The 72,089-nt window shown below is 42.8% G+C and overlaps 1 protein-coding gene across 3 annotated transcripts; it reads right to left on the bottom strand.

Moving 5' to 3' along the window:
- Positions 1-20,582: 20,582 nt before the first annotated feature.
- On the bottom strand, positions 20,583-64,480 carry C7H6orf118 (chromosome 7 C6orf118 homolog). Of its 3 annotated transcripts, none has more exons than XM_027602749.2 (10): positions 64,421-64,480; positions 57,392-58,065; positions 56,427-56,549; positions 55,565-55,624; positions 46,396-46,520; positions 43,572-43,630; positions 39,212-39,393; positions 24,627-24,680; positions 24,014-24,075; positions 20,583-22,790 (listed from the first exon to the last, which is right to left on the bottom strand). In XM_027602749.2, the coding sequence occupies exons 1-10, from the start codon at positions 64,443-64,445 to the stop codon at positions 22,685-22,687; spliced, it is 1,470 nt and encodes a 489-aa protein (XP_027458550.1). In that variant the 5' UTR covers positions 64,446-64,480; the 3' UTR covers positions 20,583-22,684. The 3 variants fall into 3 exon arrangements, with proteins under 3 accessions (XP_027458550.1, XP_027458551.1, XP_027458552.1); XM_027602750.2 differs by lacking the exon at positions 64,421-64,480 and adding an exon at positions 63,809-63,929; XM_027602751.2 differs by lacking the exon at positions 64,421-64,480 and adding an exon at positions 63,107-63,232.
- Positions 64,481-72,089: the final 7,609 nt, after the last annotated feature.

Genomic DNA, 72,089 nt, shown 5'->3' with positions numbered 1-72,089 from the left:
GCTTCACCAACTGAGCCATCCAGGTGTCCCTAAAAGAGGCCTTTAAATAAAATGTTACTGCAAATAAAGATCAAGCACCTTTTGACAACTAGTTCATTCATTCATTAGATAGTATTAAATGCCTACTATATGCCAGGTACTTTCCAAGGCTTTGAGATACCTCAATGAACAAACAAAACAAAACATAAATAACCATGCCTTCGAGGAGCTTACATTTTGGCAGAAAGAGACTAAGAGAGAGGTAAGTCAATCGCACAGTATGTTGGAAGGTGGTAAATATTCTGGGGGGAAAAAGAAAAGGAAAAGAAAGGGAACGTAGCAGAAGCAGGTCACATTGCGGGATGAAAATAGAAGAACAGGGCAGAGAAAAGTATGGAATTTGGGGGGAACACAATCAACAGATCAAATTAAATAATCCGTATTTACAAATCTATTAAAATGTGGCTATTTTACCTATTTGATGTTTTTTAATTACTATAGACTGTGCTCACACTCTATGCTTATTGAGGCTTCAACTATTATACTCAATATCCATCTACAATCAAATATTTGCACTTACACAAAATCCTAATGTGCATAAAAGTATTTATGAAGATCTTGCCAAGTGTGGCAAGAATTTCAACTCTAGGATATATGGAATTCCGCCGTCTCTTCCTGGGGATCATTAGAGAAAGAGAAAACTGGGGTTTGTGTATAGAAATGGAAACAAAAAGCAGATGGCAAAGCAGGAGTGAAGGCTTTTTACAGTGAAGTCCTAGAAATAAAGGATGTGAAGAGGGTAGGAGACCAGGACTTAGAGCTTGGTGATGACCTCTTAGATCTGTCCAGAAGGATGGTAAGAAATATGTCAGAGGGACGCACACGAGGTGTCCGTGATCAGGAGCACTTGCCTCGGGTTTTAGAAGGACCTCTCTGGCTATTGAGCTGGGGGCCCGAATCAGGGGGGAGAACCAAGGAGAGAAGCAGGGGACCAGCAGGAAGTGGTCACTATAATGCAGGCAAAATATGACCTTGGGTGGGAGTAACGTGGTGCCCAAGTGGCTTTGGCAGGCGGGAGTGCCGTGACTCCAGATCTACTCCGAGGATAAACCAAGCAGAGCTATTTTTAACAGGGAATGTGACATTCAATCTCTACCATCACTCTCCTGGTGAGTTCTTGTCACAGCAGATGAGCAAAGGTGGGGGGGGCAGAGATAGCTAGAAACTGAAATGCTTTTCATCGTGTCTTTAAAATATTTTGACAACTCAGATGTTCAATCTCTGATTCTGCAGATGTAGACAATCTGCATGTTAATGCTCCACAACACCACTTATATATGGCAAAAGTAAGTTCAAAGTTTAATTGACATATTCCACAGAGATTGCAAAGTATTCATATTTTCTACTAATAGAGAGGCTAAGGAATGTGCATGAGTCAATAAGGCAAAATCTATGAATGGGCAGGCTGGAAACAGTGGTTGCTGGGTGTCAATCAATAATGGACATGTCCCCATCCTAGCCAGCAAGGCACTGTCCAAAACCACAACATGTGATTTGTGTGACCGCATCATTATTAGTCATGGGTAGGGAAGGAAAGTCTCTTCCTCTACCCTTCAAGGTCTTCCAGCTGGACAAGAATTAAATTTACATGGGACAGATTAACAGGAAAAAATCCCAACGTCCTATTACCTGCGCACAAAAACCCAGTAATGAAAAGGACCAGGAGAGACAGTTTTTATACATTTCAGACAAAAACACAATACATCTGTGAAGAATTGACAGGATAAAGAAAACAGGTGTTGGGGAGCCTTAATTAGTAGGGAATACTAAAGGGAATTTGGGCTGAGGTATTAGATTAGGAAAAAAGTAACAAAGTTTGTTTCTAGGGCTTTCCCAGCTTTAAAGTCCAGATCTCTGATAATAAGGATGTCTTTTAACTTCTTAGTAAAAAGAAAGTATTTTTCATGAGTGATTTTTTCCTGTTTTCCTGCTCAGGGGGACAGAGGAGGCTCTGAATGCCCTTGTATCAGCTGCTGCCTAAGTAATTTTATTTAAAACAATCAATATACCGAAGTGGCCCCTTTTGGGGCAGCCTGCCCTTGGCCCCTACACAGGGGTGTAGCATTTTGTCTCCCATTCTAGGATCATCCTTTCACTGAAATATATAGAAATGGGAGGGGCTCCAAAGTTAGCAATACTACCAGAATTGCTAACTCTCCCTGCTGTCAACATCCAGAGAGACGATTAAAAACAGAAATTCACTTAAACTGCAGCATATATGCTTTAGGTTACATACTCAAAACAAGGTTTCTTTGGAGAGATAATTATACCTACAAAAGGAAAGTCATCTTTCTCTGTGAAATTTAAGGATTTCTGGGCACATGGTGGGGGGAGAGACAAAGGTACCAAAAGCAGAACAGTTTTTGGACAGTTTCAGGGCAGACCCACCAGGATACAGAAGAGGCACCAAGAACCACCCCCCCATATAGGGTGACGGAGACAGTGCCCAACTCCCATCCCGCGGCAAGCATGTGACAAGGCCAAGCAAACCACACCAACGAGATCTTCTCAATCTCAATTACCAGTGTTGTGCTCTTTGTTGAGCAATAGATACATTTTTCTCTAGATGGGCTCCTTTTCAAGGAAGTGATTATATAAATCTGAATTCCAAACACATATTAAAACACTTCTTTGTATATTAACGTCTCCTAGTCCTTTTTTCAGGAATAATAACCGGCTTCAGTTCAAACAGCTCTACAGGTGTAAGTGACTCCGGACAATGTTATTAATCTTTGTTTCCCCAGCGCTGGCCAGCACAGACTCAGGACTCAATCAGGTGTTAGGAATGAATGCTTGGATACATGAAATCATAAAGACGGTCTGACCCGAGCCCTGTAGGGAAGAGAAATCGAATCGAGCTGGCAGAGGAGAGGTTTTGTGAGGATGCTACAGGCCAGAGCTCGGACGCACAAGGCATTCCGGGGGAGGCAGGGAGTAGCTCATGGCACATCTGATCTCAGCCTCTGTCTGCATGTTACAGGATTTTTATTCCCTTAGTGCCCGAGGTTCTTGGTCACACCACTCCGAAGAATGAAGAGGTAGATCAGATGAAGAGTGGTGGGCAGCAAAGCAGAGTTCATTGAGCAACAATAAAAAGCTCCCGGAGAGGGAGGGGACCCGAGAGTTTGCCTCTTCGGCGTTCAAATCTAAGGGCTTTTATATAGGCTCTTTTGAGGAACTGTCTTGAGCATCCTGAGTGTGGGCCCCCCTGGATTGGCTGCTGAGTTGTGCCAATCAGGGCTCTGATCATGCACCCGTCTACCTAGTGGGTTATTGTTCACGTGTTGATGGTCTTTGGGGCTGACAACTGGAGACTAATTGACTCAGCTTGTGATAGTGACCAATGTTTTAAGGTTCATTGTTTTGTTGCAGGATGTTTGGCAAAAGTCACTTCTGCAGAGGCTGCTAGACAGGAGGCTCCTGTGGTCTTGTCTAAGCTATAAAACAGGATGCTCGTGCGCTTTTGTCTTAGCTGTCCCAGCTCCCTGCTTTCTTGCTGGGGACCCTGGCCCTGACGACCTAAGTGTCCAGTTAACTCCTCACACACACACACACACGCACGCACGCACACGCACACACGCACACGCCTTGTCTTCTCTGTCCTGCTTCTGACGGGCTCTCAATCTTCATTGTTGCAGTGTTACTGTCACTGCCACCCACAGCCCCTCCCCCATGCTGGACAGCACCTGCAGCTTGACTCCCATGTCCCTGTGCCTCTCTCCTGAGATCTTTCTTTCCTTGGCCACAGAGGCCTGCTGGCTCATGCAAGGGCAACCCTGAACCAGTCAAAGATGGGACCGAACAAGTCACTTCCCCAGTGTCCACACTCCTCGGAGGGATCGTTCAGAGCCTAGGTCTCCCCACGTGTCCCAGCTGCCCCCAGCAGGCCTGCAACATGCTTTCCATTGGGCAATCACCCTAGGGCTCAGGGGTCCATCTGGCGGTGTTGAGGGTGGGCACCTCCTACCTACCGCCCACCCAAGGAAGGTGTGGGATTCCCTCAGAAGGAGATTGCTGCAGTGATGGGCATCTCCAAAGCCTGTCTCTCATGGGACTTGATTCTCTCGACAGTTATCATGAATCATGATTACCGCTCATTTTGAAAGAGGGAACCCAGAGGAAGTTAAGGCACTAAACAATTTCCACCATGTTCCAAACCCTGCCTGGTCCTGTCAGGACACACAGCGGAGACTGAAAGATCACCTGTCTCAGCTTCTCCTTCAGCGACTGGATGCTCCCATCAAATACTCGGGGTTCTTTGAAATATTGTGGATGATGCACCAATGAGAGCTCCCAAAGTCATGGTTCTGCACGTGCTAAGGAAACTTGAAAGTGTACGATTTAGACTAGGGGGAAATGAGAAGTCATGCTCTAAACTTTACACATGAGAAGGAAGTACAGTAGCCCAATAGGCTTACCACAAACGTGAAGAGGGATGCTCTAAGAAAGAACAAGCTAATAGTTATGTTTCTGAAACAATTAGATTAATAAATGCTCAGCCATTTTACAAGAGCATAAACCAATTTTATTTGTGTGCAAAGTCCTTGAGATTAAAAAAAAATCAATAGATGCCATTTTCACTTTACTACCTCAAGAGATTTTTAGCACATTTTGTCATTTCTACCAAGAACTGTGAGCTCAGTATGTATTGAAAGTATAGGAAAATGTGTAGCAAAGCATTGTCCAGAGAGAGGGAAAATCTGAATTATTTTCAGTGAACTGAGAGGATTTGAAATGGAAAATAAAGTGAAGCAAATAATTACCTTGAAACAGATCTTAAATACGTAATCACTTATGAGAGGGATTGCATTTCGGAAAAGTCCAAGATAAATTCTTGTAAGAGTAGACAATAAGAAATCTAGGTGATTTGGCTCAAAGATAATTTTCTTAACTAAAAATGAAGAGTCTGAATTCACATATAAAAAATCATACCCAGGGCGCCTGGGTGGCGCAATCGGTTCGGCATCCAACTCCTGGGTTTGACTCAAGTTGTGATCTCAGCATTGTGGGATCGAGCCCTGATCTCTCTCTCTTCTCTCTCAAATAAATAAATCTAAAAATAGAAGTCATACCCAATATTTATGCTATTTTGAGCAAGAGTGGTCTAGATTCGAACCCCCAACGTAGTCCTACATGAAGCATGCTTCCCCTGCCCTTTAGGAGTCCCTGGCACTGGGGGCGGAGCTCATTCCCGTCGTTAAGTTTACTGCCCGTGCACTCATCCCTCAATCATGCAGCAGACGCACAGGGAGTCGTCCCTGCATTTGCTTCCTACGGCTGCTGTAACAGAGTAACACAGACTGGCTTACACAACAGAAACTTACCGCCTCGCTGTCCTGGGGGCTGTGGGTCTGCGATGCCGGCCTTGCCGGGGCCGCGCTCCCTCTGAAGGAGCTGGGACGATCCCAGCCTCCCTCTGGGCTCCCGCTGGTTCCCCGGCTTGTGGCAGCAGAACTCGCCTCGCCCATGGTGTTCTCCCCGTGTCCACAGTTCCCTTCTCTGAGGACACCCGCTGCAGTGGGTTAGGGCCCACTACTCCAGTATGATCTCAACTTAATCATCTGCAGAGACCTTATGTCCAAGTAAGGTCATATCTGAGATCCTGGGTCTTAGAATTCCAACACCTTTTGGGAGGACATAGTTCCACCCACAGCAGTCATTAAAATGCATCAAGCATTATGAAGATTTTGAAGGTGCTGATATGATACCTGCCCACAAGAATCAAAGCCCTCTTCTGGGGGACACTGACCCATAAACAGCATATTACCATATCTGTGATAGCATATGCCGAGGGGGGGGCTGCATGCCCACCCTGTGATGGCAAAGGACAGCTTCCTGGACACGGTGAACATCTGAGATGGTTCTTAAAAATGAGTCCTACTTAATGCAGCAAGAAGGAAGGGCGGGGTGTTCTAGGCTGGGAAACCTCCTCTATTGTGGAGAGGGTGTGACACTGGGGAGAGCCAGGGCGAGGGGTGCTTGCGAAGGGGGCAGTGACATAGGATGGACAGGGGGTTCATCGGAAAGGATCGCCCACTTCAGCGACAACAGTGCCCGTCAAGTGCTGGGGCAGAGGCCTGAGAGCAGCCCCGTTGGCTGGAAATAAGGAAGGTGGAAGGCAATGACAATAAACTTTTTCAGGTAAGTTTGCTAGCAAGGAGGAAAGCGGCAAATGAAGGAGGCTCCAAGCCTCAGACAACCTGACACTGTGGCTCAAATGAGGCACGGTCCTCTCGCAGATGAAGGAGAGTCTGTGGGGTAAGACCGGGGTGAGCGGTGTGGAGCCACATCCCGGGGGACCGCTCCTCCCTGGACGCACGGTGGGTCTGCCCTGTTTCTCGGTGCCCCTTCTCAGTGCTGTCCCCAGTGGGTCTCCAGAGGCTACAGGAAGCTGCTCCCAATGGCACAAGAACAGCCCTCACATCATCTACGCGGCGGCGCGTTTCAGTCCTCTCTCACCCCAGGCCAGGAAGAGTCCCTGAGTTCCTACCCAAACAGCACCAGCTCCCAGAGTCAGAACAACTCGGGGAACTCATTAAAATGTTGAACACTACATCAGAAACTAATGATGCACTGTATGGTGACTAACATAACATAACATAACATACAGACAGACAGACAGACAGACATAAGTAAAAATGTTGATTGCCCAGGTCCCACTAATCTCTGATTTCATTGGTCTCAGTCGAGGCTCAGGCATCCAGTTTTTTAAAGAATTTCCCACCGCGGCAGCTGGGTGGCTCAGACAATTAAGCCTCTGCCTTAGGCTCAGGTCATGATCCCAGGGTCCTGGGATTGAGCCCCTCATCGTGCTCCCTACTCAGTGGGGAGTCTGCTTCTCCCTCTCCCTCTGCCACTCCCCTTGCTTGCACTCTCCCCCTCTCTCTCTCAAATAAATAAATAAAATCTTGAAAAAAAACAAAATTTCCTACAGATGAGTTTAATCTGCAGACAACATTAATTTAGACAAATTTGGGATCCAGTCTTGAGGCTCAAAGGAAGGTCAGGGCTGTGGCATTACAAGGGCTACCATGCAGGAGAGGTGGGTGTTATGAAAAAAATTAAAAATGGAAAACAATTTTAAAAACACAGAGTCTTCTGGAAGGCAGAAGTGGGTAATGGTTGCTGTGTCAGCAGCCAACTCAGTAGAAGAATAAAATCAAGGGAGGTCTTTAGTTTTGTTTTCCTCTGTGTTTGGAATGTGGCTCACTTGGGCATGTTCACGAGTTAAGGGAAAAATCCATAGGGCACCTGGGGGGCTCAGTCGGTTAAGTGTCTGGCTCTTGGATTCCCCTCAGGTCATGATCTCGGGGTCATGAGATCAAGCCCCATGTTGGGCTCCTGGTGGGGCTCTGTGCAGGGATCCTCTCCCTCCACCCCTTCCCTCTCTCTCTCTCTCTCTCTCTAAAAAAAAAGGCAAAATAGAAGATAAAGGACAGAGGGCACACTCAATGAAGTGAGGTTACCAAAGAGTCAGTGAAGGCTCTGTCCTCAAACTCAGAGTTCACAACAAGCTAAATGGGCATAAAAGTTATTAACATATCTCAGGGCCCCTGCTCATAAGAGTAGAGTCTGAGATCCAGAACAAGCTTCTCCTTAGCAACAGGAGGTCATCAGACAAGTCGTACAGGAGGTAGTGAGTCTCGGAGAGCAGTTCTCTGAGGCCACAAAAACCAGTGGTTACCTCCACCCCTTGGGGAGCAGTGTCCTTAACCCGATGACTGCTGCCAGCTCAGGAACATGCTCATCTACTCAGAGTGCCCTGACTCCCTCACTATTCCTGGCAGGAAAGACAAAAGCGAATCTACAACACACCCAACAGCAGAGTCTGCAAATTCATCCTGGAATTCAAAATTCTCCTCTTAAGCTTAGCTAGCAGAAAACATGGGAGAAATGACACATCTGTGGAGCAGATCCAATAGTTCTTGAGGTAATTCACGTTTTAAATGAATGAGATCCAAGGGATTTATACACACTTGAACATAAAACATAGTACTCATTTAAATATAATAACTAGAAGGCTGAATGGAGCTCTGAAGCTGAGCAAACTGGAATGATAAAGTAGTAATTTCAGATCTGGTCTCTACAATAACAATAAATGGAGACTATGAAAAAATTATAGCTTAGTCTTGCAAAAATGTTCCTCCTTAGAATTTATTTTTACATTTATGAATGAATCTAAAGTAAATTAGAATATGGGACCAAATCCAAGTTAAGATATTCAGCATTCTGAAGATAAAGACATTTTCTAAATAAGTTTAAATGTGCTCACTAACCAAAAAAGTGTGCTCATTAACTACAAGTTCAAGTTAATCAAGATTATAAAAATAGTTCACAAAAAAAGGCAGTGGTGTTTGATTAAAGTTATTGCTGTTTCACTCATTCTGTTGATTTGGCCAGTGTCATCAATGAATATCTTTCACAATTCTTTAATAGAAATACATATTGGGTACATTTGACCTAGTGGCAAATTATCCTTTGTGATAAAACATTGTTAAATGCACAGTAATCTTCTGAGATTCCATGCAACTTTAAACATCATCTAGAATTATTTTGGTATTAAGACATTTCTATTCTGCTACTATTAATGCCTTATCCTTGAACATTTTCCCAGTTTCTTCCACTGCCGATTTCTCCTGTTCTTTTCATGTTTCCCACATCACAGAGACAGGAGATAAACACTCGGGATCCAGATCAAGGCTTCACTATGTGTATATGCACACCACAAGCCCCACTAGATGCTCAAAAAAAGAAAATGAGTTATTTTTGGAAAATGCTGCATGGTACATCTCCATCTTAGAGATGGACAATGCATGAAAGAATGGTCTAGAAGATGAAGTGATCTCAAACTTAGTTCTAATCTTGGACAAATCCCTTCATCTAATTGCTTTTTCATTCTTAATCTGTAAATTAGGGACTGGATTTAGAACTCACAGACGTTAGAATTGAAAGGGAAATTTAAAGTCATCTGGTCTGACCAGACATGTACTTCTATTTTATACCTGTGCATGTAATGTTATGAAAAGCTATATTTTTATTCTTATGAAAGGATTATCTAATAAATGGTGCTAAAAAGCTGTCTATTATGGAAAAGTGGTAGTATGGGAAAACATAAAGCAATAATTTCAGTGAAAAAGGCCGGAAAATTTATTTTTATAATAGAACGTGTAAAAAACTAGAAAAATAAAAAACATTGGCAGGAATAAGTAAACACGCCCAAAGTATGAACATGGATAGCCTCTGGGTATACAGAACTGTAGACAGTTTCCTACTTTTTTACATTGTTGAGTATTGTCCAACATCTCTAAGAGGTCAACATTACTTTTAGAAGAGCAAAACACTACACTCAGAAAATAATACATATTCTGAAGTTTTGCCCTTCTCTCCCCAGAAAAGCTCAACTTCCTAATTTCCAAATTAGGGGAATGTAAGAGTAGGTGGAAATTCTGTCAGTTGCTTAATCCATTTTTCAAAGATTTTCAAGGTAGTTTAATTTTATGTGAAAAGTGAATGACCGTCAAGAGAATGAGAAGGCAAGCCACTGAGACAGAATTTTTGCAAAAGACATACCTAATGAAGAACTGTTATCCAAAATATGCAAAGAGCTCTTAAAACTCAACAATGAGGAAATGAACAATCCAATTAAAAAAACGGGCAAAAGATCTAAAGAGACACCTCCCCAGAGAAGACATACGGATGGCAAATAGCAGGTGAAAAGGTGCTCCGCATCATGTGCCATGAGGGATATGCCAATTAAAAGAATGAAGTATCTCTACACACCTATCAGAATGAGCAAACTCCAGAACACAGAAGACACCAAAGGCGAGGATGTGGAGCAATAGGAACTCCCATTTACCACTGGTGGGAATGCACATGGCAATATGGTGTAACCACTTTGGAAGATAGTCTGGTAGTTTCTTACAAAACAAAATATACTCTTATCAAATGATCCAGCAACTGCACTCCTTAGTATTTGTCCAAATGAGGTGAATACTCATACCCACACAAACACCTGCATATTAATGTTGATAGCAGCTTTGCTCATAATTGCCAAAACCAACAAGTCTGTCAGCAGGTGAGAGTATAAATACACTGTGGTACCGCCAAACAATGGAATATTATTCAGCACTGAAAAGAAATGAGCTATCAGTTCAAGAAAAGACATCCAGGAAACTTAAATGCATATTACTAAGTGAAAAAAAAGTCAGTCTGTAAGGGCTACAGACAGTATGATCCCAACTATATGACATTTTGGAAAAGACGAAACTATGGAGACAGCGAAAAGATCCGTGGTTGCCATAGGTGATTGGTGAGGAATGACTATGTATAGCACAAAAGACTTTTAGGGCAGCGAATCTGTTCTGTTTGGTATTAAAATGGTGACATGTCATTCTAGACTTGTGGGGGCAGAGTTTACCTGGGAAATCTCTGTACTTTCTGCTCAATTTTGCTGTAATCTAAAGCTGCTCTAAAAAAACAAAGTCTATTTAAAAACTGAATAACTTTACTTATAAATCTAAATAAACTGCCTCTGTCCTTGGAATTTTAAGTCATTGCTTTTAATGCAAAGAATAATGTGGAGATAGAAGAGAAGCCTGGGGAATAATCTTAAGGATCTATAAAGAGAACATGGCTGGAGCCTTTGGATCCCCACCCCCCCCCACCCCCTCCCCAATGCCTCACCTACCACTCCTGCCACCATCCTGAGACCAAATACCTGCCTGGATTTATCTATAAAACAGGCCAATAAAAGATCTTTTTTTTTTAATGAAACTAATTTAAGTTGCTTGCTGTCCCTTGAAAAGAGTTCTATACTTTAAAGGGTCCTAATAGATTATTCTCACAAACACAAATTCTCATAAAAGCTAAGTAACATAGCAATTGAAACTAAGCTCACTGGTAGATGTGCTTTCACTTCTCATGTTAACTCAGGGTTTGCTTCAGGTCCACCATGGGAACAAGGGGGGAGACGTGGCTCTACCTATGCTTAGTGACAGAAAGAACATTTCTTTAATGAGCTTGAAATGCCTAGAAAACAGGCCCTTGCAATACTGACAATACTTATATTTATAATTAGAGTTTGCATTTTATGTAACTTGATCTATAAACTTTGCTTTAATGTAAATCGAATATTCATTTAATTCCTTAGAAAATACATACCTTTTCCTCCAGCTGGCGGGCCGGTGGTGCTCACGTGCACAGACTGTTGTGGGGTGGGGGCGGGAGCAGATTCAGTATCCAACCTCAGCCCCACACCTTCATCTCCAAAACAAAAAACCAAGCAGAGGGCAAGTGAGATGATGTCTTAATGGAATACAATGCAATGTGAACGACTAGGAACATCGTTCTCCAGTGGCATTCCCGCCGTGAGCACCACACGCTTCCCGGACGCCTCCATGCACCGGGTGAGGGTGCTGGATCCCAGAGAGACCTGCCCCCCTGTGTGCACACGTCCCGCCTCTTCACACTTTCTCCCAGGGATTCTAGGACTTTGGGGGATTCCCTCTCCCCCAGTAGGTTTGGGGCTCTCCAAGGATTTTTGGCTGTGTCCCCGAGTCTGATTTCATCCTAGCGCCCCTCTCACCACACACAGGGAACATGCCTTCAGCAGTTGAGCTCCGTGCAAAACATCAAAGCACCGCCCCCCCTCCCCCCCCCCCCCCCCCCCCCCCCGCCCAGTGTCACCTCTGCCGGATGCCAGCCAGCTCCGGCTGCGCCTGGAGAGCACACCAGGAGTCAGACACTGGGGCTTATTAAGGCGTATGAACGCACACCATGGGGCCCCATCCCCAGATTCGGGAGGTTGGAAGTGGATCCCAAAATGTACATTCCCAACGAGTTCCCAGTGATGCCCATGCAGCTGGTCAAGGACCAGACCTGGAAAAGTACCGCAGCACAGGCTGCTAGCACATCCCGAGGGAATGAGGATTCCAAGTTGAGGGCACAGGAAAGGGGAATAGGTTAGGAAGGAGAAATAGTAAAAGTAATGCTAACACTAGCTGACACTACTTACTCTAGTCCAGGCAGTATGTTAAGTGTTTAACCTTTATTTTCCCATTTAATCCCCAAATAATTAAATGAAGGAGGAATTAGCATCATTGCCATTTCACAGAGGGAGACACTCACAGGGAGATGGAGAGCAGCTCGAGCAGGCGGTGGCTGGGGACGCTGTTTGCCTACCGGGTGCCCGCTGCTTGCTGGCACTCCCCAGCTCCCCTATCTGGGCTGGAAATCCCAGATTCTCAGTTTCCCGGTTGTGTCACATACCCTCCTGTGGGCCCTTTCAGATCCACCTTCCTTCTTTCTCTGCCTTGCCCTGGAAGGGCAGAGAAGCCCTACCTGAGTTCTTCCTGCTGGGGTCTGCTGAGGATGGGCCGTGCTGGAGATCCCAGCATGAGCGTGAGGCCAGAGCATCTGCTGACCCTTCTCCTTGGAGATCAGCCTGGTCGGGCCGGGCCTCTGCTCCTTGCTAGGTGGTCTCTCTTACATGATGCCCTCCTTTTGGGGTCCAGTTACTTCTCTGTCCCCTCATCCCTTTGGCCAAGTATGCTGATGCTCCAAAAGTACCAGCTGTGGGGTACTGCCCTAGCCTTTGTGGGTCCCCACTCCCACACCTCAGAAACTAGTTCTCTGTAAACAAACTGTTCTGAGATTATCCTAATTTGAGTGTGCCTCCTTCCTGTAAGGACCCTGCCGGTTGCACGAGGCTCTCAGTTGAGCGTCCAACTCTTAATTTCAGCTCAGGTCATGATCTCAGGGTCATGAGATCGAGCCGCCCAGTGGGCTCCATACTGAGCGTGGAGCCTGCTTGAAATTTTCTCTTTCTCTCTCTCTGCCCCTCCTTTCCCCCCACTCGCAAATGCTCTCTCTAAAATAAATAAATTAATCTTAAAAAAAAAAAGGTCTAATCAGCTCTGAGAATAATGACAAGTTTATGTTGCTCATTCCTCCTTCAGAATCTAGCAACAATTTACAAGTTGGCAGTCCCCAAATTAAAGACTCACTCAATTGGCATTCAACAACTAAACTGGACAAAAAGACTGATTTATTATGGTAAAAACTAGCACATCCATACATACCTCATAACCCTACTCAAGCAGGCACATGCCTTAGAAAAAAAAAAAACTAAGACCTTTTTTTTATTACAAATAAAACGATTTCAACTTTCTTGTTTTAATTAAAGAAACAAAGTAGCACTAATAGTATACTTCTTGTATATTATTGACAGGTGAATAGATTCATGATTACTTAGAACCTTGAATCCAATTGTCTAAATTGCTCTTATCCAAATAGAAATCAATGCTTTGTATTTGGTCAATGCAACACGAGCTACCAACTGCACAGAGTTAAGATGAAAAACCCATCAAACAAATGGGTGTGATATAAATGGATAGTCAATAAGCTATTAGAAATAGTTACTGACTATTTACTACATGCCAGAAAATACACAGAGGGGGGAAAAGAAAGAGCTAATGAGTATATTTTAAGATGCTCAATCTTGTTAATAGGCAAAGAATTTAAAATATTTTTAAAAGCATGAGTAAGAATCTTAACAACTAAAAGCTCATTATTCTCTCCCACCCCCACTTTTATTTTTTTATTTGTTGTATTTAAGCCCAAGTTAGGGCAGCTACCTAGGATACACTATCTTCACAAAGAAGAGAGTGCTCCAAGAAAGGAACATTTGGTGTAGGATTATACACATTTTTTTTTTTACATTAAATAGTTACAAATCAAAACAAAGGACATTTCAGAAAGTGGCAGACCTTATCTTAAGCTTCTAGTATACACAGGGCTGTATGACTTTAATCTTATGGGAAACCAGGGAAGTTTCTTCCTTTTTCTTATCTTTTGTGTTCAGAATGCTTTTTGGTTGTTTTCTTTAACAAGCAGACCTATAATGTGTGCTTGGGGCAGAAATAGAGCCCATGCTTTGAGGTTTTGCCAAGTCATTCTGACCTTGGTAAACGTTAAAGAACAGCTTCCCTGGGAGCCCAGAAGCAGGGCCCACAGACATGAAAAGTTGAAAATTTCCTTTACCAACTACAAAGCTATAATCAAAGAGTATAATCAAACAGTCAAATAGACACATAGACCAATGGAAAGAATCAAGATCCCAGAAATAAACACCCTCATACACAGTCAACTAATATTCGACAAGGCAGCCAAGAAGACTCAATGGAGAAAGGATAGTCTCTTCAATAAATGGTGTCAGGAAAATGGGTAACCACATGCAGATTAATGAGATTGGATCCTGTCTTACAAAACTCACAAGAATCAGCTCAAAATGGTTTAAAGACTTAAAGAACTGATACCATAAAGCTGGAAGGAAACAGGAAAAGCAACTTGACATTGGTGTTGGCAGAGATTTTTTGGATAAGACATCAAAAGCATAAGCCACAAAAGTAAAAATTAATAAGTGGGACTACATCAAACTAAGAAATTTCTGCACAGCAAAAGAAACCATCAACACAAAGAAAGGCAACCTACTGAATGAGAGAAAATATCCATAAATCATATATCAGGTAAGGGTTGATATCCAAAATACATAAAGAACTCATTTAACTCGATAGCAAAATTACAAACAATCCAATTTAAAAATGAGCAGAGTTCTTTTTTTTATTATGTTATGTTAATCACCATACATTACATCATTAGTTTTTGATGTAGGGTTCCATGATTCATTGTTTGTGCATAACACCCAGTGCTCCACGCAGAACGTGCCCTCTTTAATACCCATCACCGGGCTAACCCATCCCCCCACCCCCTCCCCTCCAGAACCCTCAGTTTGTTTTCCAGAGTCCATCATCTCTCATGGTTCATCTCCCCCTCCGATTTCCCCCCTTCATTCTTCCCCTCCTGCTATCTTCTTCTTCTTTTTTTTTTTATCATATAATGTATTATTTGTTTCAGAGGTACAGATCTGTGATTCATCAGTCTTACACGATTCACCGTAGCACATACCCTCCCCAATGCCTATCACCCAGCCACCCCAACCCTCCCAGCCCCCACCACTCCAGCAACCCTCAGTGTGTTTCCTGAGATTAAGAATTCCTCCTATCAGTGAGGTCATATGATACATGTCTTTCTCTGATTGACTTATTTCACTCAGCATAACACCCTCCAGTTCCATCCACGTCATTTAAAAAATGGGCAGAGTTCTGAATGCTTCAGGAAACATATGAGTGCATCCTTATTTTTGAATTAGTGTTTTTGTTTTCTACACCATATGATTTCACTCATATGTGAAATCTAAGAAACAAAACAAGCAAACGAAAAACCAGAAACAGACTCATAAATACAGAGAACAAACATGGTTGCAAAAAGGAAAGGGTGTGTGGGTGGGCAAAATAGGTGAGGGGGATTAGGAGGTACAAACTTTTCATTATAAAATAAATGAGTCACAGAGATGAGAAGTACAGCATAGGACACAGAGTCAATAATATTGTCATAACATTGGTGACTACACTTAACGTGGTGAGCATTGAGTAATATATAAAATTTTCCAATCACCGTTGCACACCTGAAACTAATATAACATTGTATGTCAACTATACTGCAAAAAATAAATAAATAATAAGGGTTGGCAAGGAAGAGGGAAAAAGGGAGCTCTTATGAACTGTTGTAATGTAAACTGGTACACAAAACAGTATGGAGGTTCCTCAGAAAAATTAAACACTGACGGCGCTTGGCTGGCTCAGTTGGTGAAGCATGTGACTCTTGATCTTGGGATTGTGAGTTTGAGCCCCATGTTGGTTGCAGAGATTACTTAAAAATAAAACCTTAAAAAATTAAACACTGAAATACCATATGATCCAGAAATTCCATTTCTGGGTATAAATCCAAAGAAATTAAAATTAGTATGTCAAAGAGAAATCTGCACTCCCATGTTCACTGCAGCATTATTCAAAATAGCTAAGATATGGAAACAAACTGTCAGTCAACAAATGAATGGATATATATATATCACATCTGCTTATATATATAATATATAGTACATATAAAATAAATATATAAAATACACATTTTCTTTATATACTGTTAATATATGTATATAATACATATAATGTATATTTACATAATATATGGTATATCATGTATGAATACATATGTAAATAAATATATTTTATGCTTCATATATATGTATCCATTTATCCCACAGTGGACTATTATTTAGCTATGAGAAAGAAGGAAATCCTGACATTTGCAACAACATGGATGGACCTTAAGGGCATTATGCTAAGTAAAACAAGTCAGGCAGAGAAAGACAAATACTTTATGATCTCACTTACATATGGAATCTAGAAAAGCTGAACCCATACAGAGAACAGAATGATGGCTACCAACGTGGGGGTGGGAGACGGAAAAGGGGAGATGTTGGTCAAAGGGTGCAAACTTCTAGTTACGAGTAAGCTCTGGGTATAATGTACAATATGATGCTTACAGTTAATACTGTATTATATACTTGAAAGTGGCTGCAAGTAAATCTGACATGTGCTCACCACACAAGGATGGTAATCATGTAGTGTGCTAGCTGACACTGTGGGGGTGATCATACATGGTCTACAGGTTGTACGCTTTAAAGTTACACAGTGTTACATGTCAAATACATTTCTCAATAAAACTGGAAGAAGAAAAGAAGTCAAGTCAGTCTGCTTAGAGACAGAGCAACAGAACGGTAAAGGTCTGGGGCGCTGCATGACCCAAGAGGCCTCGGTTGGTGGCAGTGTCGATGCCAAATGAACAAACGTTTTAGAATTTCTTTTAAAAAAAGGAAGAGAGTTTTATTCGAGCCCAAGTGAGGACAGCTGCCCGGGATACACAATCTTCACAAAGAACAGAGAGCTCAGGAGAGAGAATGTGTTGACACAGGGCTGTACATGTGTTTTGTGACATCAAGACTTACAAATCACCATGAGGAAGGACATCTCAGAAAATTGCAAACTTGCACATACTAAAAGTATATGCAATGTTGCAGGCTTGGGAGGTATGGGAACTAAGGGAGATTTTTTACTCTTTCATTAGTTTGAAGTGTTTCTTTTAGGTTATTTGCTATATGTACACAGATACACAATGTGTGTTCAGGGCAGAAACGAGCTCATGCTTTGAAGTTTGGTGAAACCATTCTGACCTTGGGAAACGGTAAAGAACAGCTTCCCTGGAAGCCCAGGGGGCAGGGCCCATGGACAGTAAAGGTTGAAAATGTCCTTTATCAGTAGATGTGAGAAGACTTACATTAACTTGAGGAATGGTCAGCTGCTCAAACATGAGACCTAGAGACTGGCAGCAAAGGCAGTTCAGAAGCACCTGGAGGCAGAATTCTGGATTAGAGGGAAGAGAGGGTGTTCTTGCAAACCACTCTCAAGTCAGAATCCAAAAAGCTTCTGAGTGTGCAGAGGGCAGCACAGAGACAGCGCAGCCTAGCAGGTGGAGGAAACACGGGGACATGATAGGACCACTCCTAAGCCAACACCTGGAAGAAAGAGATTTCACATGACCCTGCCTTTAAACTTAACCTGTTCTGTTTCTCACGGCTTCACCTCCGTACTTACAAAGAAAATCATAATTCACAGGCATAAACGCTCAGCTTCCAGATGTGTTGCCTGTAGGCGCCCTTGAACCTGTGCCCACCTCCACCTGCTCTCCTGTACACAGGGGCACGGGAGCCCTGTCCTCCTCTCACTCAACCCCCCCCCCCCCCTTGGTCCTGACCCTCATGGCTCAGGGCTCTGGGTTCTAGCCCTGTTTGCCTCCTCTTCCCTCTGGAGACCCTCCTTGGTGATTTCCTTCCTCCTCCTGTTTCCACTCCCACCCGCTGCCGCTGACTCCCAAATGTCTGTCTCCTCCTAGCACCTGGGCCACAGACTCAACTCCACCCAACACCTCCCTATGGATGTAATTCCCTAGAGACATTAGGCTTCGCAATATCCCAAAATGAACTAATCTTTACCCTCAAAATCTACTCCTCTTCTGTGTTCCCTATTTTAATGGACGACTGCACCATCTGAGTTGTCATCCAGGCCAGAAACCGGGGAGTCGGCCTGGACTCCTGCACCCCTTATTATCTTCATCCAGCCCCTCACGCTGACTCAGACCCCCTTGCATTTGGTCCCTCTTGCCTCCTTACTGCCTCCCCTGCAGCTCAAACTCCCATCACCTCCAGCCCAGACTCCCATCGTAGTCTCCCATTTGGAATCCTTCTCTCCAGTCCTACCTCCTACAATACTTAATTTTTTTAACAATGATGTTAGAGGGATCTTTCTAAATATAAAATGTGATCCTTTACTGCTTAAAGACCATAAGTGAGAAACCTTATTGACTCCATCCTTTCATTTTCCAGCACCACCAGCCGCCAGCCTCTGAAGACACACACACACACACACACACACACACACACACACACACACACACACCAACACCACCATCATCACCATCATCATCACCGTCACCACCACCACTATCACCACCATCATCACCACCATCACCACCATCATGATCACTATCACCACCACCATAACCATCACCACCACTATCACCACCATAACCATCACCACCACTATCACTACCATCACCATCACCACCACCACCATCACTGCCATGACCATCATCACCATCACTACCACCATCACCATCACCACCACCACCAGCACCATCAGCACCACCATTATGACCACCATCGTCATCATCATGATCACCACCACCACCACCACCACCAATCTCTGCACCAATGCCAGTCTACTTGCTCTTTCACTCACATGGTTCCCTCTACCTCAAATCACCACTCCCCTCATGGGAACTTAATGGTAAATAACTCACAAAGTTTATTTGGCCTTTCTGTCCCTTCTCCCCCATGGATAGTATTGAGTTCTGTGAGCTCATCTTTGTACTTTCCTTATACCATTTACAAATACTTACACCATAGCCTCATGATAAATTATTGCATTCATCACTTCTTAAAATATATTTAAATTGGAATTTAAATTTAAAAATTTAAAAATTTTAAATAAGCAATTTCCTAATCTATAAGATAATAACTGTAACCTACCATATAGGATCACATGGGAACTAAATGAATATAGGTTAAGTGTAGAGAATAGTGTCTAGTATATGATAAGTGTTTAACAAGTGTTAGCATAATACTTATAGAAATTTATAGAAAATAATATAACTAATACTTATGAATCCACTATCAATATTAAACATACATTAAGATTTCAGAATATTTGCTTCGTATTTTTTCAAAGAAATAAACCACTATACATACTACTAAAATATTAAAGCCAGCCTGAGCCTTCTCTTTTCCCCTTCTCTTTTATTTATATCAATACTACCATGTATGTACTCTACTGAAACTTACTTTTTTCACCCAACAAATTATGTTTTTGATATTTACTCATGTTGACATATTTAGGTCTACTTCTCCTATCTGCTTTATAGTGTTCCATTTAAAGATGACAACCAGGACCATTACTACCCTACTCGAGAAACCATGACGCTTTTTCTATTTTCTAGTTTCAGAGTTAATCGGTGAACATCAACAGATTAAATATTTAGATAGATAGATAATAGATAGGACAAGATAGAGAACAAGAGAAAATGAGAAAGAGAAATCTCCTTAGGTTCTTTAGGGTATAAACAGAGTAAATCAATATGGACTAGGTTATGCTGCAATAACAAGTTAACCCTAATATCCACTGGCCTGATCTGACAAAGTTTATGTCTTACTCATGTTCTATGTCCAAGATGGTGGGCTCTGCTTACGAACTAAGTACACAGAAGATCGAGGGTCCCAGTAGCCTCACTGCCTGGAAGGAATACAAGTCTTTACAACTTCTACAGCAGAGAAAGAGCTCTTTCATGGTCCACATTCTGATTAACAATCTCTTCGCTTACTTATTTCTTTGCATAAAACACAGTGCTCTCCTCTCTAAGGGAGACAAATCCCACCCAGTCACGACAGCCAGCTCAAAGTCCGAGACCCCCAAAGGATACACAGCGCTTTCTCCATGTGTTCTGAACCAGGATAATTGCAATACATTTACAAATAGATATGCATAAAAGGGTGAGGACACACACACAGCAGTCCATGGCCTGTAGCATTTCTGAAGCCCTACAGAGAAGACCTTGTAAGGGTCCCCTACCAAGAAGCAGGGTAAAGTCTGACTGCACTGGGACGGAGCTCTCGTTCATTGTCCTTGTCACTGGTTTGGCCCTCCTTCGTCCTCCTCGGGCACATCCAAAGTGGGCTTTGGGGAATATGTTCGTTGGGGGATGTACAGTTTCCTCAGCTTCCTTCCTGTTCCTCTTCAGGGATGTTCAGGGGACTCAGGGCTGTTCAATCTTCTGAGCAGCAATGGACTTAACTTACCTTGGGTTTCTGATTGCCTGTAATAGTCAAACTCCCTCAAAAACTCAGTGCGCCTCCAATCCATTTGCTTCCATGCAGTTCCATGTGCTCATGGTTTGCTTAGTGTTGCTCTCAGATCTCTTTCCTTCCTCCTCCTCATGGCTTGTCCCTAATTGTCCATTCAGACAGGAGGCTATGGGTTTTGGTAAAAAGGCCACACCTGTAATGTAGTCTTTACTTTCAGACATATAATCTGGTTGTAGATTTTTAAAAATCTCATCTCTTGAATCTGTAAACTGAAATCAATCAGCTTTTTCCACACTGAGAAGTCACATTTCTGATTCTCTGTATTCCCTTTTAATTCTTTTTACAAATAAGTTGATCTTTCCAGAGTTCACCCTTCTTGTCATATGTTATCACAACCATCCCGCACTGGCTCAAACAAGTTCCATGGCCCTCATGGCCAGCAGGGCGGCAAGATTCTGGGAACGCACAGGTATTTGGTGAGCTTGTTGTCAAGTTACATCCCAAACGGTTTGTGCCAATTTACACTTGCTCTGGCAGTGGGTAAGAGTGTGCCTACCCATATCCTTGTATGCCTTTAGTTTTATCAGACTTTCTTTTTTGTTGTTGGTATTCTTTTCACAAGCCTGTACAACAAGCTATCAACTCCTTGAGGACTGGGGCCATGTCTCCATTCCATACTTCTAGCAACTAGTGACTGTCTGAAATGTACCTGAATGTGGATCTAATGAATGTTGAATACATGAATGACTGGTAGGATTACTTATATTGCTTTTAAATGAAAAATTTATCAGTCCAAAGAATTCATATAACAAAGCGCCTGCTACAAGAGTTTGATCTTGACAAGGTTTGATTACAACTGATGTCATATCTCTTCAAAAACAGTGCTTTTGTGACAGCCAGAATAAAGACCAAACAACAAAAGGACCTTCCAGCCCCCAGGCCCTCTCCAGCAAATCCACTCAGTCTTTAATGTCTAAAGTCCTCTTAAACAAAACAGCACACCCTTCTGCCTCTATATCAGCCTCCTCTACTTTCTAATTGGATCAGCCCTGAATCTTGCCTCTTGAGTGAATGGCTGTCCCTTGCTTGGCAAGCGAGTAAATTCAGCTTTGATTGTTGGTTGGTTTCTTCTTACTTCTAATGGTCTTTATGTCACTGACGATGTATAAATGTGTTTCCCTATATCTTGACCAGTGATATATATAAATGACACAGCATAATGCAGTGGTAAAAGTTTAGGAATTGAGCAAACCAAATCTGGGATTGGATTCCTGCTCTATTTTTCACAGTGTAGTTTAAACAAATCAATTCACCCCTTCACATTTTCATTCTCTCCCCCATATAATGGGAAATAATGGTGCCTACTTAATAAGATTCTAGTGAACATAAATAACCAAGAGAAGGCAACTTGAACATAGAGAATTCAACAAACATTAATAAAGCCCAATTTATTTCTATATATGAACATTTGCAGTTTCAGCTGCAACCATTTTATCTCTAAAAGCAGAATGAATCATTCCCCAGGAAGAGCTACTGAATTTAAACAGAGCTGTGATGAACACACCACCCTGACATTGGCCCCCTAGTCCATAGGAAGCAAACCCTGCTCATCTCTCTGTCTCTCTCTCTCTCCCTGACCTCAAACTGTACTCTCCCAGGTTAGGATCAAATCCCTCGTGTACTTCACCCTTACCTTTGATCCTTACCATAGCCCCGTATATGGATGTCCAAAGAAATTGGACTTGTATTTACTCTAAGTGCTCAGACCAGATTATAGGCAAAGTGGGCATTAAAAAATCCAAGTCACAATGTTGTCATGAAGATCACAATCTGTCAAGACACATGTGTTGCAAAGCACGAGGCCAGAGCTATAACGTTTCAGAACACTGCATCACTTACAATCAGTAAAGATTATTTAGTTATGTGAATGTTAATTCTATGATTACTACATTTTATTAAATGTTTATATATAAACCTGCATTGCAAATAAGAAACATATTTGATCTGTATTGTAGCAGTGCTGAATTTCTTATTCCTATCAAATAATTGAAAGTATTTTTCCTTGGAGAAAATTATGGAAGGAAAGCAGAAAATACCCTAAGAACTACTATTGTTATGAATATGTATACAAAAGTAAAACCAATCACATGCATACATGTATTTATTCCAATATCTTGAGTAGGATATATATACTACATTAACTTTATTAGAGATTAAAACTGACAAAATGAGATGTATCTTCATTAATTTATACATCTGCAAACATTCGTGTTATGCACATGGTGGCTGTGAATTTTCATAGGTCATTTTCCAATCACTTGAGTTATGGTCTGTTTCCTTTAAGTTTACAAATTCTTTAATAAAATCCCAAAGGTTCCTTAAACACAACAAATGAACACAGTAGATTAGACAAAAGTGCCTTAAGCATAAGAGAAAATTTTAAAACAAGCATTCATTTTAGGACATATTTACTCAAAAACACAAAGTGAGACTTTGTAATCTTCCACTTCCATTTTAAAGGATTTTTGTAGCATTTTGGCCTTGAATGTAGCAAAGATTCTCCCTGTATATGGGCACAATCCCCTGGAGTATTTTTCAGACCAAGTATAGTGTGGCAGCAGAGTTAGATTTACTTTGGAGATAATGATGTTTAAACTTTAGGTCCATTCACTCTCATTGCCAAAACTATGGGAGGAGCCTTCCCAACTTTGTATTTGTAATTCTATATTCTTTTCTTTGAGGACACCCAACATAATATAATCCACCTGTGTGGTTCACTCAGCAATCATTCTAACACCTTTCTCCCGTGACTTTCTCTATCATGTGAGCTGGGAAGTAGAGTAACCTGATGAGAAGCTCTTTGCCTTTTGCCCTCCTCTTCCCCCATTATTCCTCTATGGGATGCGGACCCATGCCTGAAGATAGCCATATTGAGGCCTCCAGGAGGAAAACCATACTCAAGGAAAACAGAGAAGAAAGACAGAAGAACATTGGTTCCTTGATATTATCATTGAACCAAGGCCACCTACAACTAAATGTCTTTTTACTATTGTTACAAGTTAGCACTTTCCATACTTAAACCACCAATGATTTTCTGCTACTCCCAGCCTTATCAAATCGTAAAATTTGACCTGTAGTACCAATTCTAGGAAAATTAACTATATAAAGCTAAATTTATGTAATTGATAATATAAATCAGCCATTTCATTTTTAAAAATTAAAATTATCAGAGTAATACATGTACAGTGTTCTTCAAAAATTTAATATCACTAAAGCCACAGAATTTGAGAAAAGAAAGCCACCACGGTCACCTGCCTCCCCACCTTCCTGATCCCTGCCCATGAGAATTTACCCTCAATTCTTCAGTTCTTTCCAAAGAATTTATTTCTACATTGCCAAGTAATATATGGTGATTGAGATTTAAATCTTGGGCTCAGCATTGTTGAGCACAGGAAAGGATGTAACGTGTATATTTAAAGTTAACACTCTTGGGAATATAAACCTTTCAGAAGCACGGTCTCGTCTAATGCAGATTTGAGTGGACGGTTTTGAGAATAGCCTGAGATTGTCCCACTTTTTTATCATGTCATCAATACTTACCGCTGCTCTTCCTCACTCATCTTATTATTCTCCATGGTCTGCTTCACCTGGTTTTCAATAACCTACCGAGAATCAAAAATCCTTTGGTCATGTATAATGGCATGATACTGATCTTATATGATAATAAGATTGAGTCAAAATGGAATACCACTTCTAGAATCAGGTATAACATACTAATGTATACTGTATATAATACAGAGGGATATACATATCTAATTGAAACAAAATTACAATCTGTTAAGCAGCAAATTGTTAGTATGTATTCTGGAAGGGTGTCCTGAAAGTCATTAGAGGAACCGGTTCATTACATCCCTTGTTACAAAATAAACTCATTACAACTCATTGTTACATGTGCAAGGGTTAGAGAAATGGTCAATTCTGCTTGGCATATTCAACTTTAAAAAAGGATGTTTATTTTTTTCATTAATACGTTAGCTTACACCTGTCCAGTTTTAAGCTAATGTCTGCATAGTGAGATATTCTCAGCATTACAGAAAGTTATCATTTAGAAAGACAATGCATATATTCTTATTTTGCTTAGGACATGATACAAGAAGCACACAGCACTAAAGGAAATATTTCTATTGAAAAACATTGACTCACAAAAACTTACATGCATTTTCTTCTTTAAAATTCTATTTGCTGTTTCCAATTTTATAGCTTCAGTCTGAAGAAGAAATGATTTTAAAAGTAAGATACTTGGTTAAGAATATTTGTTAAATGCTTTCCCCCATTTATGGAACAAAAAGTATTATGTAAATGATGCTATTCTGATTTCAAAAGTACCCAATAGCACACCATTTAAAAACACGAATAAACACAGCATGACTTGAAGGACATGTGGTAAAGACAGAAAGATGCTAGCCTTCTAGGTCAAAAACTAGAGGAGATAAGGGTTGATATTAGAAAAACCTAGAGAGAGGACAGAATAAATGGTGGAGGAGTAGGGGTCCCTATTCCAACCAGTCCCCAGAATTGAGCTGGATATCTACCACACCACTCTGAACACCCATGAAATCAGCCTGAGATGTAAGAAGATAGATCTGGATCTCTACAAACAGAATATCTCATGCAGTTGATTTCGAGGTATGAAGCGGGGAGCCGTGATTCCATGGACAGATATCAGAGGATAAACGGAAGGGGAAGGGAACCGAGCTGTCGGGATCCTACACCGTCGGTGAGCGATAGCCTCCTGCACTGAGGACCGTACACAGACTCGCAGACTGGTAGCGATGGGGAAAGGACTTTAGGGCAGCCCCCTGGATGGAAACTTGGAGTGGGGCCATGCGTGCGAACTGGGGGTGGCTGGTGGTTTTAGAAGCACAAAGGGCAGAGGCATGCCCCGACTTGGAGGCAAGGACTGGGAGTGCTGCTGAGGGGCGCACAACCCAGGATGCTGAAGTTCATAGCAGCACAGACAGAAACGGAGATAGTGTGGCCTGGAGACCTCACTGGAGAACAGACTGCGATCTCTCTGCTCTGAGGCAGAGGTTTGGAAATGGTCTCCTCTGCTCCGACTCTCGGAAGAGACACGGAAAGCCACCAGGGAAAGCCACCAGAGAACAAAAGCCCCCCAAAACTGGTTTTCAATGAGCCCTTCCCCCACCACAGGGGGCAGGGCAACTCTGCCCAAACAGGGTTACCTGAGTAAAGGCGCGGCAGGCCCCTCTGCCAGAACACAGGCTGGGAAAACAAGAGGCCAGCAACCCTAAGGTCCCTAGAAAACAGGTGCATCTTGCTTGGGTTATGGTCAGTAATTTGGACTCTCTACATTCCCTCAACCACCCCTCAACAGAATGAGTAGGAGGAGGAAACCCCCAAATAGGAAAAACTCAGAGATTATGACTTAGGCCACAGATTTACAAATCGATTCAGATATAACCAAGATGCCAGAGATGGAATTCAGGCTAGCAATTGTGAAGACAATAGCTAAAATGGAGAAATCAATTAATGGCTACATAGAGTCTCTAAGGGCAGAAATGAAAGCTGAATTGGCAGAACTTAAACATGCTATCAATGAGATCCAATCTAATCTAGATAATCTAACAGCTAGGGTAAGCGAGGCAGAAGAAAGAATTAGTGACCTAGAAGACCAATTAATAGGCAAAAAGGGAAAAGAGGAGGCCAGGGAAAAACAACTCAGAATCCATGAAAAGAGAATCAGAGAAATAAGTGACACCATGAAACGTTCCAATGTCAGAATTATTGGAATCCCTGAGGGGGTGGAGAGAGAGAGAGGACTAGAAGATATATTTGAGCAAATCGTAGCTGAGAACTCCCCTAATCTGGGGAATGAAACAAACATTCATGTCCTAGAGGCAGAGAGGACCCCTCCCAAGATCAAGGAAAACAGGCCAACACCCCGGCATTAATAGTAAAACTCGCAAATCTTAGAACCAAGAAAACCATCTTAAGGGCAGTTAGGGGGAAGAGATTCCTTACATACAGAGGGAGGAACATCAGAATAACATCAGACCTATCCACAGAGACTGGCAAGCCAGAAAGGCCTGGCAAGACATATTCAGGGTACTAAACGAGAAGAATATGCAGCCAAGAATACTTTATCCAGCAAGGCTGTCATTTAGAATGGATGGAGAGATGCAGAGCTTCCAAGACCAGCAGAAGATGAAAGAATATGTGACCACTAAACCGGCCCTGCAAGAAATATTAAGGGGGAGTTCTATAAAAGGAGAAAGACCCCAAGAGTGATATACAACAGAAATTTACAGGGACAATCTATAAAACGTCTTCACAGGCAACATGATGACAATAAATTCATATCTTTCAATTATCACTCGCAACGTGAATGGCCTAAATGCTCCCATAAAGAGGCACAGGGTTGCAGATTGGATAAAAAGACAGGACCCACCCATATGCTGTCTACAAGAGACTCATTTTGAACCTAAAGATACATCCAGACTGGAAGTGAAGGGATGAAGATCCATCTTCCATGCCAACGGACCTTAAAAGAAAGCTGGGGTAGCAATTCTTATATCAGACAAATTAGATTTTAAACTAAAGACTGTAGTTAGAGACACAGAAGGACACTATATCATTCTTACAGGGTCTATCCAACAAGAAGATCTAACAATTGTAAATATCTACGCCCCCAACATGGAAGCAGCCATCTACATAAGCCAACTGTTAACCAAAATAAAGAGGCATATTGATAACAATATGTTAATTGTAGGAGACCTCAATACTCCACTCTCAGCAATAGACAGATCATCTATGCAGAAAATCAACAAAGAAACAAGAGCTATGAATGACACACTGGACCAGATGGACCTCATATACATACAAAACATTCCACCCTAAAACAATAGAATATTCATTCTTCTCGATCACACGTGGAACTTTCTCCAGAATAGACCACATATTGGGTCACAATCAGGTCTCAACCAATACCAAAAATTGAGATTATTTCCTGCACATTCTCAGACCATAATGCTTTAAAACTGAACTCAATCACAAGAAAAAAATTGGAAGAAATTCAAACACTTGGAAGCTAAAGACCACTCTGCTCAAGAACGTTTGGGTCAACCAGGAAATCAAAGAAGAACTTAAACAATTCATGGAAACCAATGAGAATGAAAACACATTGGTCCAAAACCTATGGAATACTGCAAAGGCGGTCCTAAGGGGGAAATACATAGCCATCCAAGCCTCACTCAAAAAAACAGAAAAATTTCAAATTCACCAACTAACTCTATACGTTAAAGAACTAGAGAGAAAGCAACAAACGATGCCTAAGCCACGCACTAGAAGAGAAATAATTAAGCTTAGAGCAGAGATCAATGAATTAGAAACCAGAAACACAGTAGATCATATCAACGAAACTAGAAGCTGGTTCTTTGAAAGAATTAATAAGATTGATAAACCACTGGCCAGACTTATCCAAAAAAAAAAAGAGAAAGGACCCAACTTAATAAAATTATGAATGAAAGAGAGATCACGACTAACACCAAGGAAACAGAAACAATTACTAGAAACTATTATCAACAACTATATGCCAATAAACTGAGCAACCTCTATGAAATGGATGCCTTCCTGGAAACCTATAAACTCCCAAGACTGAAACAGGAAGAAATTGACAACTTGAATAGGCCAATAACCAGTAATGAGATTGATGCAGTGATCAAAAACCTCCCAAAAAACAAGAGTCCAGGGCCTGATGGATTCCCTGGGCAATTCTACCAAACATTCAAAGAAGAAATAATACCTATTCTCCTGAAGCTGTTTCAAAAAAATTAGAAACAGAAGGAAAGCTTCCAGACTCATTCTATGAGGCCAGCATTACCTTAATCCCCAAACCAGTCAAAGACCCCATCAAGAAGGAGAATTTCAGACCAATATCCCTGATGAATATGGATTCCAAAATCCTCAACAAAATCCTAGCTAACAGGATCCAACAATACATGAAAAGTATCATCCACCACAACCAAGTGGGATTTATCCCCGGGATGCGAGGGTGGTTCAACATTCACAAATCAATCAATGTGATAGAACACATTAATAAGAGGAGAGAGAAGAACCATATGGTCCTCTTAACTGATACAGAAAAAGCATTTGACAAAATACAGCATCATTTCCTTATTAAAACTCTCAGAATAAAGGGATAGAGGGAACATTCCTCAAGTTCATAAAATCCATCTATGAAAAACCCACAGCAAATATTATCCTCAGTGGGAAAAAGCTGCGAGCCTTTTCCTTAAGCTCAGGAACACGTCAAGGATGCCCACTCTCGCCACTATTGTTCAGCATAGTACTAGACGTCCTAGCAACAGCAATCAGAACAGCAACAAAACAACAGACAACAAAAAGAAATAAAAGGTATTCAAATTGGCAAAGAAGAAGTCAAACTCTCTTTTCACAGATGACATGATACTTTATGTGGAAAATCCAAAAGACTTCACCCCCAAATTACTAGAACTCATACAGCAATTCAGTAATGAGGCAGGATACAAAATCAATACACAGAAATCAGCTGCTTTCTTATACACTAACAATGCAACTGTAGAAAGAGAAATTAGAGAAACGAATCCACTTACAATAGCACCAAAAACCATAAGATACCTCAGAATAAACCTAACCAAAGAGATAAAGGATCTATACTCTAGGAACTACAGAACACTCATGAAAGAAATTGAAGAAGACACAAAAAGATGGAAAAACATTCCATGCTCATGGATCAGAAGAATAAACATTGTTAAAATGTCTATGCTATCCAGAGCAATCTATATCTTCAATGCCATGCCAATCAAAATTCTAATGACTATTTTCAAAGTGCTGGAACAAACAATCCTAAAATTTGTATGGAATCAGAAAAGACCCCAAATCGCCAAGGAAATGTTGAAAAAGAAAAACAAAGTTGGGGGCATCACGTTGCCTGATTTCAAGCTGTATTACAAAGCAGTGATCACCAAGACAGCATGGTACTTGCACAAAAACAGACATATAGACCAATGGAACAGAATAGAGAGCCCAGATATGGACCCTCAACTTTATGGTCAAATAATCTTCAACAAGGCAGGAAAAAATATGCAATGGAAAAAAGATGGTCTCTTCAATAAATGGTGCTGGGAAAATTGGACAGCCACATGCAGAAGAATGAAACTCGATCATTCTCTAATACCATAAACAAAGATAAATTCAAAATGGATGAGAGACCTCAATGTGAGACAGGAATCCATCAAAATCCTAGAGGAGAACATAAGCAGTAACCTCTTTGACATCACCCACAGCAACTTCTTTCAAGATACATCTCCAAAGGCTACTGAAACAAAAGCAAAAATAACTTTTGGGACTTCATCAAGATAAAAAGCTGCACAGCAAAGGAAACAGTCAACAAAACAAAGACGCAACCCACAGAATGGGAGAAGATATTTGCAAATGACACTACAGGTAAAGGGCTGGTATCCAACATCTATAGAGAACTTCTCAAACTCAACACCCAAAAAACAAATAATCAAGTCAAAAAATGGGCAGAAGACATGAACAGACACTTCTTCAAAGAAGACATGAAAATGGCTAACAGACACATAAAAAAATGTTCATCATCATTAGCCATCAGGGAAATTCAAATCAAAACCACATTAAGATACCACCTTACACCAGTTAGAATGGAAAAAATTGACAAGGCAAGAAATAACAAATGTCGGAGAGGTTGTGGAGAAAGGGGAACCCTCTTATATAATTGGTGGGAATGCAAATTGGTACAGCCACTTTGGAAAACAGTGTGGAGGTGCCTCAAAAAATTAAAAATAGAGCTACCTTATGACCCAGCAATTGCACTACTGGGTATTTACCCCAAGGACACAGATGTAGTGAAAAGAAGGGCCATATGTGCCCCAACGTTCATAGCAGGAATGTCCGCAATAGCCAAACTGTGGAAAGAGCTGAGATGCCCTTCAACAGAGGAATGGATAAAGAAGATGAGCTCCATATATGCAATGGGATATTACTCAGCCATCAGAAAGGATGAATACCCAAATTTTACATCAACATGGACGGGACTGGAGGAGATTATGCTAAGTGAAATAAGTCAAGCAGAGAAAGTCAATTACCATATGGTTTCACTTATTTGTGGAACATGAGGAATAACATGGAGGACATTAGGAGAAGGAAGGGAAAAATGAAGGGGGGGGATCAGAGGGGGAGATGAACCAGGAGAGACTATGGACTCTGAGAAACAAACTGAGGGTTTTAGAGGGAAGGGGGGGTGGGGGGATGGGCTAGCCCAGTGATGGGTATTAAGGAGGGCACATACTGCATGGAGCACTGGGTGTTATATGAAAACAATGAATCATGGAACACTACATCAAAAACTAATGATGTATTGTATGGTGACTAATATAACATAATAAAATTAAAAAAAAAAAGAAAAGCCCAGAGAATTTTAGGGAAATTCTAGAGCAGTTCCTCAACTTTCATAATTAATAGCAGAATTTGTTAAGGTGGCTGGATACAATATAAAATACAAATTTGGGGGGCACCTGGGTGGCTCAGTCAATTAAGTGTCCATCTCTTGATTTTCGTTGAGGCCATGATCTCAGAGTCATAGGATGGAGCCCCACGTCAGGTCCCCTGCTCAGCATGGAGTCTGCTTCTCCCTTTCCCTCTGCCACTGCCCCTGCTTGTGCTCTCTCGCTCTCTCTCTCTCTCTCTCTCGTCCTCTCCTTCAAATAAATAAATAAAATCTTAAAATTTTAAATAAATAAGAACAGACTATAAACAAAAAACACAGAAGGAAATCTGATATTATTTTAAAAGAGAGAGAGAAGTCAAAAGAAGCTTAAACCACCACCACCTTCCAGTACACTGTATACTTCTGCTTTAAAAAAAAAAAAAAAGATTTAAAAAAGAGTGCTGGGGTTGCAGGGCAGGGGGGGTGGGGAGGCGGAGCAAGATGGCGGAGGAGCAGGAGACCTGGATTTCGTCTGGCCTCAGGAATTCAGCTGAATAGGGATCAAACCATTCTGAACACCTACGAACTCAACAGGAGATCGAGGAGAAGAATAACAACAACTCTCTGAACAGAGAAGCGACCACTTACTGGAAGGTAGGACGTGCGGAGAAGTGAATCCGAGGCGATATTCGGGAGGATAGACGGCGGGGGAGGGGGCCTCCGTCGGCCGCTTCTGGCAAGTGCTAGAGCCGCGGAGCACAAAATCGGACCTTTTAGAAGCCGGCTCCGCGGAGGGACGTCGCTGCAGTGGCTAAGCGGGGGGTGGAACCCTCGCGGGACAGTGTGGTCTCAGGACCCTCGGGGTCACAGAAAGACCGGGGGTGCCTGAGTGCGGCAGAGCTCCCAGGGATCGGAGCGGGGAAGCCGGCTGCAGAGACGGAGCCGAGGCGCGGGCTCTCAGCTCGGGGTGGCCATAAACTGTGATCCGCGGCCCAGTCGGGCCACTGCTCCTCCAGCAGGGACCCAACAAGCGGCAGATCCAGGGAGACTCCCCTTCCTCCCCCGGGAGGAGCGGCGCGGGAGCGCACCGCAGGGACCTGCTGGGTTTGGAGACTCCACACGGGGTCAGGTGCCAGAGATAGAAACGCTCGGTCACAAGCCGGGTGAGCACGGAGTGCGGCCGGAGACCGGGAGATGGGAGTGACTGCTTCTCTCTGGGGGCGCACTGAGGAGCGGGGCCCCGAGTTCTCAGCTCCTCCGGGCGGAGATTGGGAGGCCACCATTTTCGCCCTGGTCCTCCAAAGCTGTACCGAGAGCTTGCAGGGAACAAAAGCTCCTGAGAGCAAACCCGAGCAGCTTGCTTAGCCGGGACCGACAAGGGCGGGGCAATTCCGCCTCCGGCAAAGACATTTGGGAACCACGGCAACAGGCCCCTCCCCCAGAAGATCAGCACGAACAGCCAGCAAGCCAAGACCAAGTTTACCGATCAAGGAGAACGGGAGAACTCCAGTGCTAGGGGAATACTGCACATAGAATTCATGGCTTTTTTATCATGATTCATTAGTCTTTCAAAGTTAATTTTTTTAACTGCTTTTTTTTATGAATTTTTCTTTTTCCCTTTTTCAAACAACATATTATCAATACCTTAAAAAAATTTTTTTTATTTTTCATTTTTAGAGTCATATTCTATCCCTTCATAGTAGTTACCCTTATTTTTGGCATATATATATATAAGCTGTTCTCTCTTTAAAATTTGGAGATACAGTTTCTTCTAACAGATCAAAATATACCCTGAATCTCTAGTGTATGGCTTTGTTCTAGTCTCCTGCCTGATCACATTCTCTCCCTTTTTTTTTCTTTTTTTTTTAAATCTTCTTTCTTTTTTCAAACAACTTCTTATCAATTCCTTTTATAAAATCTTTACACTCATATTCCATCCATTCATTGTATCAACCCTTATTTTGTACATATATAAGTCTTTCTTTAAAATTTTAGGAGGCACTTTCTTCTATCAGACCAAAATACACCCAAAATCTACTGTGTGGCACTGATCTATGCACTAGCCCGATCATATTTGATCATATTCTGTTTTCTTTGTTTCGTTCTGTTTTTGTTTGTTTTTATCTTTTTCTTTTTTTCTCTCTCTCTTTCTTTTTTCTTTCTTTCCCTTTCTTCTCCCCTGGTGTCAGATCTTTTCTGATTTGTTTAGAGTATATTTGCTGGGCACGTTGTTAACCTGTTAGCATTTTGTCCTCTCATTCATCTATTCTCTGGAAAAAATGACAAGATGAAAAAAATCACCTCAACAAAAAGAACAAGAGGTAGTACCGTCTGCCAGGGACATACTCCATACGGACATTAGTACGATATCGGACCTAGACTTCAGAATCATGATTTTAAAAATACTAGCTGGGCTTGAAAAAGGCATGGAAGTTATTAGAGACACCCTTCCTGGAGAAATAAAAGAACTAAAATCTAACCAAGTCAAAATCAAAAAGGCTATTGATGAGGTGCAATCAAAAATGGGGGCACTAACTGCTAGGATAAATGAGGCAGAAGAGAGAATCAGCGATATAGACCAAATGATGGAAAATAAAGAAGCTGAGAAAAAGAGAGATAAACAACTACTGGATCACGAGGGCAGAATTCGAGAGATAAGCGATACCATAAGACGAAACAACATTAGAATAATTGGGATCCCAGAAGAAGAAAGAGAGAGAGGGGCAGAAGGTATATTGGAGCAAATTATAGCAGAGAACTTCCCTAATGTGGGGAAGGAAACAGGCATCAAAATCCAGGAGGCACAGAGAACCCCTCTCAAAATCAATAAAAATAGGTCAACACCCCGACATCTAATAGTAAAACTTACGAGTCTCAGAGACAAAGAGAAAATCTTGAAAGCAGCTCGAGAGAAGAGATATGTAACCTACAACGATAGAAACATTAGATTGGCAACAGACCTATCCACAGAGACCAGGCAGGCCAGAAAGGACTGGCATGATATCTTCAGAGCACTAAACGAGAAAAAATATGCAGCCAAGAATACTATATCCAGCTAGGCCCTCACTGAAAATTGAAGGAGAGATAAAAAGCTTCCAGGACAAACAAAAACTAAAGGAATTTGCAAACACAAAACCAGCCCTCCAAGAAATATTGAAAGCTGTCCTCTAAGCAAAGAGAGAGCCTAAAAGCAGCAAAGAGCAGAAAGGAACACAGACACTATACAGTAACAGTCACCTTACAGGCAACACAATGGCACTAAATTCATATCTTTCAATAGTTACCCTGAATGTAAATGGGCTAAATGCCCCAATCAAAAGACACAGGCTATCAGATTGGATTAAAAAACAAGACCCATCAAAATGCTGTCTGCAAGAGACTCATTTTAGACCCAAAGACACCCCCACATTGAAAGTGAGGGGGTGGAAAACGATTTACCATGCTAATGGACACCAAAAGAAAGCTGGGGTGGCAATCCTTATATCAGACAAATTAGATTTTAAAACAAAGACTGTAATAAGAGATGAGGAAGGACACTATATCCTACTTAAAGGGTCTATCTAACAAGAAGATCTAACAATTGTAAATATCTATGCCCCTAACATGGGAGCAGCCAATTATATAAGGCAATTAATAACAAAAGCAAAGAAACACATTGACAACAATACAATAATAGTGGGGGACTTTAACACCCCCCTGACTGAAATGGACAGATCATCTAAGCAAAAGATCAACAAGGAAATAAAGTCTTTAAATGACACACTGGACCAAATAGACTTCACAGACATATTCAGAACATTCCATCCCAAAGCAACGGAATACACATTCTTCTCTAGTCCTCATGGAACATTCTCCAGAATAGATCACATCCTAGGTCACAAATCAGGTCTCAACCTGTACCAAAAGACTGGGATCATTCCCTGCATATTTTCAGACCACAATGCTTTGAAACTAGAACTGAATCACAAGAGGAAAGTCGGAAAGAACTCAAATACATGGAGGCTAAAGAGCAACCTACTAAAGAATGAATGGGTCAACCAGGAAATTAAAGAAGAATTTTTAAAAAATTCATGGAAACCAATGAAAATGAAAGCACAACTGTTCAAAATCTTGGAGATGCAGCAAAGGCGGTCTTAAGAGGAAAGTATATAGCAATACAAGCCTTTCGCAAGAATCAAGAAAGGTCTCAAATACACAACCTAACCCTACACATAAAGGACTTAGAGAAAAAACAGCAAATAAAGCCTAAACCCAGCAGGAGAAGAGAAATCATAAAGATCAGAGGAGAAATCAATGAAATAGAAACCAAAAGAACAGTAGAACAGATCAACGAAACTAGGAGCTGGTTCTTTGAAAAAACTAACAAGATTGATAAACCCCTGGCCAGACTGATCAAAAAGAAAAGAGAAATGACCCAAATGAACAAAATCATGAATGAAAGAGGAGAGATCACAACCAATACCAAAGAAATACAAACAATTATAAGAACATATTATGAGCAAATCTATGCCAGCAAATTAGATAACCTGGAAGAAATGGGTGCATTCCTAGAGAGGTATCAACTACCAAAATTGAACCAGGAAGAAATAGAACACCTGGACAGATGTATAACCACTAAGGAAATTGAAGCAGTCATCAAAAATCTCCCAACAAACAAAAGCCCAGGGCCAGATGGCTTCCCAGGGGAATTCTACCAAACATTTAAAGAAGAATTAATACCTATTCTCCTGAAACTGTTCCAAAAAATAGAAATGGAAGGAAAACTTCAAAACTCATTTTATGAGGCCACCATTACCTTGATCCCAAAACCAGACAAAGACCGCATCAAAAAGGAGAATTACAGACCAATATCTTTGATGAACATGGATGCAAAAATTCTCACCAAAAGGATCCAACAGTACATTAAAAGGATTATTCACCATGACCAAGTGGGATTTATCTCTGGGCTGCAAGGATGGTTCAACATCCGCAAATCAATCAACATGATACAATATATTAACAAAAGAAAGAACAAGAACCATATGATCCTCTCAATAGATGCAGAAAAAGCATTTGACACAGTACAGCATCTTTTCTTGATCAAAACTCTTCAGAGTATAGGGATAGAGGGTACATACCTCAATATCATAAAAGCCATCTATGAAAAACCTACAGCGAATATCATTCTCAATGGGGAAAAGCTGAGAGCTTCCCCCTAAGATCAGGAACGCAGCAGGGATGTCCACTCTCACCACTGCTATTCAACATAGTATTAGAAGTCCTAGCCACAGCAATCAGACAACAAAAAGAAATCAAAGGCATCCAAATTGGCAAAGAGGAAGTCAAACTCTCACTCTTTGCAGATGATATGATACTGTATGTGGAAAACCCAAAAGACTCCACCCCAAAACTGCTAGAACTCATACAGGAAATCAGTAAAGTAGCAGGATATAAAATCAATGCACAGAAATCAGTGGCATTCCTATACACCAACAACAAGACAGAAGAGAGACAAATCAAGGAGTCAATCCCATTTACAATTGCACCCAAAACCATAAGATACCTAGGAATAAATTTAACCAAAGAGGCAAAGGACCTGTACTCAGAAAACTATGAAATACTCATGAAAGGAATTGAGGAAGACACAAAGAAATGGACAAACGTTCCATGCTCATGGGATTGGAAGAACAAACATTGTGAAGAATGTCAGTGCTACCTAGAACAATCTACACATTCAATGCAATCCCCATCAAAACACCATCCACTTTTTTCAAAGAAATGGAACAAATAATCCCAAAATTTGTATGGAACCAGAAGAGACCCCGAATAGCCAGAGGAATGTTGTAAAAGAAAAGCAAAGCTGGCGGCATCACAATTCCAGACTTCCAGCTCTATCACAAAGCTGTCATCATCAAGACAGTATGATACTGGCACAAAAACAGACACATAGATCAATGGAACAGAATCGAGAGCCCAGAAATGGACCCTCAACTCTATGGTCAACTCATCTTTGACAAAGCAGGAAAGAATGTCCCATGGAAAAAAGACAGTCTCTTCAACAAATGGTGTCGGGAAAATTGGACAGCCACGTGCAGAAGAATGAAACTGGACCATTTCCTTACACCACACACAAAAATAGACTCAAAATGGTTGAAAGACCTAAATGTGAGACAGGAGTCCATCAAAATCCTAAAGGAGAACACAGGCAGCAACCTCTTCGACCTCAGCCACAGCAACTTCTTCCTAGAAACATCGCCAAAGGCAAGGGAAGCAAGGGCAAAAATGAACTATGGGGATTTCATCAAGATAAAAAGCTTTTGCTCAGCAAAAGAAACAGTCCACAAAACCAAAAGACAACCGACAGAACGGGAGAAAATATTTGCAAATGACATATCAGATAAAGGGCTAGTATCCAAAATCTATAAAGAACTTATCAAACTCAACACCCAAAGAACAAATAATCCAATCAAGAAATGGGCAGAAGACATGAACAGATATTTTTCCAAAGAAGACATCCAAATGGCCAACAGACACATGAAAAAGTGCTCAACATCGCTCGGCATCAGGGAAATCCAAATGAAAACCTCAATGAGATACCACCTCACACCCGTCAGAATGGCTAAATTTAACAAGTCAGGAAACGACAGATGTTGGCGGGGATGCGGAGAAAGGGGAACCCTCCTACACTGTTGGTGGGAATGCAAGCTGATGCAGCCACTCTGGAAAACAGTATGGAGGTTCCTCAAACAGTTGAAAATAGAGCTACCCTACGATCCAGCAATTGCACTACTAGGTATTTACCACAAAGATACAAATGAAGGGTTCCAAAGGGGTACGTGCAGCCCGATGTTTATAGCAGCAATGTCCACAATAGTCAAACTGTGGAAAGAGCCAAGATGTCCATCGACAGATGAATGGATAAAGAAGAGGTGGTATATATACACAATGGAATATTATGTAGCCATCAAAAGGAATGAGATCCTTGCCATTTGCAACAACATGGATGGAACTGGAGGGTGTTATGCTTAGTGAAATAAGTCAATCAGAGAAAGACATGTATCATATGACCTCACTGATATGAGGAATTCTTAATCTCAGGAAACAAACTGAGGGTTGCTGGAGTGGTGGGGGGTGGGAGGGATGGGGTGGCTGGGTGATAGACATTGGGGAGGGTATGTGCTATGGTGAGCGCTGTGAATTGTGCAAGACTGTTGAATCACAGATCTGTACCTCTGAAACAAATAATACATTATATGTTAAAAAAAAAAAGATAGCAGGAGGGGAAGAATGAAGGAGAGTAAATCGGAGGGGGATACGAACCATGGAGACGATGGACTCTGAAAAACAAACTGAGGGTTCTAGAGGGGAGGGGGGTGGGGGGATGGATTAGCCTGGTGATGGGTATTAAAGAGGGCACGTTCTGCGTGGAGCACTGGGTGTTATGCACGAACAATGAGTCATGGAACACTACATCAAAAAGTAATGATGTGTGATGATTAACATAACAATAAAAAATTACCGTAAAAAAAAGACAGTGCTGGGAAAATACATTTAACTATATAACCATGGGAAAAATAATAATCACACATTACTTACAAACTCTATAACTAAATGGTAACATTGAGTCAGATTCCACACAAATAAAAAATTATTTTATAATATATAAAAAATAGGGCAGTATAACATTTCAAAACATAGATTGCAATCTATATTATACTGTTCATCAAAAATTGGTTAGTAATAATTGTTAAAGGCTACTTTTAATGTAGCAGACTCTCCTTTCAATGGTAGTAACTAACTTCTATCTTCTAACATAATTGTACAACTCACTGAAAATCTAACTACGGAGTTTCAATGTGACACAATGAAAATAATAAGGTCTTTGGAGCCCCAAAAGAATTAAGCTTGAATCCTGTAAACTATGTCATATTGGGCAGGTTACTTAAATCCTTTGAGCTTCAGTTCAAGCTAATTAGTACATATTGGATACTAAACGTTGGCTGTCATTAATTTTATGACAAGCATTTTCTATACAAAATTGTTAAACTGTAAGAGACATCAACTGACCTGAAAGAGATCCAATTTGAACCTTAACAGAACTCTACAGAGTTTTTATCACCTTTATTTTTGTTGTTTTAGCTAGATCTCTTAATTATTCTAACCATTTGCCACAAATGTTTTGTAACGAAAATATATTTGGACCAATTTTTCCATTATTGTTTACCCATCTGCAAAATGAAATTGCTTCATGCGTTTGCCAACATCTTTAAGCAAAAGAACAATGTAAACATTCAAATAAATAAATTACATACCTCTATGCTTTTAATCCTATTTTCAGTAATATGCAAAATTCCAGTATGAATCAAAGTTGTTTTAATTTCTCTTTCAAGAGCTTGAATTTCGTCCCATTTATTAAGTATTTCACACCTCTTCTTTTCAACCTTCTCAGTAAGAGTAAGGTGATCCTCATTCATTACATCTTTCTTAGATAATTCTACAAATATTTAAAAAGCGAAGTATTACTGTTTAAAATGTCATCTCTTATTAATAGTATTATGCATTACTAACAGTATTATGTATGTTATATATAGCTATAAAATATAATGTAACTCAAGCTCCAAGCACATGAATAAAAATTATCAGATCCAAGAATGGGGATATTCCTCCCTTGATTTATCGAGTGCCCAATTTGAGCACCTAACATAGTGTGGGGAAGGTGCAAGGATGACTTTGCAGGAGAAGTGTGAAAGGAGTTAGACAAGAGAAAGGGGCTAAAGAAGGGGCAGAAGAGCAGAACTTAGCACATTTTGGTAAAAAGAAAGTTACATGGTAGGGTGGGAACACTGAGGGCCAGGAAGTGACATCAATGAATACTAGAAAGGAAGCAGGGGGGAGATCTGAAAAGGTCTTTTTTTTTTTTTTTTTTTAAAGATTTTTATTTATTCATTTGCGGGAGAGACAGAGAGAGAAGAAGCAGGGGGAAAGGCAGAGGGAGAGGGAGAAGCAGACTCCCTGCTTAACAAGGAGCCCGATGTGGGACTCGATCCCAGGACCCTGGGATCATGACCTGAGCCGAAGGCAGACGCTTAACCATCTGAGCCACCCAGGCGCCCTGAAAAGGTCTTATAACATATGTTAGGAAATCAGTCAAAGCTATTGAAGGCCTTTCAGCTGGGATCAACACACACAATGGTCGCTCTGTCTGCAGCACCCAAAGTGGATGAGAAAGGGTGAGGCTGGAACAGGGTCACCAGTCAGAAAGCTACTACACTCATTCAAACAAGATCAGATCAAGATAGTACTGTGGCATAAAAAGAAGTGAAGAGATACAAAAATGATTTAGGGAATGGAAACAAGGAGGGCTTGGTAACTGACTGGATCTGGATGGAGAGGACAAGTAGGTATCAAAATAATCCCTAAGTTTCAGCTTTGCTATAGCTAGGAACAGATGCAGTAGGAAGGAAGGGAGTTCAATGCAGCAGAGAGGTAAGAGACAGCTGGGTTCGAATCCCACCTGGGCCACTAACTACAAGCTGTGTTAAAGTGATTGATAGGGCGGAGAGGGAAAGATTTCTTCTGCAGGCTTTCTGACTTGACTTCCATGTGTTTGGTGATGCCATTCATTGAAACAGAGAGTTTAATCTTGGACGTATTGAGCTGAGGCACCTACAGGATACTCAAGTGGCCTTATCCACTAGGCAATTGGATATAGGGATCTCAAGCCTAAAAAAGAGATTTGGGCAGGAAAGAGATTTGGAATCAAATATGTGTGCATTGAACCAAAGACACGCTGGGCTCCAACAAATGTCAATATTTAAGGATTCAGAAAGGAGATGGAGCTATTGAGAGTAACTCACTGCTGAAGGAACTTGATCATCAAACAGCACAGTTAGGTTCTGACTACAGTGGTAAGAATTTTTTGAGAAAGAAAAACTAATCCTTTTTGGTAGAAAAAAAAGCAACTCAAAAGAGTGATACTACTTACCCGTACATAGTAAACAACACAGAAACAACTGCCATCATTCAAACTTGCCAAATTTGGAAGAAGGGAAAACTTTGAAGATGAGTTTTGAAATTTGGGAGAATTAGCTAAGTAGATACACAATGAACTAGCCAAGGAGGCAGAAACAGTCAGAGTTAAGCTTCTACACAAACAGGAACTATGATCTGAAGTCACACCCCCACCTTAACCTAAGCTGAAGGTTTTAACCTACAACAATTAACTGGGGGCACAGAAGCCAAAAGGAGTATAAGGACACTCCAGTGACCCCACTGTTGTTACCCCTTTTCTACCTAAAAAGACTGAGGGGCACCTGGGTGGCTCAGTCAGTTAAGTGTCTGCCTTTGGCTCAGGTCATAATCCCACGGTCCTAGGATTGAGACCCACATCGGGCTCCCTGCTCAGTGGAGAGTCTGCTTCTCCTTCTCCCTCTCCTCTCACTCATCCTAACACTCTCTCTCTCTCTCTCAAATAAATAAATAAATAAAATCTTTAAAAAAGAGAGAGAGAGAGAGACTGAGGTACCAAAAGGCGGAAATCCCACAGAAAATACATACGTTTGGAGGGGAGGCTCCTGAATGAGAAAGCCTTAGGAAAAGAACAGAGGATGAACACAAGCCACAAGATTTCTTCAATAGCACAGGAAAAGTGTCAGAAACAGCTAGAATCAACTATTAAGAAATGGTTACTACAGTTCTAGGAATTAGTAATGTCCTCTTATTTATTATCTTTTAGACCCTGATGTTCTATCCTGTTAGCAGTTAGCGATGAAGCCCTTAAATCTAAAAGAAAAGTGGGACAAATACCATATGATTCCACTCATAAATGGAATCTTAAAACAAACAAACAAACAAACAAGAAGCAGAATCAGACCCATAACTACAGAGAACAAAGTGATGGTTGCCAGAGGGAAGGGGGTGGAGGGATGGGGCAAAATGGGTGAATGGGAGAGGAAGACTCAGGCCTCCAGTTACAGAATGAGTGAGTCACAGGCATAAAGAGCAGAGCATAAGGAATATGGTCAATGATACTGTAACAGCGATTTACTGGGACAGGTGGTAGCTACACTTGTGGTGAGCATCGCATAGAGCATCAAATGTGTCAAATCACCACATCGTACACCTGAAATTAATGTAACACTGTGTGTCAGTTATACTCAAATTAAGAAAAGAAAAGGAAAAAAGTGGTTGGCCTGCCTTAGGAGACAGCAAGGAAACAGGAAACAGCGAGCTTGAGTCCCATGCATGACTTTTCTTTAAGAGGAACCCAAGAATACGCAACGTGGGTGCGGGAGAAGGATGGACCCAACCTCTCTGCAAGTCCTGACACGTGATCAGAAGACAAGCACTGGGCCAGCCCAGGACAAAAAAGAGGCCAGGAGTCAGGCCACAAGAAATCCTTGGAAGATGGCCAGCAGGGAAATCACACAGGTGTTGCTCACACAGAGGAAATAAGTGGCAGAAGGAAGCAAAAGACCCCAGTAAGAACTTTTGAGGCCAAGTTCTGCTGAGAACTTAAAACAGGTTAGATCTGTGAGTATATCCTAAAAGCTGCTGGGGGGCAGGGGTGGGGGAAATGATTCCAGTATGAGTTAGTATTTAACAAACTTGTAGGAAAAGTGGCATTTGGCTGAATCATTGCATTAACAGAATGGAACTTATTTTGGTTACTTAATCATATTCTAAATTGTGTATCTAATTTTAAAATAATTTTAGTATTTCTTTAATGCATAAGAATTCATAAATGTAATTAGATTCCCATAAACTGTGTATTCTTCCTCACAACAGCCATGAGGAGGAGGAGGAGGAATGGGCAGGGCCACTCCCCTGGGCCAGGTGCCCCGCTCCTACTTCCTGTGGATTCTTACATTTAATCCTCACAGCACACCTCAGAGGGAAGTACCATCATTAACCCCACTTAACACGCAGGCAGCTGAGACTAACAGAGTTGAAATAACGAAGCTGGTGGTCTGGGTGAACCACCAGCCCCGTGGCCTGCCAAGGAGACTCGTCCAGCCCTGGCAGCCCTCTACCACCTGCACACCATGGGAGTGAGCTGAACCCAACAGAGAATGTGTCTGTAAGACAGAGGACATCACAAACTCAGAGAGCCTGGGAAATGTGTTGTTTGTAAACGCTGACTTCTTCGAGCTGGGAAAAGAGATGCAGAGGTTCTGGAATCCAGAATGGACTGTCTTCATTGCTGTTACTCTGGAAACAACAAGAGGCTACAGCCAAAACTTGACATAATTCTTTCTACATGAGGTCTTGACTTAATTCACTATTCTGCTAAAAACCACAAAGATCTTAGAGAAGAATGACGGTATACATGTTGTATCTGGTTCCAGAGATACTAAAAAACCAAAGGTGCCCAAAGCAACAGAAACTGGAGTAATAATCTCCACCCTGACAGGATCTATTAAAGAGATGAACACCTTTCCCACACCTTTAAAGTATCTCATTTAAACCACTTCCGATTAAATGAAAACTTGCTGTATTTCTAAAGGACTTGATGGAAAAAATATAAATGAATACAATTTAATAAGCTATCTGGAAAAAAGAACCCTTTCAAACAAATAATAGCAGGAGGCCATAAATCATAGATAATCATAGACGAGGACATGAAGATTCTTCACCCAGAGGTCAGAAGAACAACATCACACAATTACTCGCCTGACTTTTCCTTAGCAGATTGCAGCAATGTGTTTTCCATCTCTAGTTCACTTCTGAGTCTACAGGTTTGGTAATAAAAAACAGCAAAATATCAGAACTCCATTCATACCTTTCTTCTTTTGTCTATTTTATGCCACAAGACTTTCTTTAAAATTGAGAAAAAAAAGTCATCTCAGTTTCTATCAAAAAAGGTAATTTGAAACTCTATATAAAATGAAAGCCCAAGTCAGTCAAATTAAATAAACAAAAGAATACTCTCTTACCAAGACTGCGTAAACCACTAGTTGAAGAAGCTGGTTAATATAAAGTAAATTATTTCCTATAGTGTTATGAACATTATTTTGTTACTTTAAATTCTACAAAGCAGGGAGACAAAGAAATTAGCATTTACACTCCAGGATGAACAACAGATGAGGGGCAGTGGAGGCAGGTCCCTGCAGCTAGAATGCACACTGTGTGCTCCCTGGGCCTCATGATTTCCTCCCACAGATACAATTCACAAATCCCACTATGTTTGTACTAAAAATAAAATACAAGACATTTTAAAAGGAAATGAAAACATCTGTAATCTCTTTGTATCCTCTCCCTGGTTAAAAAAAAAAACAAAACTAAATCAACTGTCTTATTTCTAATACATTGTGGGGGGGCAGGGAAGGAGTCTAATATGTATTGCTTGTACAGAGAAATCTCATGATTTGGTTAAAAACATCAGTGCCACAAATGAGTCAATGCTGCCTGTCTACAGGGGCCTAATGGCTAAGTGGCTTCAAACACATTAGCTCATTTTATCAGAGATGAAAAGAAACAAAAGTATTACGACCCCCAATTTTAAGAAATTGAAATTAAATGAATTAATAATAATGGTAACATCCTTGTCAGTATTCAGAGTCAGGGCATTTAGTTTCCAGAAATGTTAAATGTGTTATCGTTTTAAATATTATGTTCTATTCCATTGCTTTTTCTTCTTCTTCTGAGACTTTAATTATATGTAAATTGGATCTTCTTTGCCTGTCTTACACTTCAACCAGTTTTTCTCTGTCTTTTTATTTCTTTTGTTATCTCATCTTCATTCTCTGGCTTGTTTTTTGTTTTTCTCTAATGCTCTTTATTGTGTCGTCACTCAAGAGTATCCCTCCTGGGGTATGTCATAATTTTGTCTGGATCTATGACATAATTTTGACTCTTTCAACAATCTTTCCTGAGTGGTCAAATCTTGCTTCACATCTTCCTTTTCATTGCTGTTGATTGCTGTGCTTTCTTAGTGTTTACATTTCTAACTCAAGGTCTTTTTCATACCTAGAAATGCTCTTTTGAGAATATTTAAGTTTGGAATGCTGTGGTACAGTTTTCTTCAACTTTTTGTTGTTGTTGGATGGCAGGGATTTTCATCAGCTAAATTGTTTGGGTCCTCATTTTATCAAGAGAGATAGTTGCTTGTGCAGACAGAGATCATTTGCACCTCTGCATTTTTGTAGGTAGGGATAACAGTTTGGGTCGTGTGTGAGGTTCCTAATTCAAGAGGACACATTTTTGTCAGAACAGCAAACTATGCTTTTGTTGTTGTTTTAGGGTGTTTTATTTTGATTTTTTACTGGATACTTTTTTTTTTTTGGAGGAAAGAAAGAACAGTAGTGAAAGGGTCATGTGCCCTTCAATTTTCTTCTTTTATGGGATTCTAAACTCCCCTCCCTTGCTTCTTTTTCTCTTCAATGCACAGTTCTAAAAGATGCTTATCACTTCTTTTAAAGCTCTTCCCACCATATCATCATTTAAGCACTGGTTCCTTGCTTCCATGCTCACTTCAAAGTCCTTTCCTTCTAAGTCAGTGCTCTGATAGACAGACCAGTAAACTCTGTGGCATTATTTAGGGAAGCTACTCCCTTTTCCTTCCTCCCTCCCCCGTTCCCCTTCCACCCTCTCTTCCTTTCTCCCTCTCCCTGTTCCCTCCCTCCCTTTCCACCACTCCTTCCCCTTCTCCCTCCCTCCTCCTCTCTCCCTCCCTTCCTCTCACGACCTCCCCCCTTCCCTCTCTCTCTCCTTCCCTCCTCTCTCTCTTTCCCTCCCCCATTCTTCCTTTCTCTCTCTCTTCCCTTCCCTCCCTTCCTCTCTCTCTCTCTCTCCATCTCTCTCTCTGGAACTGGTTTTAGAACATGATAGGCCTTCTACCAGCTCCATTCTTCTCTCTTCCCCCACTGCCCTTGCTCTCAACAAGGTTTGCAGAAAGAGAGCAGATAATGATTCACTGGCATTTGATGTGTATTTTTCTAATTTCAAGTATTTTGAAGTTTGTATGCTTTTTGTCTTCTACTTATACTGAAGACATGGTTTTGTTCTTTGGTTTTTGTTTCTTGTTTTGTTTTCTTGATAATATTTTGGGTGTGTTGGCGTTGCTTCAGTCTTCTTTAAATCCTCTATAAAACATATGCCCTATCCAATTGTGATTTCATCTGAAAGACTACACAGAAAAGTAAAAGATTTTTTTTTAAGTTAAAAACATAATAAGATCATTCATGAAAGGTGTCTTGATTTTGCAGCAGTGTCACCTATGAGTAGGTCCCCAGGGGACCACTAAAGATGAGATGTCTTCAGAAACCATCCCAAACCACCCTCCCCCCTGCCATACAAACACCAGATTTGGCTGAATTTCCCAGTCACAGATGTGATGGCTTGTGAAAGAGGCCAAATGGCAGGGTATTACTAAAGGCGGCTTGCCTCCCCCAATAGTGCAGAAAAAAATGTAAATATATATGCTTGTCACATGGTTTTAAAATATTGTAAAATAGTATAATCCCAACATAAATCAAATCAGACTGTTAACCCTCACTTGTCATTATGCTCCAGGGCTGCTTTGGTGGCCATCACCATTGCCCTCAGCTCCTCCTTGGCCTGGTTGACATCTGCGGTCTTCACGGATCTCTTCTCCAGTCCCTTGGCATTAGCCAGGAGAGTCTAGGAAGGACAAGGTCATAATGGGTAAGACAGACACAGGATAGGTGAACATTTTCCTTTTTTGTTATTAGAGTGTATTCAAGATATCCTGAGTCAAAATAGAAATTCTAGGTAAAATAGGTAAATAGTATGAAAGGGGGGAGAAAATATTGGACAAGGGATAACTAGTCATGCAAAGATCTGGGTAAAATATTGTTTTTAAAATTTTAAGGTTTTATTTTCTTAAGAAAGTTAAAAAGTGGTAGGAGTTCACTGTGGGTTTGTGTGGGGAAAAGAAATGTTGAATAAAGTGCTCCAAGTATATTATCATGAGCACAAGAATTATTTCTGAATTGGTGAGAAACTATTTAATTTGATTATTCTACATGGATATAAAGCAATGCTGAACTCAAATGTGGAGACACAGAATCTCTGCTTCATTAGGTGAAAGGCTGCCACATTTCCAGAAACAGAAAGGATAGGATGCCCTGTTGGCCAGGGAAATTGTCATGCTGATATTTGATTGGGATAAAGGTATGTATGTTCCTTTTGGACTCAACCTCAAAAACTAAGGAATAGTGTAGACCCCCAACTGGAGGTTTGTTTATTCCTGTCAAACAAAAGCTCATTTTTCTGCAGCATGAAAAGCTCAAAACAAGGAAAACTTTGCACACATGCAAGTTTGAATTAAGGAGTAAATCAGATATGGGGAAGATGGCAATAGAGTAGGAGGACACCAGGCTCACCTTGTCCCTCAAATACAACTAGCTAACTATCAAATCCCTAAATACCCCCCCAGAAATCGACCTGAAGACTGGCAGAACAAACTCCACAACTAAAGACAGACAAGAGCCCACACTGAAGAAGGTAGGAAGTGTGGAGACATAGTTTGGGAGAGAAACGGATGGTGGCCAATGTGGTGGGGAGAGAGCCACAATCGCAAAGAAGGGTGAGAAACGGACTAGCACAGAGGGAAGCCCACATGGGGAACACGAAAACAAGAAAACAAGAGGGGCTGAATTTCGTGAGTTCTTGCAACTAGTGCGGCTTAAAGCCTAGAGATTTAAAGGTCAGTGTGCCCAGCTCAGGGAGAGCCCCGGGGGCATTGGGGCTACTCCAGAAGAGAAGGTAGGGCAAGCAGCCTGCAGACATACAGCATGAAAACAACAATCTGAAGAGTACCTGGAGCACACAGTGGGGAAGTTATTTGCTCATCTTGGAGTGTGTCCCAGAGAGGAAGTGTTCACAGAGAGACCCCTCTGGGAACAAAGGAACTGGCAGGTACCATTTCCTTCGCCAACCCTAGCACAAGCACAGGACCACCTGCGGGAACCAGTGCCACTTGGACACTCTCTACCTAACTTGCTTACACCAAGCCCTGCCCCAGCCCCCCATGCTTCAGTGGAACCTACTCTCCCAGCCACATCTGCCTTGGTCCCAGCACAGTGGGTCCCCTGCCCCAGAAGAGTGGCCCAAACCCCTGCCAACACCACATCTCCCAATCTGGGAGTTTGTCAGGGCCTTGGTTCCAGCGGTGGTGGTGACTGGTCTCATTTCAAAAGTAGAACACAGCTAGTTAAAGTGCACCACATTCAGGCAAGGGAACAAACACTGCCCACAACAGGCAATGAGAGCTTCTGCAGACAACTGGCCTGAAGGATAAAGTGGCCGGGACACAACAGCAGAGTGCATGCAGCACACGTTGGAAACACTCTCTGAAGTGCCAGGCTCTGCAGAACAGGGGACACTACACTGCAAGGCACTGCAGGACCTCTTCTTCATAAGGCCATTAACCTCAAGAACAGGAGACATAGCTGACCTTCTTAACACACATAAACAGGCACAGCGACTTAGACAAAATGAGAAGACAGATGAATTTGTCCCAAATTGAAAGAACCAGACAAGGCCAAAGCCAGAGATCTAAGTGAAACAGATAAAGTAACATGCCTGATGGAGTATTTAAAGTAATGATCATAAAGATACTCACTGGACTTAAGAAAAGAGTAGAAGACATAAGTGAAACCCTTAACACAGAGATAAGGAATGACATAGCAGAGATAAAGGGTTTAATGAACGAAATGAGAAACACACTCAATGGAATGAGCAGCAGGCTAGAAGCAGCAGAGGAATGAATTACTGACCTAGAAGACAGAGTGATGGAAAGAAAGTAATCAAGCTGAACAAAAGAGAGTAAAAGGAATTATGCAAAACAAGAAAACACTTGGGAACTCAGTGACTCCATCAAACATAATTACATTCATATTGTAGGGATCCCAGAAGAAAGAGAGAGAAAATGGGGTAGAAAATTTATTTGAAGAAATAATAGCTGAAAAGTTCCCTAATCTGGAGAAGGAAACAGATATCCAGATCCAGTAGGCACAGAGAAACTCCAACAAAATTTAAAAAAAAAAAAAAGCAGATCCAAACCAAGACATATTGTAATTAAAATGGGCAAAATGTAGTGATAAAGAAAAAAAATTTAAAGCAGCAAGACCAAAGTAGACAGTTACATATAGGGGGAACCCCATAAGGCTATCAGCGGATGTTTCAGTAGAAATTTTGCACCAGAAAGGGGTGGCATGAAATATTCAAAGTGCTGAATGGGGAAAATATGTAGCCAAGAATACTCTATCCATCAAGGCTATTATTCAGAATAGAAGGAGAGATAAAGAGTTTCCCAGACAAACAAAAACTAAAGGAGTTCATGACCACTAAACCAGCCCTAGAAGACATATTAAAGGGGACACTTTGAGTGGAAAGAAAAGACCAAAGTGACAGTATGAAGGTAGGAAACACAAAAGCAGTAAAAATTAATATTTCTGTAAAAAGTCAGTCAAGGAATTCACAAAATAAAAGGATGTGAATTATGACACCATATACCTAAAATGTGGGGAGGAGAAGACTAAAGAACGTGTTCAAACTTAAACGATCATCAACTTAATATAGACTGCTATATGTAGATGTTATATACAAACCTAATGGTAACACAAATTGAAAATCAGTAATAGATATACAAAGAATAACAAAACCCAAATATATCACTAAGAAAACCAACAAACCATGAAAGAAGAAAGGATCAGAAAACAACTTCAGAAACAAAGACAAAATAAGTAACAAAATGGCAATAAATACCTATCTATCAATAATTACTTTGAATGTAAGTGGACCAAATGCTCCAATCAAAAGACATAGGATGACAGAATGGATAAAAAACAAGACCCATCTATATGCTGCCTATAGGAGACTCATTTCAGACCTAAAGACACCTGCAGATTAAAAGTGAGGGGATGGAGGAACATTTATCATGCAAATGAGTGTCAAAATAAAGCTGAAATAGCAATACTACATCAGAATAAATAGATTTTAAAACAAAGACTGGAACAAGAGACAAAGAAGGATAATATATAGTAACAAAGGGGACAATCCAATAAGGAGATATAACAATTTTAAATATTTATGCACCCATGGGAGCATGCAAATAGATAAAACAGTTAATAACAAACATAAAGGAACTAATTGATAGCAATATAATAACAGTAGGGGACTTTAACACCCCGCTTACATCAATGGACAGATCATCCAATCAGACAATCAACAAGGAAACAATGGCATTGAATGAGACATTGGTCCAGGTGGATTTAACAGATACATTTACAACATTCTATCCTAAAATATCAGAATACACATTCTTCTCAGGTGTACATTCTCCAGAATAGATCACATATTGGGCCACAAAACAAGTATCAACAATTCAAAGAGATCAAAGTCATACTATGCAGCTTTTCCGACCACAATGCTATGAAACTAGAAATCAACTACAAGAAAAAATCCAGAAAGACCACAAATACATGGAGGTTAAATAACATGCTACTAAATAATGAATAGGTTAACCACAAAATCAAGGAAGAAATCCAAAAGTACATGGGCACAAATGAAAATGAAAACTCACGGTCCAAAACCTCTGAGATGCAGCAAAAGCTATTCTAAGAGGGAAGTTTATAGCAATACAGGCACACCTCAAAAGGCAAAAAGAAATCTCAAATAAACAACCTAACCTTATACCTAAAGGAGCTAGAAAAAATAACAACAAACAAAACGAAAAACCAGCAGAAGGAAGGAAATAATAAAGATCAGAGCAGAAATAAATGCTATAGAAACTAAAAAAAAAGTAGAACAAATAAATGAAATCAGGAGCTGGTTCTTTGAAAAAAAGCATAACAAAAACTGATAAAATAAAATTACAGAGGATGCCTGGGTGGCTCAGCTGGTTAAGCCACCAAATTTTTTTTTTTTTTTTAAGATTTTACCCATTTATTTGAGAAAGAGTGAGAGAGCAAGAGAGCCATTAAGGGAACAAGGTGGGGGAGGGGAAGAGTGAGAAGCAGACTCCCCAAAGAGTAGGGAGCCCGATGTGGGATTCAATCCCAGGACCCTGGAATTATGACCTGAGCCAAAGGCAGACACTCAACTGACTGAGTCACCCAGGTGCCCTCTTTTTCTTCTTTGTTTTGTTGTTTTTCTTTAAGCCTCCAACCCTTGATTTTGGCTCAGGTCATGATCTCAGGGTCGTAAAATTGAGCCCCACATCAGGCTCTGTGCTCAGTGGGGAGTGTGTTTGAGATTCTCTCTCTTCCTCTCTCTCTCAAAACAAATAAATAAACCTGTAATAAATAAATAAATAAATTAATTAATTAATTAATTTACAAATGAAAGAGGAGGAAGAACCACCCACATCACAGAAATACAAACAATTATAAGAGAATATTATGAAAAACTATATGCCAACAAATTGGACACACTAAAAGAAATGGATAAATTCCTACAAACATATAACCTACCAAAACTAAAGCAGGAAGAAATAGAAAATTTGAATAGACTAAATACCAGAAAGGAGATTGAATCAGTAATCAAAAAACTCTCAACAAACAAAAGTCCATGATCGTTTGGCTTCACAGCTGAATTCTACCAAAATTTTAAAGAAGAGTTAATACTATTTTCTCAAACTATTCCAAAAAATGGAAGAGGAGGGAAAACTTCCAAATTCACTGTATGAGGCCAGCATTACCCTGATACCGAGAGCAGATAAAGACATCACCAAACAAACAAACAAAAAAGAACTATAGGCCAGTATCTTTGATGAACATAGATGTAAAAATACTCAACATGATGCCTGGGTGGCTTAGTTGGTTAAGCGTCTGCCTTCAGCTTGGGTCGTGATCCCAGAGTCCCAGGATCGATCCCTGCGTCAGGCTCCCTGCTCAGCAGGGAGTCTGCTTCTCCCTCTGCCCCTCACCTTGCCCGTGCTTGCTCATGCTCTCTCTCTCTCTCTCAAATAAATAAAATCTTAAAAAAAAAAAATACTCAGCCGGGATGCCTGGGTGACTCAGTTGGTTAAGCATCTGCCTTCAGCTCAGGTCATGATCCCAGGGTCCTGGGATCAAGTCCCACATGGGACTCCCTGCTCAGCGGGGAGCCTGCTTCTGCCTCTGCTCCTCCCCCACTACCATTCATTCTCTCCCCTTCTCTTTGAAAAATAAATAAATAAAATCTTTAAAAAAAAATCCTTGGGGCACCTGGGTGGCTCAGTCGTTAAGCGTCTGCCTTCGGCTCAGGTCATGATCCCAGGGTTCTGGGATCGAGCCCCGCATTGGGCTCCCTGCTCAGTGGGGAGCCTGCTTCTCCCTCTCCCACTCCCCCTGCTTGTGTTCCCTCTCTCACTATGTCTCTCTCTGTCAAATAAATAAATAAAACCTTTAAAAAAAAATCCTCAACAAAATGCTAACAAACCAAATCCAACAATACATTTAAAAAATCATTCTACAATCAAGAGGGATTTATTCCCAGCATGCAAGAGTGGTTCAATATTTGCAAATCAATCAATGTGATACATCACATCAATAAAAGAAAGGATAAAAACTATAAGATTATTTCAATAGATGCAGAAAAAGCATTTGACAAAGTATAACATTCATTCATGATAAAAGCCCTCAAGTAGGTTTATAGGGAACATACCTCAACATAATAAAGGCCACATATAAAACAATATATACTGAACATCATACTCAATGGGGAAAAACTGAGAGCTTCCCCTCTAATGTCAGGAACAAGACAAGGATGTCCACTCTCACCACTTTTATTCAAAATAGTACTAGAATTCCTAGCCACAGCAATGAGACAACAAAAAGATAAAAGGCATCCAAACTGCAGATGTAAAACTCTCACTATTTGTAGATGCCATGGTACTCTATATAGAAAACCCTAAAGATCACCAAAAAACTACTAGAACAGATAAAGGAATTCAATAAAGTTGCAAGATACAAAATCAATGTGCAGAAATCTGTTGCATTTCTATATACTAATAATGAAGTAGCAGAAAAAGAAATTAAGAAGATAATCCCATTTACAACTGCACCAAAAATAATAAGACACCTAGAATAAACCTAACCAAAGAGGTAAAAGACCTGTACTCTGAAAACTAAAATAGTAATGAAAGAAATTGAAGAGGACACAAAGAAATGGAAAGACATTCCATGCTCATGGATTGGAAGAAAAAATATTGTTAAAACGTCTATACTACCCAAAGCAATCTACAGATTTAATGCAATCCCTACCAAAATACTAATAGCATTTTCCACAGAACTAGAATTTTTTAAATCCTAAAATTTATATGGAACTACAAAAAACCCAAATTGCCAAGTCAATCTTGAAAAAGAAAAGCAAAGCTGGAAGTATCACAATTCCAGACTTCGAGTTATATTACAGAGCTGTAGTAATCTAAACAGTCTGGTACCGGCACAAAAATAGACACACAGATCAATGGAACAAAATAGAAAGCCCAGAAACAAACCCACAATTATATGGTCAATTAATCTCTGACAAAGCAGGAAAGAATAGCCAATGGGAAAAGGATAGTCTCTTCAACAAATGGTGTTGGGAAAACTGGACAGCTACACTGGAAAAAAGGAAACTGGACCACTTTCTTATACCATATACAAAAATAAATTCAAAATGGGTTAAAGACCTAAATGTGAGACCTGAAGTCATAAAAGTCCTAGAACAGAGCACAGGCAGTAAGGTCTCTGACATCGGCCCTAGCAACATTTTTCTAGATATGTTTCCTGAGGCAAGGGAAATAGAAGCAAAAATAAAATATTGGCACTATATCAAAATAAAGCCTCTGTACAGTGAAGGAAACAATCAACAAAAATAAAGACAACCTACGGAATGGGAGAAGATATTTGCAAATGACATATCCAACAAGGGGTTAGTACCCAAAATATATAAAGAACTGACAACTCAATACTCAAAAAAGCAAAATAATCCAATTAAAAATGGGCAGAAGGGGAGTGCCTGGGTAGGGCAGTCACTTAGGCATCTGACTCTTGGTTTCAGCTCGGGTCGTGATCTCAGGGTCATGGGATGGAGGCCCACATCTGGCTTCACGCTCAGCATGGAGACTCCTTCAGATTCTCTCTCTCTCTCTACCCCTCCTGCTCATGCACTCTCTCTTTAAAATTAATAAATAAATCTTTTCTAAAAATGGGCAGAAGAAATGATTGACATTTCTCCAAAGAAGACATCCAGATGGCCAACAGACATGAAAAGTTGCTCAACACTACTCACCATCAGGGAAATGCAAAATCAAAACTACAATGCAGATACCACCTCACACCTATCAGAACGGCTAAAATCAACAACACAAGAAACGAGATATTGGTGAGGTTGTGGAGAAAAGGGAACGCTGTTACACTGTTGGTGGGAATGCCGACTGGTGTAGCCACTCTGGAAATCAGTGCAGATGTTCCTCAAAAAGTTAAAAAATAGAACTACCAGAACTACACTAGTCACCCCAACGACCTCATCCTCACTTGATTGTATTTGCACAGACCCTGTTTCCCAGTAAGGTCACACTCACAGCTTCCAAGTGGACGTAATGTTTTGGAGGACACTATTCAGCCAAGCCCAGCGGACTCATGGGGAAAATGCAGGGAAGATGGGGAATCCAGGCCACTGGGAGGCACCAAAGAGATGAGCATCACACACACACCCTACAGTAGGTAAGTTCAATGAAGGACAGCTTAAAAACAGTGTTGGAAACTCTATTTTGAGATATTTATGGGGTATTTTCTGAGTTTTATACTGTCATAACAAATTACCACAAATTTTGTGGCTTAACACAAACTTGTCATCGCCATTCTGGAGGGCAGGAGTCTGGGTTTGCTCTGCTGGGCCCTGCTAGGGTCTCCCTGGGCTGAAATCAGGGTGCCGGCTGGCTACCTTCCTTTCTCAAGGCTCTGGGGCACAATTTCCTCCAGGATCACTCAGGCAGTTGGCAGGACCCACTTCCTTGCGGCTGTAGGACTGAGCTCCTGTCCTTGCTGGCTGTCAGCTCCTGGACGCCTCTCTCTAGTGCCTGTGCGTGGGCCCTCCATCCCAGAGCCCCAACAGCCATGGAATCCTCCTCTCCCCCCAAATCTCTGACTCCCCTTCTGCCACTTCTCCCTTCTGAGCCCAGCCAGAGAAGGTTCCTGCTGTGAGGGACCCATGGGATCAGATTGGGCCCACCCAGGTAATTCTGGATAATCTCCCTATTTTTAGGTCTGTAATCTGCCTGCTTTGGACACCTAAGTGTCAATGTCCAGCAAGAAGTCGGAAACAGGTATAATCTGGAACTCCCAGGAAATATCTGGGTGACATATACAGAGCTAGGGGTCATCGATGTAGGGGTATGCAAATGTATCTCATAACCAGGGTGAGAGGGAGAAAAGAGAAGACCAATGCTAAGGAAAACAGTCAGGTGAGGACTGGGTTACAGAGGAATGAGCCAGAGAGATCACTGACAGTGGGTGGCCAGAGACACTGGCAAAACACAGGAAATGTGTATGCCCCCCCCCTCACTCCAGCGCTCACTCTGTGGGCAGGAGGTAAATTCTTTACCCATGGTGTCCTTCAGCTGTAGAGGCACAAATAGGGCTTCTTGGATTCAGAATGCTTTCTCCTACTCATGAAATATGAAGCAATGAAGAAATAGGCTTTATTTAGACACCTGGAGGATCAGCTGTTACCTTACACTGCGATGGGGAGGGGGACTGCAGAAGTATTGCCATGTAGAGTTCATATTCATCCTGTACAAAAAAAAAAAAAAAAATCCACTGAAAATGTGTTATATCACCACAAGGTAAGTTTCTTTGCAGGGATAAATAATATGGAAGTTAAGGATGTCGGTTTAGACCATTTCAAAAATTATAAAATGTTCCTTCAGTAGAAAACCAATAATATACACAATAAAGTGTATAAAATCTCACCAACTTTGAAGCACATTTGAGGGTTATCTGTTGATCGCCTCAGAATAGCATCCTAAAATACCTCGACACACATACAACACATGATCTCCTGCCATACAGATGCTCTGTGGGTCCTGCTCACCTGCCAGGGATGAGCTCCCTAGGTTTGGGGATGTTCTCTGGAGAACAGGCCACTGTATGGCTGCTCTTATTTAGGCCTTAGGCAATAGAAAGATATGGAAGCAACCTCATTTCAACTCAGCTTTGATATGAAGGCCACTTTCATCATGACATCACAGCAAACTTATAATTCCATAAGAATGTATATGAAATAATTATGCATAATTATAAAAGTTTATATGTTACATATGTACAATTTAGAAAAGCCTATAAATAGTTGGGAAACTTTAGTGGGGGGAAAAAATGGGCTTAAGGAGCGAGCTAGCTGGTTGTTTATTCACATGGGCCCACTTGTGATTTATGTGGCTATATGCACGTTACTTTGAGTCTGCGAGTGATTTTCATCATCTGTAGAATGGAGGCCATGATACTTGGCAGAATTTCTGTGAGAAATGCAATCCTGTGTGCAGAACATCATGTTTGGCTCTCAGTGGTTATGTGGGAAATAAACATTTTTTATTACCTTAACTTCTTTCAAGATATCACCAAATATCAAAGAACTATTACAAATATCTTCAAAGACTTCTCTGAAGACGTGCAGTCTGTTGAACTGCTGAGGGTCGCACACGCACACTTTCTGGAGCTCCTGGTAGATAAAGAGAACCAGCCATTTTAGGATGTCTTCATTTTCTTTTCCAAATAGCTTCTCGGTAGAGGAATAAGAATTTCCACGGGCCTTCTATCAGAGGGTCCAGCCCCCACCACTCCAGAATTGGGCCTGGACAGAGCCAGGCAGCAAACCAAGGTGCATCTCATTCCCTCTGAGCGGTGCTGAGAAGGTCTGATTGCACTGTTTTCAAAGGCGTTGGTCTATGTTTTCTTTATGCACTCCATGACACCCTGTACTTGTCCACAATGTCCCCAGGGTCTTCCTCTTTCCATTAGCCCTCTCAGCCAAAAGCCTCATCAGGTTTTGTTATTTCTCAGGTATGCTGCTATTTCTTCCATTCCGGCATTCTCACCCTTGCATCACATCTGCGGTCACTGTGCATGACTCACAGCCCCTGGGAGTTCACCAAAGCTCCTCCAATCATGCTAACCACCTTCCACAGACATGGGTGACTCCAAGCAGACTGTACCTATGTTACTTAACCATCTACTCCTGCCTCACTCTCCCCTCACATGCTTCCATAGTGAGTTAGGCAAACCTTTCGTCAGATGTGTCTGCTATCCATGAACATTGTACGTACCACAGCTGCCAGGCAGCATCGGATGCTCTGCCTATGAAGCCACCTCCAACTGACCTGTTTCCAGACTTAGCCTTCCTTTACTTCTCCCTATTATCATCTACATCATGTCACAACTGGTAGGTACACTTTCTAGCTGGAAATGTAAAGAGGGTGCCTGAATGCGGGTCTCCACCCACAACATTTAGACACCTGGGACTACAGCAGTTTCCCCACAGCACTGCAAAATCACCCTCCTTACCTGTTTCAACTTCTTTTCATGGCATATTGCTGCCTTGCTCCCAGTGAAATCATGCTTCATGAGATCCTGCTTTGCAAGAACTTCTTTTTGGAAACACAAGAACTTCTTATACTTGTCTGCCTTCGTTATGCCAGCTAAGTAGGAGCTGATGTACCGGTACTCATCCTTGGGTCGGGGAGACATCGCACACTGACGGCTGGACTCCACTGGTCTGTACTTGAGAACCTTCATCTCTGGCAGTCTCAGCTCTTCTCTCCTCCGCAGTTCTGGAGAAGCCTCTCTTCCTGGAGCCTTCCTTGGAAAGAAGTCCTCTTCTGAAGTGTGGGAAATATGCTCCAGAGGGTCCAAATACCTGAATAGTGGTGTGGTCTGGGCATCTTTTGGACTCAGAGCTGTATTGATGGTAAAATAAGCCAAAGCATCTTTCATCTTTGCAATCTTCTTATCAGATGGCTTTTCTATTTTGAAGATTTTTTCCCCCTTTGGTCTATTGGCATGGGGCCAGTGATATAGGATTGTCTCAGGTGGCCTGTAGAGCTTATTGGAATTCAAGTGCCCAGAGGTGTAGAGATAGATGTCATTTCTGTGGTCTTTCTGAAGTTTGTTCAGTAGTTTCGTTAGATTGCATAAAGTCCTATCACCTTGCACCTCACAGTGCTTCCACCTCATGTAAACTGGTCAGAAAAGATAATAAGATTATTAAATATTAGTTCCATAATAAGACAGTAAGACAGCTGTGTGCATTTGCTAAGCTGGCATATCTCATTCCCAGAGGAGGAGCTGACAGACACAGACAGAAAACAGCACACAGGCCAGGCCTGGCTGCAAACAGAGGGCTGCTAGATACACACGATGTGCAGTTCTGATCAGAAAGCCCAGGGCCCTGCAGGGACGCCTGGCCTGCTCAGTCCATAGAGCATGCAACTCTTGATCTTGGGGTTGTAGGTTTGAACCCCATGTTGGGTGTGAAGATTACTTAAAAATAAAATCAGGAAGGAAGGGAGGGAGGGAGAGAGAGAGGGCGAGAGGGAGGGAGGGAGGGAAGGAGTCCCTCCCGGGCCCTTCAAAGCCAGGAAGAAGCGGGGAGGGACTTTTGATGGTTTCTTACCATATTAGCAAGAGTTCTGGAAGGAAAGTTTTAACAGTGTAATTACGATTCATAATGATGGCACTTAGAGACATTCACCCCTAGGAAATGTTTTCCTTTCTCTCTTAATATTGAAAGGTCTCAGAGTCCCTGATCGAACCCCTCAGTGACTGCGGAGCCAGTCACCCCTTCTCCTCCAACCCCCCCTTGTAGGAAGGTAAGGAGCCACAGAGTAAAACCTGTGGGTAAGTTGATGGGGACCCCAGCTCCTTCCACAAAGGTCCCTGCTTCTCACATGTCCCAGTGGTAGGGCTCCACTGGGGCACATGGTCCAGGACATAAAACTGTAAAAACATGGCTTTCTGAGTCAGTTTCCTAACCATGTGGTCTCATAGAGCTTACATAATCTCTCTGAATCACAGTTTCTTCCTCTGCAAGATCAGGATCATCATCCTACTCAAAAGGATTGATTGACAGCTAAATGGAACTGCATTTGGCAGAGGAGCCCATGGCCTGAAACTGATACTCCATAAATGGTATCTACTTTGAAGAAAGGACACTCTAGGACGGGGAACACCTCATGAACTGCTTCTGGTAGAACATGAGTTGGCCCAGACTTCAACATGAGGCAAGGAGATTTCTTTTTGGCCATGCACTGTGAGGGCCACAGAGCAGCTAGCCCACGGCTTCACCTTCCCAGAGAACGCTGGAGGAAAGAATAAGCAGATTTCCGTCCCACCATGTCACCCGAGCCAGGATAGATACTGGCAGCAGAGTGGTAAAGCAGGCCCATCGGAGCCCTCAAGGGCCCGTTCTGAACTCGCACAGACTGGGCATTACCCAGGCCCATAACCCTGTCACACCCGCCGGTCCTCACAAGGATTCCGTCTATAACTGGTTTTGTCCCTATTTTGTAAAAGGGAAGCTGAGAAGGAGTTCTGGGACCCACCCCGGTCCAGACACCTAACAAGTGGCAGAACTGATTCCTGAATACAACATTTTTACCCAAACTGCTGGATCATCTCTCTCATTCCACTAGCACCTGAGCAATGCAGGGGAGGGCTTTCTGGGACCCATGCCACATCCAAACCCTTTTCCCTGCCCAATGCATGTAATGACAATAAATCAGGACACATGATTTCCTCTGTTTTCGCCTAAGAAAAGAAAGGCCCAGAGAATCTGAAGAAGTAGAATCACTTCTATCACTGTGTAACAAATTATCATAAACTAAGTAGCTTCAAACCCATGTATTAGATCACGGTTCTATGGGTCCGAACACCAGCATGAAGGAGTTAGGTTCTCCGCTCAGGATATTACAACACAGATACCAAAATGTGGGCGTGGTTGAGGTTTTGGGAGCTTTGGGAGAAAACCTGCTTCCAGGCTTATTCCTGTTGTTGACAGAATCCAACTCCTTGTGCTTGTAGGACCGAGGTCCCCACTTGCTGGTTGGCTGTTGGTGGGGGTCACTCTAAGCTCCCAGTGACTACCCTCATCCCTGAACACATGCATCCCCACATCCCTGAGTCCCCTTCACATACTTCTCACGCCCCTACCCTCTGACCCTCCTCTATGACCAGCTTCATGTGATTAGGTCAGGCCCACCCAACACACTACCTGTCTTGAGGTCACTAGTGCTATGGGACATAGCACAATCACAGAGCACTCTCTCCTCATGTTCAAAGTCTTGAGGACTATGCCAAGTACACACCAGAGGTCAGGGAAACTTGAGCCATCCCAGAGTTCTCCCCATCTCAGGGATGTTGCCAAACCCAGAGCACAGTCTCCCCTTGCCTTGTCCGATGAAGAGACAAATCAACCTTTCCCATCTGTGTGGTCAGATATTAGAGCAAATACTTCCAGCAGTGGGATTCTTGAGAATTTCTCCCTATCGATCAGCTTATTACTTTAAAGAAACCACTTATAAAATGTTAAAATATTAATAGAACCATCTTTCAAGAGAGTTAATCATTATAATTCATCAAAGGCATAAACACTTAAAGACATTAAACACACATTGTATTTGTTGGGCTTCTCCAGAGGACAGAACCAATATGATAGAGAGAGAGAGAATATGTAAAGAGATTTGTTATAAGGAACTGGCTCACATGGTTATGCCCTCTGGCAAGTCCAAAATTTGCATGATGGTCAACATGCCGGACACCCACTTCATGCCCAAGGCTTTCTGCTAGAGAATTCCCTCTTGCTCTGGGGAGGTCAGTCTTTATTCCATAAGGCCTTCAACAGATTAGATGAGGCCCACCCACATTTCAGAGAGCAATCTGCTTTACTCAAAGTCTACTGATAGAAATGTTAATTTCATCCAACAAACATCCTCAACAGAAATATCCAGAATGAAATTTGACCAAATATCTGGGCACTGTGGCCTAGCTAAGGTGACACCTAAAATCCACCATCACATGCATTATTCCAATTCTCTTTGGAAAGTGGGAGAAGGAGGCAGCTCAGTTGTGTTTCTTTTATTTCCGAATAGGATTTGAAACCACCAGAAAATTAGCAAAATCATTTTCCTACTTAGAATATTTTTCTTTAGATCGCAACAAGACTTGCTTCACTAGATTTAGAGAATCTGGATTCCATTTCTCTCTGCCAAGTTCTTACAATATGTACCAGGGATCCCATACTGGCAATAAATATATTAATTTCTTTTCTACCTGAAAACATTGTTTGTCATTTGCATATTCCGCCATCTCAAACTGACAGAAAGAGAACAGAAAAGGTTGAAATAATTCATTGGAAAATGTCGTTCTTTACCAAATAATTGGGAAACGAACTTAAGTAAAACCAAACCAATGTTGAATAGATATTGATAAGACATAGTAATAGGTTTTTTGGACTAGGTTTAAATTAATAAATATTTCAGACATCAGCACTTGACATTTTTAAATACAGGATGTTGTTTTTGGTGGTTCATCTTTTCCAAGACAGAAGCAATAGGTCTTTAATGTCAAAATTATTACAAGTCCCTTCGCTGTGTTATGTGATGTCAGGGAACCTTGGGATCCCATGCACATCTTCTTGTGCTGTCTCCCTCACCTCCGGACTTAAGTCGGCAAACATCCTTGTGGTATGTGTTAGAGGCAAAAATTCAGGGAAAAGAGCAGGCCAATCCCCACAGACTCCTTGCCCTGTGGGGCAGGTACGACCAAAGGAGAGACCCGGAGCCTTGGGGAACACGGCAGGCCAGGCTGGGTGCTTGAACTCCTAAAAGAATCCATGTGGGGCCCCTCTGTGCAGATCCTCTCCCCGTGGCTGTTTGGTCCTCCCCCATGTTAATCACCTGTAGGATGTTTAAAACTCTTCTCAAGATTTTAAGCTCTCTTCCCTGAATTCTGCAGATGGTTTTGTACTGGCCACCAACTGTAATGCTCTTCTCCTTTGATTGCTCCCTTTCCTCAAGGGAAGAAACTGTTTTATGAACATCGGCATCTTCAGAAAAAGACCAAGGGTAACTGTTTTGTTTCATGAATAAATGTGGAAAAGAAGTCATATTTTTAGAATTTTAAATAATAAGGTAAAATTCTACTCTGTACTACACTGCTGTCTCCCTTGGATTCCCCAGCAGCAATCTGAAAGTCCAGTACGGAATGCGCTATGGGACAGGGAGAAGGTAGGAGCCGTGGGAGAAGCACACATCTACGTGCTGGAGTGAGGAAGGGAAACCACACCTTACGTTAATTATCTTAAACTGGTTGGACATGAAAAGCAGATTAATGGATCCGCCTAATTCTATGCTCTTGGCAAAGGGACTTTGCAGATTTCATTAAAGTTACGACCTTAGAATAAAGAGATTATCCAGAATTACCTGGGTGGGCCCAATCTGATCCCATGGGTCCTCACAGCAGAGAACCTTCTCTGGCTGGGCTCAGAAGGGAGAAGTGGCAGAAGGGGAGTCAGAGATTCGGGGGGAGAGGAGGATTCCATGGCTGTTGGGGGCTCTGGGATGGAGGGCCCTCGCACAGGCACTAGAGAGAAGCGTCCAGGAGCTGACAGCCAGGAAGGACAGGAGCTCAGTCCTACAGCCGCAAGGAAGTGGGTCCTGCCAACTGCCTGAGTGATCCTGGAGGAAATTGTGCCCCAGAGCCTTGAGAAAGGAAGGTAGCCAGCCGACACCCTGATTTCAGCCCAGGGAGACCCTAGCAGGGCCCAGCAGAGCAAACCCAGACTCCTGCCCTCCAGAACAGTGATGATAAGTTTGGTTTGCTTTAAGTCACTAAATCTGTGGTCATCTGTTATAGCAGCAGAAGTAAACAAACACAGCGTGTGGTTCCCAGGACTGGAAGGGCCGGAGCGTGATGACAGTGCGGGGAGGGCTAGTGGCCAGCAGAAGAGGCAGGAAAATCACTAAGTAGTCTTGACAATTCAGGGAGAGCCAGCCCAGGGGAGGGGGGGTGTCCACCCACAGCACACCACTGCCCCGCCCAGGGATCCCAAATGGAAGAATGCAGTCGTAGGGCCCAACATTACAGAGGAGAGCCTCCAGTTTCTTTCCGTCCATATTAAAGAAAAACTAACCTCCAAAGGCTAGAAGACCGTAAAATATTCCCGCGGCCCCGCTGCATAGCTGGGCTGCGGATGCCTGGGCCCCACCGCTGTTGGGTGCTTACCTTTGCACTGCACCCGATTTACTTGTAAGGGATTTACTCGGCGACTAATTTTTCCTCCTATTTTTTATAGAATATGTACTTATTAAGAATTACCAAAATAAGACGAGAGCCTTCTCTGCGTCCAGCCACCATGTCTGCAAGCTTTGCCGAGGGCACGCAGTCACCTCGCAATTTAAATCTTACGGGTCAGTTCTTGAAAGTTGAGTACCATGAACACAGATGTTGCTAGGCAAAAATGGGCTCAGCTGTTCTGTGTACACAGGGCCGCGTCTGTGGGCACCCACCAGCTCCACCTCCCGCTACCCAAACACCACTCGGCACAGAGAGAAACAACTGTTCTGCGCAAAACTGAGGAATCATGCACGGCCCGAGAAAGACTTCTCTGTGCAGGGGAAGCCAGCCGGAAGCCGAGAGGAACTTTGAAAGCGCTAAAACAGCGCGATTGGAAAATCAATTAGACCACGTGCCCAGAGACCAGACAGACGTGAGCATTTAGAGGCTTTATAAAAAAAAGGGGGGGTTTTCGTGCACACAGCAAGTGGAGTGATTGCAGGAGGAACAGAAACCATATTGTCGAGAACTCATGGGAGAGGAGTGCCCTCAGCACCCTCACTTCACGGGGGTGGGGGGGAGGCTGAGCCACAGGTGGTTTAAGTCAGGGCTCAGCGGTCAGTCTGGGCTGCCTGCCGGCCGGGCTCTCACCTGCCCACTAAGCCACGCGCGCCGGAGAGTGCGCCATGCACTTGCAGGTAATGGAATTTCTTTCAAAATATGTTACAGTTCAGACTGTATTGCTCCATCCAGTAAGCTTTCTCTCAACTCAAAATTCCTCTGCAGGCCACGGTGTGGTGGGAAAGCGTTGCCTTCGGAGTCAAAAGAGCCGGGTGACGTCCCCCCGCCTCCGGGTCCTAAAATCACGAGAGTAACCCTCGCCTTCGGGGACCGGAAGCTAAAGAAACGCGACGGCTGTCCTGTGGTTGGTGGCGGCGTGCCAGGGAGCGTGCCCTCCAGTGGGTGGCTCTTTAGAAAGCACACTCCGAACAGCGTCTAGAAATCTCCCCCGTCATCCCTCCTCCTCCCAGAGGACACACACGTACGCGCGCACGCCCTGGTTCCTTTGAGTGTGACTAGTAGGCTTTCCGAGGAGGCACGGCGTCCCCAGACGCAGCCCTACACTCTGGTGACCCGGGGCTGAGGTGCAGCCACCAGAAAGGTTTTCATTTTCCCTCCGGGTTCGGAGCCGGTGGGGTTCTGGGCAATCGCACATCCAACAAACCTCAGACGGCAAACACAGAGCGCTCAGCGCACACTTACACTCGGGCTCTGAACCCCCGGCCATCGCTCGGGCACCGCGGCTCCGGACTGAGGCCGCAAGTTACCGCGGAGACCGACAAACATTCGAAGGCCCTCCCCTGCTGGGGGTGGGGGTGGGGGTGGGGTTCCTCTGCTGCTGGGCAACCCCCACCCAGCCCTGCCCTCCGCCCCGCCCTCCCCGGCACGCCTTCCTGAGCAGGGAGTACCAGGTTTCCTGGCTTATTTTACTTTTTAAATTAAAACACTTTCTGTCATTTGAGAAACATCAAAATACCCTTGTACACTAATACTTTACCAAAGCCTGGGGAACAAAAAAGGCAACTGGTCTTTGGGCATCTTTATACAGACATTCAGGTTGCACGATGCACACCTCATGCAACTGTACCTGGCGTTCTAGCACATCGTAGGTGTCAGTCACTAAATTATCATTTAGTTATTTTCCTAGTAGGGAGGTGAGATCACGTGAGGTAAAATAACTTGGCCAAGATCAGTTAGTTAGCAAAGTATAAGAATGTAAATGCACATCTCTTTGCAGTCTGTGCGCTTTCCTCAGGCTATGCTAAGGAAAGAAGAAAAGCTAAGGGAAGGGAAGAAAAGCTAAAAATCTCTACGTTTCCTATCTTTGAAAACTGTAGTTCTATTTAAATTTCTTCCAGCCAGGGAGGATTCGAGTGTCCTGGCATGGCGGCTGCGACTCTCAGACGTGACTTTGGGCAGCCCCTCACTGCTGCCCAGCTCAGGGAGGAAGTGATGATAAGGCTAGACGGTGTGCGTGAGAAATTTGGGCACACAGTCTTTTTCACCTCCACTGATGCTGGTCAGACACTTTGAAGGCAAACGTTTTGGAAATCATGAAGCTGCCCTGACTCTACCATTCCTCGGGTGATTCCATAAATAGGAGCATTTGGATTTGACCTGGAAAAAAATAACAGAAGTGTTTCCCAGTTTTCTCTCTCCAACATTCAGTCTTTAGGCATCTGACCATAACTAGAAATGCTGACATGAAAATGCCCACATTGCATAAGGATATCTAAGCATTGGCCCAGGACGGGAAAAGTGTTCCCCACATTCTGTTAATTACAAATGAGGGTCAGATGGTGGCAATCCAGGTTTCTGTATTACCAGCTGTTAGAGATGAAACAATGAGCCTTTCTGCTCCAAATTGTTTAGTGATTGGGTGGCAGGCAGACAGGTGACAGAGGTTTTCTCCTCTCTCCTTCCACAGACGGGCTCAGAGGACAGAGCTCCTGGCCCTGGGAGAGACGGTCATGGAAGTATGTGCCCCCAGGACCAGTGGGGCACTCACACTGCTCATTGGCACGAGAATGGATTTGGCTCATTCGGCATGGAATTACAGATCAGAAGGAAAATAGTGTATTTCTCCCAAGTCATCCCTATGATAGGACACATATACAGTTAAATTCAACCGTCTCTCACAGAGTGAAGATCAGGAAGTCAATGGTCAAATCACCACCAAATATTAAAACCCACTACAGGTCTCCGACTGCTAAATATGTCAACAAAGTGTTTGAGGCAGGAAGATATTATTATCAGTGAAATGAACTGATCTGCCAAAACCAGGAGATCTTCCTTGAGGCCAGATTTCTGTGTAGGAATCCCCAAGAACTGATCACCATGCAAATTGCGCGAGCAGGTATTTGAATCCGTATTATGCTATTTTGTTTTTCAGCTGTAGGTGGCGCTGGAACACACCTTAAAACACTCGTCAGAGTTGCTGAAAGCTGCTTAAGGATGGGACTCAGGCGCTCATCCCAGCGAATTCACTCGTCCATACACATCCTTGCATCCTGCTAGGATTCAAAGAGAAAACAAGAAGTATTGTCTGCTCCTGCAACTTTGCTAAGAATGCAGAAGCGCACGATTTATTCACTGTTCTAAAGATGCTCAGGGGAGAGGAGACAAACCACTTTAGGGCAACACGCGGGGGAGAGGGCCGGTGGAGACAGGTGCAAACTGGCGCAGTGGAGCGGATGGCTTGGGGGGGGTGTTCCGGGAGGACCTCACGTTCACGGTCCCACGACGGGCTAGCAGCGGGAGGGGAGAGCCTCCCGTGCGCTCCTAACAACCAACGCATTGGCAATATAACTGGTCAAAAATAAACATTTAGTTACCGCCTTTCCAGCTGTTAGAATTAATTGTGTAAAAACAGACAAAGTGAAGACAACTTTTTAAGCACCTTTGTGCTTTCTAAGCTCTGGAGTGACACAGAGTGACGCGTTTAAGGAAGTCCAGGTAGACTGTGGACTGAAATTCTACACCAGCCCGACAGGGAGACGCGGGATGTGACCGGGAGTCTGGAAGCTGCAAGTGTGCCCGGGGCCGAGTCAGGAGGGAATGTCAGGTCGGTCCTGCAGACCGCAAGGGGTTCGTGAAGAATTCTGAACACACACAGAGAGACCACAAGTTTCCATTGTAGAAAGATAACTCTGTGGTTCGCACTGTAGATGGAGAATGCCGGCGGCGGTGAGAGCCAAGAATTGCATTTCCAGTTCTACACGCAGTGACACCCCAAATTCTCCTCCCTGCGTCCTGGTGCAGTGGAAGCAGGCTCCATCCACAGAAGGCGCAGAGCGCTGGGAGACCCCTTGCCCTCCTACTTTCCGAGGCCCGTGCTCACTGGGAGGCGTCTGCCCCAGGCTCCCTCTTCTCTCCCTCTCCATCTGTTGGTACATTTCCCTCAAAACAAACGAGCTCTTGTTTTTCCAATCTTAAAAACATATAAAAACAAAACCTTTGCTTTGACTCTGCATCTTAGGCAAAGGCACCCTCACATTTACCTGACACCACAGATCCTAGTCAGAGACCCGCACAGGGAGGGCAAGTGGCGGGTCTGCGCAGGTGGGTGACTTACCGCGGCTTCGCGGGCCCCCCCAGAGGCGGGAGGAGGGGTCCCCGCCACGCCCGTGTCTGCCGCAAGGGGCGCTGTCTCCGCGGATCTCCCACCTTCTGGCGTGTGGCCTCCATTTTGCCCTAAAGGAGTTTTTCTGCAATATAACTTTATTTTAAAGTGGCATTTGAGGACAAAATAATTACGAGACCCAAGAAGGTTGAAAATGGAATGAAGAAAATGGTGCAGAAAGAACGCAGCTTCCCCAGAAGGGCCCCCACGTCTCTTCCCACCCGTGTCCTCCACGAGCCTCCTCTTCCTCCTCCAGAAAGTAAAATAAACCTTCATCTCCTCCCAGTGGTACAGAAAACCGCATTTCTTTACCTCCAAACTGCCATTTACTACTTGTCTAAAACATCTCAATGTTTCACTGAAATGTTTTCTCAGCTGTGAAAATTGCTATCTTGCGTCAGGATGTTTCATTAAAAACAATGAAAATATCTTTGATGTAATGACTTCTGGAAAACCAGAATTCAAGCCATTAAGCGAGGGATGAGTAATGAAAACTCCCCCCACCACCACCCCAGCCTTTAGTTTCTTTCCCCAAAAGCAAATCACATCTGGTCTCTTACTTAGCCTCCAAGAGGCAGGCCACCCGCAGACAGGGGCCCCCCACCCCATGCTTTCACTTCTGCAGAGGAGGGCCCGCCACTCACCAGTTCCTGCACCTGGATCCTTTCTCCAAAAAAAAAAAAAAAAAAAAAGTCGGAAATCATTCCACACCAGTACCTAAAGAGCATGGCTTTTTTTTTTTTTTTAGATCTTTATTTATTTATTTTAGATTTTTATTTCTTTGAGAGAGAGAGAGAGAGTGTGCAAGAGCGGGATGAAGGACAGAGGGAGAAGCAGACTCCCTGCTGAGCAGGGAGCCCGACGCGGGACTCGATCCTGGGACTCTCAGGGTCAAGACCTGAGCCTTGACTGAGCAGACGCTTAACCACTGAGCCACCCAGCACCCCAGTCCTGACTTTTTAAATCGCTGTATTGTATTTCATTTTTATGTATAATCAACAGGCAACTGACCGACATTTATTCTGTTTCCACTCTTTTGTATTAAACTCCCGTGCTCACCTGCAGGTGCCTTCTCTGGTGTGAGACTATTCGGGTAACCCTGAGAAGCCAGGTGAGCTCAGTCAAAGGGCTTGGGACCAGAGGCTGTGCCGATTCACCCAGTACCTACCACAGTGAGGGTGATGTGGAGCTGGCAGTGGACGGTCCAGGAAGATTTCTTGAGATGTTTTTGGTGCAAAAAAGATTTTTTTTAAAGATTTTATTTATTTATTAGAGAGAGAGAATGAGAGACAGAGAGCACGAGAGGGAAGAGGGTCAGAGGGAGAAGCAGACTCCCCGCCGAGCAGGGAGCCCGATGCGGGGCTCGATCCCGGGACTCCAGGATCATGACCTGAGCCGAAGGCAGTTGCTTAACCAACGGAGCCACCCAGGCGCCCAAAAAAGATGTTTTTATTAAAGCACAGGGACGGAACCCATAGGCAGGTAGAGGTGCACTGGGGCTGGGAGGAGTGACTGATTGTATACTTGAGTTTATAATTATAAACTATAGAATTTATACTTATATAACTATGTAAGTAAATATATAAATTTAAATATATTACTAAAAAATCTAAAAAGAGGGGCGCACCTGAGTGGCTCAGTCAGTCAAGCATCTGCCTTCAGCTCAGGTCATGATCCCACGGTCTTGGGATGGAGCCCCGTGTTGGGCTCCCTGCTCAGTGGGGACCTGCTTCTCCCTCTGCCTCTGCCCCTGCTTGTGTGCTCTCTCTCTCAAATAAAATAAATTTTAAAAAATCTTAAAAAAATTTTAATAGACAAACTTATTTATATATTTACATATATGTATATATTTATTTATATTTATAATTTAGTGGGGGTTAGGGAGAGCATAAGCCTCGAAGGAATTTAGAAGCAAGGCTTCCAGGACCTTGAGGGGCTGACTGCTGTGCAGATAAGGTTATTTACTACTGTCTAGTAAAACATTAGTTTTGAGATCCTCAGACGTATGGGCCATAGGTTTGAAAGATGATGCTAACAGGTATCTTGGGGGGTGGGGTTGTGTTTACAGTGATCAGAGGGAAGCAACACTATGAGGAGCAAAGCTCTAGTGGTAAAATCTTAAAGAAGTCCTTTAAGGGAGCGGTAGGAGTGTGGCCATCTTCAGGCCTCAAGAATCCTGCCTGGAGGTTGTGAGCCACAGGGAAGCCCAGCCTGGGGTCCTTTCTCGCCCATCAGGGGTGCCTGTCCCCACCTGCCCACCACCGAATGTGGGGCACGCATCAATATGTTACCACACCCCTGATTTTTGCAAATACGAAGTGGCAAACTAGTTAGTGAGAGAGGGAAAATCCACAATGAAACTGTGTAGGAAATAAATAAGATGTAATAATTTTTCAAAGCAGTGGCAGGATTACTATTTTAGGTGGATGATCAGAGAGCCTTCTCCATGTTTCCTGTTGCTGCTGTAACAATCACAAATTTGGTAGCTTGAAACAATACAAATATATTATCCTAGAGTTCCATAGTTCAGAAGTTCCAAACAGATCTCACTGGGTAAAATCCAGGTGTCCAAAGAACTGCGTTCCTTCTGGAGGCTCTGGGGACAATCTGCTCCCTTGCTTTTCCCAGGTCCAGAGGCGCCTACATACCGGGGCTCCTGGCCCCTTCCTCCACCTTCAGAGCAAGTGATGAGCCACGGCTGGTCCAGTCTTTCCACGCCACAGATGCTCTTGAGCCTTCCTCTCCCACGTACGAGGACCCCGGGGCCTGCACTGGGCCCACCTGGACAATGCAGAGCAATCTCTTGATCCTAAGATCTTAAAGTCAGCTGAGAAGCACCAAGGGAGAGACACTTAGGCTGCAGTCTGATGTGCTGTGCTCAGAGCCAGGGAGGTTCAGGGGAGGCCCTGAGCTGGAGCGGGAGCTGCCTAGGGACCCACTGCCCCCAAACTTGTCTCTGACAGGACAGGAGAGGTCAGGCCTCTCTCCAGCAGGTGACTATGGATTGTCGCAGACTTGGGCTTTGTTGAGTTTTGAGTTTTTATGATTGGAGAGATCTGAGCTTGTTGAAGGAACCCGGCCAGGGGATTAGGGAGGGCTGACGATCCACAAAACCACAAAAGGGGGGGCACTGGATTCTAGACTGGTACACCTCTAAAAGGCCCAGGCAACCTGCCACAGGGAGGTGGGGGCGGAAATTCCCTGTCCCTGCAGAAAACAGAACTAAAACCAGACTTGTACTCCATCTAGTTTGCCAGACATTTCCCAGCCATTCTGATGTTAACGCAAATCTTGGGAAAAGTACAAATAAAAGTGAGCTGCGGGCTCCCACGTGGGATTATGTGGAAGCAGTGCCTTTAAGGCACAAAACCCTTTCCAGGGTCTTTTTTCAGAAACTGGAGACCCTGGTATTAAGGCCTTTTAATTTCCCCAGGGTAAGTCACTGAGCAAGTGCAAAGGCTGGCCAAGGTCACTGAGATCACAGCATGAACCCTGAACCAGCCCAGCCCCCCACAGCAAATGAAGGGGGAGGGGCGCGCCAGAGGACGTGTGATTTTCCATCACTCTTTTAAAACCTACTTGGCGGGGCGCCTGGGTGGCTCAGTCGGTTAAGCGTCTGCCTTCGGCTCAGGTCATCGTCCCAGGGTCCTGGGATCGAGCCCCACATCGGGCTCCCTGCTCAGTGGGAAGCCTGCTTCTCCCTCTCCCACTCCCCCTGCTTGTGTTCCTGCTCTCGCTGTGTCTCTCTCTGTCAAATAAATAAATAAAATCTTAAAAAAAATAAAATAAAACCTACTTGACGTTGCTGATCACTTCCTGTTTCTTAACCTTACTTTGCGTTGCTTGTATTTTAATTGGAAAACGAGTTGCTCACATTAATGATGATGCTGATGATGATGATGATGGACTATTCGTCCCTGAATGCAAAAACAGGCAGGCGTGGCGACCCCGGCTCACTAGAGTTGTGGGTGTGACCGTCCCACTCTGCAAAGCCCAACAAGTACGGCCGTTTTCTCCACGTTTCCGAGAGCAGATGCTTTCCTTCGAAGGCAGATGTGGCAGCCGCGGAGGTGTAACTGTGAAGAGAAGGGGAGTTAGTTCTTCGTGTTGTGTTTCCAAGGGGTATTTTCCTGGCAATGTGGCAGCGAAAGGATTATTCTCCTGAGGTGGGGGGAACACTGTTACTGCAATAAGAAATCAAGCCAGAGTTTAAGTCACTGTAAGAAGAAAAGGTGTGTAAGCGAGGCGGAGGGAAGCCAGGCCCAGCGTGCGGCGCGTGCAGCTGAGCCCTGCAGCGGAGCCGGGGATGAGAGCCGACCACAGCTGGGCCCTCTGCCCCCACCCCCTGCACTGGGCCCGCCCTGTCCCCCCTCTACACCCCCCCCACCGCGGCACACACCTGCCCCCGCCCCTCCGCCCGCCGCACCCCCGCCGCACCCCGATGGGCCCCCTCTGCGCACCCCCCCGCCGCCCCGCCCGCAGAGACGCACGCTGTCCTCCCCTCACTGGCTGCACGAGGCCTTAGAACACACCGAGGAGGTTCACACTCAGCTCCGGGAGGATGTTGAGAATCTTAATAATTCTTTCTAGCGGCCCCAGACTTACCTGATGGCAGGACTTCCTCGTCCTGGTTTCCAAGGTACAACTCGGATGAGGCCTGTTGCTTTAAGCCAAGCTGAATTAGTTTGATTCCCTTTGTAAAGCTCTTTGTCTTTAAATGACACCAGCATAGTTGCTTTTGGGAGGATT

This window comes from Zalophus californianus, chromosome 7, assembly GCF_009762305.2.
Source record: "Zalophus californianus isolate mZalCal1 chromosome 7, mZalCal1.pri.v2, whole genome shotgun sequence".
NCBI classification, from domain to species: Eukaryota; Metazoa; Chordata; class Mammalia; order Carnivora; family Otariidae; genus Zalophus; species Zalophus californianus.
This window is presented reverse-complemented; position numbering and strand designations above follow the sequence as displayed.

Excerpts from the sequence above, each read along its gene's own strand:
- C7H6orf118 (XM_027602749.2), bottom strand. The coding sequence starts at position 64,445 with ATGGCCGGGGGTTCAGAGCCCGAGT. Across the intron at positions 46,521-55,564 it reads CCTCCCCATCGCAGTGTAAG|ACTCTCCTGGCTAATGCCAA; the intron begins GTAACAGCTGAT and ends TGTCCTTCCTAG. Across the intron at positions 39,394-43,571 it reads ATCTGCTAAGGAAAAGTCAG|AATTATCTAAGAAAGATGTA; the intron begins GCGAGTAATTGT and ends AAATATTTGTAG.